Below are 72089 nucleotides of genomic sequence, written 5' to 3' on the forward strand. Positions count from 1 at the left end.
AGGCGAGTCCCCCGGCTCTGTCTGAAGTTCCGTACCAGCATGTCGTGACGTCATGATTACGACAGGGTCTACAAACGTCTCGTTAATTATTGGACGGTAAAAGCGCACTAATGAAACCAAAGGCTCAACAGGTAACAAGTTTCGAGAACTTGCGCCAGTGGCCAAAGTGATGTACTTTAATATCCCTGACGTCACAACGACGTACCGGCTTTCAGGTGTGAGCCTGAAACCGAAAACGATAATGCTTCGCTTTACATATTTTTCACTAGCAACCAACCTTTTCCCGCAAGAAGAATTTAAATAGGGTGTTCCGAAAAAATATTGCACATCCTTGGAGTGATTTAGTGTTCCTGTGTTACTTCAGAAGAGCATAACAATTTAGCTGTTGCTACGGGCTCATTCTATGCAGTTGTTGAACAACCCATCCGTGAAATGGTCATGATCATGCTCCTGCTGCTGGTACTCCTTAACTACGACACGTGATGCCTACGGGGGGGGGGGGGGCGAGATACAGTGACATCAACAATGCTGTTTTCTGAATGTTCTCACCGCGAAGGCCTGGTCGATTAATTTTTGTATTCTATTAACGATTAGCAATTCATCATTTTAGCCTTTAGTTGCTTTCGATGCAGGGTTTTTCATCGATTAATTGATTAATAAAGATTGCTGCAGCGTACTTCTAGAAAGGTTGAAACGTAGTCATCTACTTTTGTAAGAACCTATTTTACTGTTTGAGAGGCAGAACCAAGTTTCGAACAAACGTGTATAAACGTTTGACAATGCATAATCTTTAACGTTCTAAATACTAAATATAGTTCTCACTAGTGGCTTTTGAAAAGATGAACAATATGTGTTATCAAGTGGCACTTAGTGCAGGATTAAATAAGATACATGCCACTAGTGAATACCTGTACAGTACAGTTAAACAAGAAATAAGCAAAATGGCTAAAGTGAAAGGTGAAGTCCAACTGAAATATGCAATCAATTGCAATATGCACATGGGAAACATTATTACTGGTCTAGGACCTTAAACCATACGCTATCTTTTACGGCGCTAAGTAATGTCAATTGGCTGGGATGTTTGGGTGAAACCGACACCTTCTTTGAATGGCCACACAACCAGCGTGAAAAAAAAGACGCTCAGACGCTATAGATCTGCTGAAATCGACAAGAACTCCATCGCTATGTCAAATACATGCTGGAAACCGGGGCCCATGCCGTGCCACGTCTCTAGTGGACTGGAGGTGGCGCGACGATCAACGGCTGGGTTGCTATAGTCTGCCTTGAATTTTCAAGCCTCCGGCTTCGTGTGGCGTGGTGTCGTGTGCAGTGTGGGGAAGAGAGGGGAAGCGCTCGACTTGGCTCGGCTCGGAAAAACAGCCGACAGTCGCTTTACTACAGCCACAGTCACTTCTCATGCGCCGCCATCCCAGTACGATTTCAAAACTTTCACGCTACTCCTGTCAGAATCTCGAAAACGATTCGTCGAACAAATCTAATCGATTAAGTCGATTAAATGATTAGTGGACATCGATGAAGATTGTTTTGCGGGATACATTTAATCGATTAATCATTCATCGATATTACCAAGCCTATCACCGCAGGCTATGCTGCAAAGCAGCAGCCTCGCTTACTCACTATGGAACAAGTGAAACTTTTTTTTCATTCAAAAGACAGCAACAAACTAAACACTATCCGAGCATCGTTCCAACGCGATGTCATTAACGCTACAGTATGTAACGTGCATGGTGTCAACTTTGACCTTCGGCCAATGTATGAGTATTAATGCAATCACATTTGTGCAGTGATTGTGTTAGACGTACTTACTTCAGAATAAAGCTGGAGGAGCAATCACGAAATTGCATCGCCAAACAACCTGTTGTTTTTCTCTCGCTAAAGGTTGTGACACGTCGGCATAATCAAGGGCAGCGAGATGAGAACAGCTGTTTTCACTGTGTGGCTTTTTCGTTAGATATTCGTTAACGCGTTTGTATACTAGCTCTTTTTTCCATTGCTGCTCCGGCGCTCAATTTTTTTTTCTCTCGCGGCACCTGTCAGCCATGCCAAGTTCAATGTTTTGGCCTTTTCACGATTGTTTTCTAGGGGTCACTGTTATGAAGGCCGACTTCAATATACCACAGCACGTCCTCGTTAAACAGAACACGATTGGAAATGCATGTCATAAGGTTCCAAGGCTAATGCAGCTCATTTCTTCAGTCAACCATTTTTGGCACTTTTTTTACTCCTGTTCAAGATAAAACATCCATTTCACTGCAATTCATCGCTTGACATTCACTGCGTCGAGCGCATGTGAGTGCGCAAACTTAAGAAAAATCTCTTCTTTCTCACAAGATAATTGCTGCGTTCTTGGGGTGGCACTTCCGTATAAGAGAAAACAGTGAGCAAACAGAAACCTGTATTCAGGACCAATTTTCTAAAACGAGCACGCGCAAACCGTGCCTCAAGTAAACCAACTGCGGTAACAAAACAGGGCCACGACCTGTTCAATGCACGTGTGGTCCTCCAGGTATTTGAACTAGCTGTGACGAATGCCCCAACGACTCGCAACGTGAGCGTTTGCACCCGTAATGTGTATACGTTCACTAACAATAAGTGATGCATACACAATATGCACATAAAATGCAAGTCCAACGATGCCCTCACTGCAGGCGACCATGGGAGCAGAATGGGGACACGGTGCAGAACGCGACAGTTCAGATGAAAAACTGACTAGTTCTAAATTGCACGCGAGGCAGTTTTTTTTGTTCTGCTATCCCTCGAAAAACGCTCACTGTTTCACTGTACAGCTTCAGCGAATAATGTCCTGAAATGGAGCAGTTGATTAAAAGACGTCTTGGAACGCGCTGCTTTGATGGGCAAAACTATAACGCACAATGCAACGAAGAATGGTCCCAGTGCCAGACGCAAACGTCCCTGCCTTGCACGAGTCAATGACGTCTCATCAAAAGAGCACATCTAAGATCGGGCCCCAAACGTCCCCGATCACGGAACAGTCATTGGTGATTACGATGCCGCTGCGTCTCTTGTCCGATGACAGGCACTGGCCACAGACTCTAGTTCACGTGCAGATTTCACCCTTTGAGAATCTCCGGACACTTGCAGAGAATCTCTGGACACTTGCACAACTGCTGCCGCCCCGGTAGCAGTTGTGCGTATACTTGCATTCGAAAGTTTATGAAGAGTGTGGGAAGTTGAGGACAGATATGTAGAAGATTCCATGAAGTGGTGGTCAACCAAGGCACATCGAAAGGTGAGAAGGGCCGGAGAAGAATTGCGAAGTTATCGAAGAGCCTGAAGTCGAACACACGTGAATGGTGAGACCTGGAGTGCAGAGCGGGCAGCGAAGGTCCTGTAAAGCCTGACTGCACAGCGGCACACCACCCAGGCTGCACACCGCTGAAGTCAGAAGCCGGCCTCCTCTTCGTGCTCAAACAGCACCTGGTGCATGGCGTTTAGCGCCCTGAGGGCCGCACCCCTGGGGAGCCGACGAAGCCTGTCGGCGACCATCATGCCGAAGAAGTGGAACGCGTCCTGCTGCGACCCGGCTGTTGGAGACGCTGATGTGCTCGCCATCGAGGTATCCGCAGTGTTCTCCAACGTCGCCTCAGCACGATGCTGCTGCGCCTGGGCCTGGTTGCTGCTCAGCGACTCCCCGTCCACACGATCGTCGACGCTGTCGTTCGTGTCCCACGACACGTCTTCGTCGTAATGGGGCTCCTGCTTTATTTTCCTGCGATAAAGGCAGATCATTGACAAAGCTTACAGCCGGTGGCCACCCAGGAATACCGTGGATAACACACCGCTCTCCAACTCATACAAGATATGTATGGATGCAAGAGCCCAATTACGTTCGTTTATGCACGTGACCTCACGAGGGAAGCCTCTCGGAAACTATGTTTCGCGGAGGAATCGAAGGCCGATGCGATGGTATTTTGTGGGTGTACCTTACACTTAGTTTCTTTCGTCACTGACTATATTTTCTACGACCACTGATTGGGGCAGCAAGAAGGAAAGCTAAATAAATAAGCACTGCTCGATTGTTCACTGAAACATCCATACGCAATCATTTTGACAAAGTTAAATGAATTGCCTGTACATGAAATGAAGACAAACTTGTTATTTGTCTGCGGAGCAACACGGACCTCAGGTTTTTATGTTTCTTCAAAATGCGTTGTCAATAATAGAACTCTAGCAGCACAATATATAGGAGAAAGCACGTAGAGGCGTGCTTACAATTTCATCCACATAAAGCACTTTTTCTAATCTCTCATGAGTTGTAAGTGGGCGTAATTTGAAAGTGATACTAGGGAAAAGCGCATAGGCCCGTTTAACGCAGATACTGAAGGAGTGATTTCTGAAACAGGTTGCCAAATTTGTTCACGGGCAGTCCTCAGGTTGCAGTGTTCATATCTTAACATCCCTGAGTAACTTTTCACGGGTCTTTGTCCCATGACTCGTCCAAAGTAGATTATGCGCATCAGCCGCAGACGCAAGCACTTTATAGATTGGAGATATCGCCTTCAGGCGTTCGAAATCGGGTACAAGTGACAGCAGCTGTAAGCGTGCGTTCACACTGGTGGGAATTTTTTCCGGATGCGCGACGTAGGTTTTTGGGCGCGACCGAAAGAAGCCTTTCTCGTTTGGAGCGAAAATCGCTCCAAACGATTCGAGACAGATTTTCTCCGACCGAAAAGAAAATAAGCATCGCTTGTCGCAAGCCAATCAGGCCGCAGGATTCTTGTCTTGATGGCTCATGAGAGCTAGGCTTACCGATTCCCACAGGGCGTGTAAGCTGCACATTTTTCGGATCCCCACCGAGATCAGATACTCTTGCACTAACCATGATTTTGGAAGAAACCTGCCAGAAGTGACTTTGCGAACTTCCGTGCACACACAGCGCATCTCGCGAGAGTTAGGGGGCGGCAATGACCATATCGTCGCGCGATCAGAAAAAGCCCCACCAGTGTGAACGGGGTTAAAGAGCCGCTCTGAAGCTAAGACTTGAGCCGTGAAGTATACCTGGACCGTGCATGAGATTGGCGTGTTTTTCCTCCACTGGACACGCGGGTAACAGAAGTGGCAGAAGACGAACTTGTACGACGGTGAATCAGAAAGTATTTGCCCCTATTTTTTAGCTAAATTACGGCTGTAAATTCGAAGTCAATATATCCATTCCCAGCGGTGGAACTTTCTTGGACCGGCCCGGCCTTATCTGCCGGTAGCTCTGCGGCGGGGCGCTGCTGTCAGTTTTTGAAGACAGCGGTTGCGCTTTACACATCCACGGCGTACGAGCAACGAAGTGTGATTCGTTTTCCATGGAGCAAAGGACGAACGCCCATCGATATCCTCAGGGAATGCAGCCCACGTATGCGGAAAGCTGTGTCGCTTTGAGGAGTGTGAAGTAGTGGTGTTGCGAGTTCGCAAGAGGCCGACTGTGGTTCCACAGTCAGTGGGACGAATTCTACCACAGGGCATCTCAAATTTAATGCTGTGATGGAATAAATGGGGGGCCCAACCGCTGTGGGAACTATGCGGGAAAATATGTCTAAGGTACGTAGAATAGTACGCATATTTGTAATTACCTGTATGTACCTTATTTTGGCTAGTAAGATATAGGGGCAAAGACTTTACGATTCGCCCTCGTACTTACCTTTAGAACAAATGGAGATATTACTAACGCTTGAGGCGAACAAGACCGGGAAGTTCTCAAAAATGTACTTAAGATCGAGGCCTGTGGAAGAACTCGGGAGCACATATCTGACACTGGGACGGAGAAATTGTTTTACTTCGGAAGCTAGTACACGTATATTTGTGAGGTCGGCTGCATATAAAGGAAAGAAATGTTGAAATTGTAGTAGGCTTTCAATTTATGCCATAAATGTTTGTTTCCTCATTCGAAAATAAAAAAAATCAGGAAAGCTTATAGCCCAATAACATAGAAATAAAAACGAGATCATAGTTTTGTAAACTGTATCTAATAATAGATATACAACGGAAAAAAATGACCTATTATACACCGCTCAGAAGCATACCACTAAATTGTAAGTAGGACTTTTGTAAAAACCCTCGTAGACTTTGTAAAAATTTCACGTAAGTTGTAAATTTATATGCCAACTTTTGTTTTCTTAAGATGGCCTAACAGAATCAGTTTACGAAATTGCGATATCTGTTCTCGGCACAGGATTACGGATTTGAAATGTCGTGCTCCAAATATTATCATCATCAGCCTATGTTATATCCACTGCAGAACGAAGGCCTCTCCCTCCTATCTCCGCTTACCCCTGTCCTGAGCCAACCGATTCCAGCTAGCGCCTGCGAATTTCTTCATTTCATCACCCCACCTATATATTTATTTATTCTGACACCCAGATTTCCGGTCATTTCTGCAAAAAACATTCGAAGTATTACATCGAAATACTGCTTCCTATAGTTTCCAGTATATCTCTAATATGCAACAACTTTCACTTGAATCGGCGTGACAGTTGTCTCGTAAAAGCAGTTCTGCTTATTCTGCGTATGTATTTTAATAGGGAAATCGTAGTTGGCCCCGACCCTACAGTACTTCCCCTACAGAACATGCTGCTGAGATAGTTGGGTGCATGCGCCGCCCGTCCTGTATATGTGTGTGTATTCCTTTTGTGGCCGTCTGGTTCGCGTAAAAAATCTTATCTGACTCTCAGAAAGATGAGGACCCGAAGTGATCAACCGCGGCTGATCAAGGGAAGCCTCAGTCTTGAGCCAACAATACCAAAAGAGCACTTGCCTTTCTTGAGTCACCAAAAGCTTCCCCCACGAAAACAGTTTGTCAGAATGCTCGCTCAAGGCTGAGGCACTTCCTGTGTTCGGCATGAGTTGATCACTCCGACGCCTCAGACTGATTTATAAACCACGAACGTGCTGAAGGGAGCAGGTTCCACTCACTTCTTTTCGGGTCCGTCGCTTACAGATTGTTCGGAAGGCCATCTGCAGCAAGATCATCAAAACAATGAGTCACTGAGACTTCAGGATGTAGTCTACATCACAGAGCAATATCTTTAACGAGACGCTGCATTTGTACGACATGAGAGGAGTAAGAATCGAAGCACAAGAAAAAAATTATAAATTAGAACGGGTGTCGGTTTTTCCTGTACCCGTCAGCGCGCACAACACACCTCGTCACGATTCACGGCGGATACAGATATATAAAACACGTAGATCCCCGTAGAAAACTGCCAGCAATTTCAACCATTATTCGAAGAGCCTGCAAGGCACAGTCAAGTGCTCAGAATTTCGCGTCTGGCCAAGCAGCACGCACACATATATCGTACCCCTTGTAAGGGTCGATCACTGATCGACGGAATGCTAAAGCGCTGGCATGGACATCACTATGGACATCACTATATATATGTAAGAGTGCGTACGATCGATGGCACACAACTTCCTGGTGATCATTAGACTAAGAGTAGCCATATTCGCGTGCCAACCGATTGTCGACATGACGTCCAACAAAAAAAAATATTGGCAGTTTGTTTCGTAGACATTCAAAGCACTAGCAAGATTTAGCGTGGAACTCGGTCGCTTTACCCGGTGTTCCATCAATTCGTGGAGGCGGCATGACGCGACGCGGCAGGAAGAAACGGTCGCAGGGTTGCACCGTACACGTGCGATCAGCTGTGTAAGCACCACGATATCGGGTATGCACTAAATGCGTGAATGAAAACTACCTTGACCTCTTTCAATAGGGTAATTAATGAAGAACATCTCAGTGCACTTTCATGGAATTCAGGCTGTTTAATAAGAATACATGTCAGAACTTCTCTTGGCTATGCACAATTTATCATACAATCACCGAGGTTTATTTCATGTCTCTTCACCTTCACTCTGTCAGTTGCTCATTCCTCGCGCTAAATTGTTTCGCCACATCGAGTGAATTATTACCATCGCAACCTCCCCGACACCGCACTCATCTATCCTCTCTTCGCGCCAAGACGCACTCAGCTATAGTCTACTCCCCTGAAGCTTAGCTACAATGTCCGCAATCCTTACAGTTCCGCGAAATTCAGCCAATGAATTATGCCTTTTCTTCTCAACCCGCACAGCCTTCTCTCGATGTCAATTCATTCCGCTCGCCTCAAAGGCTGGGCGACAGTAGAGGTCAGTTAACTTTCCGATTAACCGATTAAGGCTTTAATCGTGATATATTTTTTTTAAATCGCCATTGCTCGGTCACATCACGAAGATCACCGGATATAACGCTGGTTTTAAGACGGCGATGTCCATCACCGAAACACCAACGTCACGCGAGTGCGTCTTCATTGCGGCTGGCATAACCGTGGAAGTCTATACTGCCAGATAACGTCAACAAGCGTCTTCGCCTCGGATGCTGAATCTGCGATAGCGTTGGACTGAGCTCGAAATGTTTCTATGTATATTGACGCCTAGTGTCAATCAAGTAATAATAAATACAACTGCCGATTCAAATAGTACAGCATTTTCTTTCCTTAAAGAGTACGTATCGTGACATATCACCCTGCAACTTTGATGTTTTTTTCCTACTTGTGCACGTAAATTGACGAATTCGATTAAACGATAAGTTAATCCATTAATCATTCTATTAAAGGGCACCGATTAATCTGGTTAAAATTGTTTAATCGACGCGGCCCAAGTACCCTTCATTGGAATTTCTCGAATGCGACTGCGACTCTGACCACTAAAGAACGCGAATACAGCATAAAAGATGTGTATAGATTCTGTGTATAGTGATGCCTATATTGTTTTAACATAGGGTGATTGGTATTGAGTGGACCCGCCGCGGTTGCTCAGTGGCTATGGTGTTGGCCGGCTGAGCACGAGGTCACGGGATCGAATCCCGGCCACGGCGGCCGCATTTCGATGGGGGCGAAATGGGAAGACACCCGTGTGCTTAGATTTAGGTGCACGTTAAAGAACCGCAGTCGGTCGAAATTTCCGGAGTCCTCCACTACGGCGTGCCTCACAATCGGAAAGTAGTTTTGGCACGTAAAACCCCATAATTTTAATTTACTATTGATTGAATAAAGACACATACAGGTCCTCCTCGCGGTATTCGGAGTGCCTACGGGCATCGCATCACATCGGGGTGTCGACGGCATGCTTGGTGTTGGCTGCCCGCTCGTCGTCGCTGGGCGATGTTGACGTCACATTTAAGGGCTCGTTCACACCGGCGACCTGGGGAAGTCGCGTGTCCATTTGCGACTGGCGACCAAAAAGCGACCGCAGGCGACTGATGTTCACACCGGCAAGCCCAGCTGAGCGCGACCCGCAAGTCGCAATCCCGGATTGGATTGGATTGGAGCCAACTTTATTTGTGCCTGTAGTTGGGCGCTCACGCGCCCCGCCGAGTGCCTACGTCATCGACGAAGTCGCCGTTACTCGGCGCGGGTCTCCGCTCGCCGTTGCCGGCTCGCTCGGTCCCCGCAATCCCGGAGATTATCGTTCTCAGCGAGAACTCTCCGAATCTACGCAGTTCGCACCTACTTCGCTCGCCTTCCGGCAATAGCCATGGATTTCGATTCTAGCGAAGAGGGAAGACGTCGTCAGTGTGCTGAAGTGCTCTGCCATATGGCGTCAGCCCATGGTGTCAGCTTCCATGGTGGCGTGTACTGTGTATTTGCCGCGACGCGAGATGAGGACGGATGTAGACACGTGAAAGATCACTTCCGGTGCGCCGCTGATTGGTTTATCAATTTTGCGACCACGGTCACGCGACTGAAAAATCCAGCAGCGAGCGACTCCATGGGCCCGAAACGGTCGCTTTTCGACCAACTTGGTCGAGCGACCACTGTCAACGCGCTTTAGCGTTTATGTAGTCCGGCGTTGCCAGCGCAGGGGCGAGCATCGCTCGACGCCGGGCGCGTCGGAGTGCTGGACTTCGCTATATCGATTTCTCGGTCTACGCGAACCTCTTCTACGCACGCAGAAACAAGAAACGGGAACCTAGCCATACGCAGCTTCGCTGTAAGATGAAACGTGACTGGAGGACGGTTAGAAAAACGAAATAATGACTCCACTCTTGCCTCAGCCGTTTTCGCTGGTTTGGGTGAGAGAGAACTGAAAGAAAAAAGAAAGTAATTATAGCGGGCCGCTTAAAAGGCCGGTATAAAAGCCACCCCTAAGTCACAGTGTACATTGCCAGTCTGTCGAAACTCCGTTCTCGTGCGTTTGCTTGAAAATATTATTACCGCAAAAATAAAATACGTGGTTCCAAAATTCTTTTTTTTTTTTGCTTTCGCGCCATAACCGTAGCGCAATACTTCCGTGCGATGTCACAATTTCCAAATGCCTCCTGAAACTTAGATCAGTCTGACACAGAGAGAACATTCTCAAGCCTCATCGTTTTGAGTCTCTGTTCGTGTTGTGTGTGCACGGTACACAACTTTTACCGGTAAACAATTATCCAGGCCCTAAGATGCTGTCAACATCTGTGACGTCACAGCACGCCGGTGCTGGAACATCACACTCTTAAACATGTTTGCACCCTTTTGAGCTTATCTCATCCCGCAAATATAATGGTGACTTATCTTGCGCGTGGCATTGTCGACAGGAAAATAACGAGCGCCTCGTTTTCAAGAAAGCAAACGCAAGCAAGGTAAACGACGTTTATTGTTGTGGGATAAGTACCAAAGGGTGCAAACTTTTCTAAGGGTGTAACGGCATCGACACCCGTATTTATTTATTGCGTCTGATGATGGGACAATAATAACGATTCTATTGATATCCTCTTTGAAGCGGTCAGGCCACCAATCATCACACTGCCTGCTTGACCTAATAAGACTTTACATCAATTGCACGTAGAATTTTGCCTCTCTCTTCTTGATCACTTCTATGTTTGTTAAAACCTGTACATATGTTTTGCAGTTATGCTTGTATCCAATTCCGGCTCTATCAATCTCGTCCCCACTGTTTATTTTTCCACGAATACTATAAACGTATCCTGCTTGTCTCCTCTGCTGACCTGTTAATGCTTGCATTCGTTTCAACTCCCAGCGCGTCTGGAAGGTGGATGTACAGCCGCGATCAAAAGTTTAAATTGGGAACCAAAGTTGCTGCGATTTGTTTTTTTTTCTCTGACTGGGCATTCCGACTGAAATCAAGAGCGCATATATATATATATATATATATATATATATATATATATATATATATATATATATATATATATATATATTTCCATGCTGGTGCCGTGGTCACCAAATGTTGCCTCGCGACTGTACATTCCCTACAGTTCTTGCTAGGTGAATATATGTTGGCGTGCCATTACATTAGGCTCAGTCACCTACGGACTTTTGCTGCAGCCACAGATGCCTTATCCCTGTTGCGAATGTTGACTCCGGAATCTTTTCGACCGCAGGCAGCCAGCAGCTCGGGCCTCAAACAGCCAGGCACTCTGCACTTTGTGTTATCTTAGAGATTTTCTCTCCTGACTTCTTTCGACATCGGACTATGTTCTTTCCATCGATGCCGCACAACTCGCCATCTGTGTCCCTATGGCTTTATTTTTGATGACTCCGGTTTAATACCCTGAACCTGACTGCCAACTTTCTGGACTTCTTCCTGCATTCCGCGTCCACGCTTTCGAGGTACAGGTAATAGTGCACTTTAGCTGCGCATTTTTTTTTATCCGTGTTCCTAAATATTTCTTCAAAACTAATTTTGCTCTATGATTCTCCGACAGCAAATGAGATGCAAGCCATGTGACCATGCCGCGACTCATTCGTGGTTTTACTCTGGGCCACCTATGCCAATAACTAGTATTCGGAGCTAACAAATAACTTTCTGGTCTAATTATACGCTTACATCCTTAACGGTAAGGCCGCCATTCCTGTGAATCATGTAGGCATTGATTACCATTTTACTGTACCAGAGGCTAACTACTTCAAACACTAGTTTATGTTCAGTTGTATGACCTAGAACATACGCTGCGCAAGTGCAAAAACATCCAAAGGAATAGTTAACTTCGGCATTACGGCAGCGTCATTGTGTAAGCACAGAAATCAAACATATAGCTACGCTATCATCTGCACCGTGAAGACCTTTTTAGGGTATTGAAGACTGAGTACCGCTGAAAACGCTGCTCAGAAATTTCGCAATGTATCCAGGGTGCAGGAGGCACTGTCAGATAAGTACACTGGTTGCCGCTGTCCTTTGCTATCGCGTAACTGTGAGATTTCAATAAGTACTCTGGGCAATCTTCAAAGACGGTCGGTACGGCATTGGGATGTAGACGAGGGGCCGGCAAGGTGACTTCGATTTTTCTCCCTGTGCGGAGATCGTCGTAGACGGACTTCCTCACAATGAAGCACTCCAGGAAGTGAAGCTCACACACCTGTGACAAGACAAGCGATATCACCGCATTTTGAACAAACTAAAGAAAGAAAGAAACCGTGTAACAACTTGCCAAAAAAAGTTATATAAAAAAGTTACGCACGAATAGGCTATTAAAAACTAACGCACAATGGAATATGGTAAAAATTTGGCGATGATCTTTTTTTTCATTATACGGCTGCCTGCTTAGTTTTGGCTTCCTTGCAAATAATGTCGTATCGCACGTCGACGTTCCAAGTGAGCAGAAATTTATGCCCAAGACCTTCGAAACATCATCGGTGAGATCCACGGAATAACGCAAGCGACAAACACGGCATGCTTTACCGAGCCGAGAATACGCGCAATGCCAAATTGTACTACTCACCCTCGAATAGCAGGTTAACGGATGGGTTCGACGCGGTAACGCCTTAACCCATCTGCTTCTTCGGCCCTCCTCTCTCGGGAAGGTAAACATGGACGCCTTGGGACCTCCGCTGCGATTGGCGCGACATCCCGGCACGCAGCACTTGAACGGCATGACGTCCGTCACGTGTCGCGGCGGTCGAGCGAAGTACGAGTTACTAGCGCAACGTGACCAGACAGGAAGAGACACAGCCGACGACGATTACCGCCAGGGGTTCAGAACGCGGACAAAGCGATGCGAAGAGATGGAGCCTCATCGCCGGATCTTGCGATGAAAATAGCCGCGACCACGCCGGCAAACACGAGTACACACACGTGTAGTACGTAGGGTGGGGGTCACACCTTTCCTGTTCACTCTTGAAGCGCGGTTGGTCTCCAAGAGCAAAAGCAAGAACATAGGCACGAACCACGTCGCCTCGAAATCTACGCCGCGCCGAACCTCGCTGTTCATCAAGTGCTGCCCTCTGGTGTCGGCTGGAGGGAGGGGTGCTGCCGGCCCGCTCAAGGTCGCGCGACTGACGTCTGCGCTCCGAGCGCGCAGGCAGGCTTGTTGTTGTTTCCAGGATGTGGCACCGATAAGAAGGCAGTCGTCGGGCGCGCGGAGACGGTGACGCGAAAGAGGAAATTGATGGGTGAGGGGACGAAGCGAAAGTCGGGTTTACCGTACGCTGCCGGTCAAGCAGCGGGGCGTCGAGGTCGCACAGCGACGTGTAGCAGGAAGGCCTACTGCGGCTCCCGTATTGAAAGACAGTGCCCGGAAGAAAATATGATCTCCTAGCTCCGCGTCGCCGCCCGCCATGTAGGAAAGGAAAGAAAGAAATCTGGGAGGCAGAATGACGTCTCCCAGATAGCCTCAGCAAGAAAAACTGGCCGTATTTCGCTGTTCGCACTGTACGGAAATCGGATCGGCACATCGTTAGTATATGTCGAACTGGTGAAGTTCTCGCGGTTTCCACAATTCCTCACAAAACAGGCAAAATGCACGTAAAAAAAAAAAACATTTATTCATGTACGGAAGCGTCTAATGCAGCATTTTCTATAATGCAGTTGTAGGGTTCTTCAATGCAATAGATAGGCAAACATGACAATGCGATAAAATGAAAAACCCTTTAGATGTGCAAAGCAACGAGACATAGCACACATTGTACGTAATTCTGCATGGTGTATATAGCAAATGACACATTATTGTTGATACCACGGCATATAGTGAACCAAATGCACGAACAGTAAACTCATTGCTACCTCGTTGCTTCCCTAACTCCTCTCGTGTTTTCATAGCGGCCCAGAAAAATATGGTGGACACGCAGGAAATATCGCCGGCACAGAACCAGAGCGCAGGCCTGGCACTGGAAATGACGCTTCGAGCACGTTGCTTGTTCTTGGGTGTGTGTAAGATGGCGTTCCCTCCACGCAGGGTGGAAAATGGCCCGTGCACGCCTGCACAGACGTGGAATGTGTGTTTAGTGCCACAGTAACCATAATCAGAAACGTCTGCTTTCCCGTTCACGCGTGACACGTACGTTAACAACAAAACAAACGGCGCGAGGACATTTTAAAAATTATTTTAACATTTGCTGTATGAGATTCAAGTTATGACGGGCAGTGAATAATTAACACAAGAATGAGTAAAAGAAAAAAAGAACCATACCTTAGTGTACGCAGTCCGCACAAAGTTCCGATTTCTCGAAATCTCTCGGATCCACTTCTGCCGCATGTTTCCATCCTTCGGTAAGGAGAACACTTGAACCTTGCTCTTTCTGTCGTAATTTGCTGAACATCCCGGCACACAGCACTTGTTCAGCATTTACCCCGCAGTCGTGCTTGGCTACACCTCAGCAAAACACGCCACACAAACCCCCCGAACATCAAAGCCCCTTTCTTAAAGAAAGATGGCTGAACGCGAGCCTTTGTGCCAGTGCAAACCGACGACCACGCAACGAACCCAAGAAATCCTGAGCGACCCGTCTATCCGGGTGGTACCGCGTCCAGTCGCTGGCGTTTAGCCGCGTTCTCCCGGTTGCGACCCTCGGGATCAGCGCGGCTACGACGTCTGGCTTCCGTCTCTTTGATGCGCACGCTCGGATCGGATTGTCTGCGGATACGCATGGCTTCCGCGTGCCGTTGCCCATACGCGGGATCGGCCTTACGGGCCCGCTAGCGCTTACGTTCGCGTACGGCAGCCTCTTTTGCCGTGCGCTGCATCCGTGGCCTACCCATGGTGACGGCCGGGAATGCATTGCGTGACCTCCGTAATGGAATGACGTAATGGAATGAGCATGGCGTTTTTCCATTAGTCGAGAGCGCGACATAGTTCCCCCATCGTTCTTATCGGTACAACTGCGAATGTAAACTGCAGTGTTCTACGCAGATGTACAAGTTGGCTTCCATTGTTCTTATCGGTGCAAGTGCGAATGTAAACTATAGTGTTCTACGCAAATATGTCTAAGTTGACTTTACCGCTGTGCGTTTTTGGCGCTCACGGACGAATCAGTGAGACATAGAAAGCTTCGCTTTAAAATACGTGCCCCTTCCGGAACGACACATACACAGCTACAGAGGCGTCCGGCAAGTCCACTGCGGCGAGGCAAGTGAACGGAAGGAACCTCGGGAGCCTGCGTGATGTGACGTCAGATTGTGGCGCGTAGGCTTGAAACTTGTCTAGCATGGCAAGCCAACATCTTCTGAAGCCGCCCCTCCCACTCTCCGCGGCCCATCTGCACAATGTGCTTTTGGAACTCACCGACAAAAGCCTCACAAGAGAACAAGCCGCGCGCGTCGCATTTCGCTTCAAGTGTGTAAGGTCCGTAGGTCTAGGGATTCTACGAAGTGTGCTGTCTTAAAGCATCGAAAGGCCTCGGGCGCCCCGGCTAGCCACCACTAGCCTGGCTCACGACCATATAATTTCCAAGGCGTCACTTGCGCCAACCGCCACGGTTAGTTTTAAGGTTGGTCGAGTAGCCAAGCAAGCCCGTGCAGAACTCCCGAATGTGGTTCCGTCATATCAGCCGCTGCGCAGATTGAACTGCCGAGATTAGTAAAGCGAAGCTTCTTTTTAGATACTTTATCGGTCTCGCTTGACGCATTTCTTTATCGCCTCTCGGGGGCCGCGTACGACATCGCATACAAAATAGAGAGAGAGAACAAGCATGAAGGCATCAATCACAGCAAACAATAACGCACCCGCTGACGTGAAAGTGTTAGGGGCCATCTTTTATAAATTCGAATGGAGTTGTGGTGAGACGGAACCACCAGAGATGCCAAGACCTCTAAAGTAACGTCAGCGCTATGCAGGAATCAATGTCAGGCCACAACATCCTTCCAAGGACCTCGAAATCTACGCGTTCTTGCGGGTCATTCCACCATCGTCGTACCTTGGAAGCGGCGAGATGAATCCACTGCAGCAGACACAGCCAAAGCAATGGGACTATAGAAACACTACCAATTACCTCTCACGTGAGGACGACCTCTAGTTTCAAGATTGTTACGTGACGTTTCCCCACTACAATCGCTGGCTTTTCTTGGCTACGGAGCGAAAGCTGCGGAACCAAAGCACACCTGTGACACCGCTGCTGGAAGTCGTCCAGCAATTTTGTTCGTGGTTTCTTACATGCCCCTTTAGCGGCCGTAGAGTAATTAATAATAACGCGTTGTCAGTATGAATTCATTATGATGTAAAAAGCTCATTTGCAGGTGATACTTAAGTGGAAGCTTTAGCCCGGGCGCAACTCCGACGCCGCCAATTCAAATACATGTAAAGCGCCAAAACGCTTTTCTGAGAGAACCCCTGGAGCGATTTTAATGAAATTTATTGCATTTGAGAGAGAAAGTTAAATTCTAGTGACTGTTGGCAGTGGAATCTCTATTTGGGGTCTGAACTTTGTTAAAAGAATTTTCAAAAATTCGAACGTTCGAAAAAGTTAGAACCAGCAAGTTTACAAATTAATCTCTCTGCATCAAGAACAGATATCGCGGTTCTGTAAAAGGCATCCATTAGATAATTCAAGGCAGACAAAATCAGTATGTCAATTTATATCTTATCTGCATTCGTTACATTGTGTACAATGGTTCTGCAAAAGCTGTATTTCCGTATCACTAATATTTTTAGGTTCACCTGTAACGTATCAATATTGTCCGCTTTAGATGTACTATTGCATTCAATTCATATAATTGTGATATCATTTTTTATTGCAAAATTACACAGTTGTAAATCTTGTAGTTTAATTTCTTGAAGATTTGCGATTTTTACCAATCTTTAACAAAAAATTGACGACCTAAATCAGAAATTCGAAACGAATACTCACTAGATTTTAAGTTTTTTTTTCTTTTAAATGCAACAAACCTTAGTCACATTTGGCGCAGTGGTTGCCGAGAAAAACGAATTCTCCTTTTACATGTATTCAGATAGGAGCATCCGAGCTAAAGCTTCCTTTTAAGAGGAAGCTTTAGCTCAGGCCCAACTCCGACGCAGCCTATCGAAATACAAGTAAAATGCAAAAAACGCTTGTGCGCTCCATTAAATCGTCAGACAAATGCTGAAACCAGCGCTGCACAACATCTTATAGAGATTACGCGAAACGCTTCTCTGAGAAGGGGTAAGCATCACGTATCAAATTAGAGCGCGGGGCTACCCTTGGTCTTCATGTCACAGAGCGATGTGAAGAGCTGCAGGGCGCCATGTTTCTCGTAGTGGCGGGTCGAATGTGAACGAGTCATGGCTATTGAATAGTCAGAATCGTAGCTGTCGATGTTCCGAGAGCTCTGAAGAGCTGGTAGAGCTGACATTGTCGCGCGATGAAATTGTGCCAATGGTCCGGTCCTGTACCTAATCAGCTGAGCGTCTGCTCTTCACTGCCTTCGTTCTCCGCGCTGGCGGGACCGGCATGCCTTGCGCGCCTTCCTCGGTGGCGTGCCGCTCTTGAAGCCACACGATTTTCGCTCGGCCACTCGGTGAGGTTTCAGTATTGTTTTCGAGCTTTCTTGCTTAAATAAACAAAAATTTTAATTCGCGGACCAATTCGACTATCCCATATGGGTTACATTGGATGGGGGGGGGGGGGTAAAAAATGTTAACTTGGCATGGCCGAAAAATTGCCGGAGTTGCGTCCTTCAAGCCGCTTGGGCTGGCTATTCTACATCTCAAATATTTAAGGTATGAAAAGCGCACTCTTCATGGAACACCGCTCTCGTTCGAAATTGCCGAGAATTACGAGAGCGACGTCAGTCCTGCCTGAAGAATTTCCTACGTAGGCTCGTATGTGCTGCAATAGTGCTTACTCGAAACGAATGTAGACTAACAGCGACTCTGCTTCAATTTTGTTTTCATATAACATCAGTTTTAATTGCGAACTTGCATTGTACTTACTGTGCTACATGCGGTTGTTGTGACAGACTGCCTCTGTCAAAAGTATACGGGCCACTCCACGACTTCGCCATTTGTGCCGTTTTGCTGTGTGGTGGGTTTCCGTGGCGTTACTGAGACTTCATATCCTCTGGACGCGGTGAGTATACGATAGTTAGTTTTGTCCTTCAGGACGCTCGAACACATGACCTGCCGTAGGAACTGTCGAAAACGGCCTGTACAGTCAGCGTGGGGTTCGCAGGCAACTGACCTAGCACACATCTGACAGAGAGTGCACAATGTGCTGGCTCGAACTTTCTATCAACAGCGCACGAATGTGATCCGACTTTCATTTATATCTTATTTCATTATTCTTTGTCTGGTAGTGTTTTCTTTGTTTGAGCCAGCCTAACCAAGCTTGAGTACGTATTGCGAAACATCTCACAATAACCGTAATGCGCCGTGCGAACAAATCAGATAACACAAGGTTCGGCGACAACAGACTGCGGATAGAAGCATCGATAACTTTCCAGAAACTTCGGATACGTGCAGGCGCGCACCGCACTGTGCGATAAGATTTGTTAAGCGGCGAAACGTGGTCGCCCAATAAATGTAAGTACACGTGCCAATATTCTATAATATGTATTGCTGTGTCATAACTTGGTTTCTTACCTTCGTATGCATTACATTCACTGCATTTGTATTTGATTTTAAAGTTCTTTTTTTTTGTTCTGCATAATACGTTACCTCTCTGACTCAATGCCCTGTCTAAGGTATCGTGAATAAACAAAATTATCAACTAAATATGTGCTCCCCCCCAAAAAAGCTAGCCGGCATCACAATTGATGCCAAACTTCCCCACGCCCACACATAACAAGAAAAGTTAGATCGAAGTATTGAGTTAACCTTCAGATGTTATGAACTGGATGCCTTCATGAAATAACGGCAACGTCTTTAGAGAGTGTAGACAGCCCAGCTTGGTGGGGTATACTCACAATTCTGGCACTATCGGAGCCTCGCTCTCTGCGGCTGCCACGACAGGGGACTGCTCGGCGACGGAGTAAATGTTCGAGATGACCCTGCACGAAGGAAGAGCCGCTTGGTGAACAACGGTGTCCTCCACTGATGGAGCGCGCTGTTATCATCCACACAGAGTACCCGCACGTGGCCAATGTCCATCGCAAACTGTCGCATTCACCTATCCTCTCAAGCACACCTGCATTTCGTGCATGAATTACCTACAGATAGTGCATGAATTACCTACAGATCAGCTCCTAATCGAACAACGATTGCCAATGTTGTAATAACAAACGGAAACGGAGCAACAGGCGGCTATATATGTATTCGCAATAGTGATATATTTTTTCTTAATGCACTTAATGCGCACTTAAGTGTTACAGAACGTCATGCACCGCTTGTGAAGTTTTCGTTTTTGCTGTGGTAATCTTTTTTTTTTCTTTCGAATAGTTCTGGGCACTTACGGCGCTTTCGCTCGTGATTTATAAATGAAATGGAACAGCAGCAAGTTCTTGCTTCCACGTGGTCTACTGACTAAATCAAAATAAATGGTGCCCAGAAAACGGTGGTCATGACGTATTTCGTGATTCGTGATCACTCCCGGCATGCCTTTGAGATTGGTACCTTTTACTAACAGCGAACCGTTGCTGGAGCGTCGATTTTAAACGCCACTTATTCTCATAGTTGCTCAATATAAACGATCATTTTTCCACACTCCAAATACTCGACATTTTATAATAAATTCTAAGTTCCCCAGGCTATAGTATAGGCTAGCACTTATCGACACAACACTTTCGGCAACATTGATGAGTGTTGAATAGAAAACCGATGTGTTGCGCAACAAATTTTGACGATGTAGTTCGCTATAAATTTGGGCTATGAGCAGAATTTCCTGCCACGTGGATGCGTCGTTTAAGTGGGGCTCTGATTCCACTCTGAATTGAAGTTATTGAAGCTCCGTTATTTAGCGAACATCACATGAAGCGATGTCACTCGGACCAGTTTCCGGCGCTTTGACTCGGCGTCGCTTAGACGATTGGAGCGGCTGATCTTACGTAAGTCCCTCAATGAAAATTACGGCAGAATCCGTCTTCGACGATTATCTAAGTCTACACACAGCACTTTTGAAAGTAAACGACGCAAATGCGCACGTGTTGTGTGTTCGACGAACGTACAAGTGCCCGCCCTTCGAGTGCCGGTCTTCCGATCCGTGCCGCTTGGTCTCGGCGGTCTGTTCGGCGGCCGCCCGCTTGGCGCGTCGTTGTTGTTCGGCCGCTCGTCGCTTCTCCTCTTTCTCGAGCAGCCTGGCGAGGCGCAGCTCCTCGGCCGCACGCTGAATCTCTCGCACCTCGCGCTCTCGGGCCGCGCGTATCCGCTTCCTCTCTTCCCTCGCAGCCCTCGCCGCTTCGGTACGCGTCGCATACCTCTGTCGCCTCTGCAGGGCCTTGGCACGCTTACGCTCCTCTTCCGTTTGATACTTTCGCGGGGGCATTGCGTCTGCGAGTAGCCTTCCTGCGCGCAAACCCGAGCGTACTACCAAGCGCTACCAAGCCACGTTGGGCGCGCAGCTGGACAGGCGAGTGCAGCAAGGAGGACAGAGAGCGAGCGACCGCACGGGGGCGCCCATGCATCGGCGACAAAGGCGACAAACTCTGCGACCTTGGCTTGAGTTTAACAGAGTGGCCCAAGCGGCGCGCGAATACACAGGGGAGCGTGGCGCTTTTCCGGTGAGCAACCGCCAGAGGCGCTGCTGTGAGAGACCCGACGGTTGCCTCCGCTCGGTGAAGCGGCGAGCGTCTGCTACGCGCTTGATGTTTTGACAATTATCCACTAATGTGATGATGCAGGTCCTTTTTAAAATTGACACCCCTGCACAATAGACAGCTTTAGTTTTGCGTTTGCAACCGAACGTAAAAGCATTACGTACGTAAAGAAATAGCGTCGTCCTCACTGCGCATGCTCGGAACGTTATTGGGTTTCTGCGGTTTACGCACGCTATGATAACGTGCGTTATTTGGCGAGTTTCACGTCCGTAATGTTTACGAACGCTAAGAAATGTCGCTGTCGAACATGGCGGCACCCATGGCTCCCGCTTCAGCGTGAATTCTCGTGATGGCTATGCTCTCCCTCGCGTTGATCGCCAGTAACGATTGTAATGAGACTGCTGTAATGAGACAGCACTTTCAAGTGGCTGTGGAGTTTTATAGAGATTTATACAGTACCAGTGGCACCGACGATGATAATGGAAGAGAGAATAGTCTAGAGGAATTTGAAATCCCAGTAGTAACGCCGGAAGAAGTAAAGAAAGCCTTGGGAGCTATGCAAAGGGGAAAGGCAGCAGGGGAGGATCAGGTAACAGCAGATTTGTTGAAGGATGGTGGGTAGATTGTTCTGGAAAAACAGGCCACCCTGTATACGCAATGCCTCATGACCTCGAGCGTACCGAAATCTTGGAAGAACACCAACATAATCTTAATCCATGAGAAAGGAGACGCCAAAGACTTGAAAAATTATTGACCGATCAGCTTACTGTCCGTTGTCTACAAAGTATTTACTGAGGTAATCGCAAATAGAATCAGAAACACCTTGGACTTCCGTCAACCAAAGGACGAAGCAGGATTCCGTAAAGGCTACTCAACAATAGACCGTATTCACACTATCAAGAAGGTGATAAAGAAATGTGCGGAATATAACCAACCGTTATATATAGCTTTCGTTAATTACGAGAGAGCTTTTGATTCAGTCGAAACCTCAGCAGTCATGGCGGCATTACGGAATCAGGGTGTAGACGAGCCGTATGTAAGAATACTGAAAGATAACTATAGCGGCTCCACAGCCACCGTAGTCGTCCATAAAGAAAGCAACAAAATATCCCAATAAAGAAAGGCGTCAGGCAGGCAGATACGATCTCTCCAATGCTATTCACAGCGTGTTTACAAGAGGTATTCAGAGACCTGGATTGGGAAGAATTGGGGATAGGAGTCAATGGAGAGTACCTTAGTAACATGCCATTCGCTTATGATATTGCCTTGCTTAGTAACACAGGGGACCAACTGCAATGCATGCTCACTGACCAGGAGAGGCAAAGCAGAAAGGTGGGTCTAAAAATTAATCTGCAGAAAACTAAAGTAATGTTTAACAGCCTCGTAAGAGAACAGCACTTTACGATAGGTAGCGAGGCACTGGAAGTGGTAAGGAAATACATCTACTTAGGACAGGTCGTGACTGCGGATCCGGATCATGAGACGGAAATAATCAGAACAATAAGAATGGGCTGGGGTGCGTTTGGCAGGCATTGTTAGATCATGAACAGCAGGTTGCCATTATCCCTCAAGAGAAAAGTGTATAACAGCTGTGTCTTACCAGTACTCACGTACGGAACAGAGACCTGGAGGCTTACGAAAAGGGTTCTACTTAAATTGAGGACGACGCAACGGGCTATAGAAAGAAGAATCATAGGTGTAAGGTTAAGGGATAAGAAAAGAGCAGATTGGGGGTGAGGGAACAAACGCGAGTTAATGAGATCTTATTTGAAATCAAGAAAAGGAAATGGGCAAGGGCAGCACATGTAACGAGGAAGGAAGATAACCGATGGTCATTAAGGGTTACGGACTGGATTCCAAGGGAATGGAAGCGTAGCAGGCAGCGGCAGAAAGTTAGGTGGGCGGATGAGATTAAGAAGTTTGCAGGGACAACATGGCCACGATTAGTACATGACCGAGGTAGCTGGAGCAGTATGGGAGAGGCCTTTGACCTGCAGTGGGCGTAACCAGGATGATGATGATGATGATGATTAACTATTGTAATGAGCTTTCGCTTTCTCTAAACACACCTGAAAGGTTGGTTATGAACGCCCAGCGCGTCCAGTTTCTGAGATCGTTCGGCGATTCTGACACCCGTACGCCTAACGAGGCGCGTCGACATAGCAACAGCGGGATGGTTGCTAATGGACCGTCTTGGCTTGGATACGTTTGGCACCAGGCGGCGCCCTTTTTTATAACGTTTTCTTTACGTTTGTGTTTCCGCAAGGTAAACTAAAGGACTTGAAAGGACACGCACCGTAACATCCCTCAAAGCTGCTTACGTTTAACGTACGTAAGGCGACAAACGTTATTCTAAAATTATCTAATAATAGTGCAGCGATTCGCTATCTCCGAAGTGCAGCAACGTCACAGCTTACTCCGGAGTGGCCAGTCGGCCTCCTGCGGTATCCGCTGAACTCGAAGGCTCTGAAGGCCTCCTACACTTATCACTTTTCTTGCGTTCGCCTATCCTGTGTCTCGGCAGCTGCAGTAACGGCTTCGTAAGATGGGGTATCTGTATGTAATAATGTACCTGTGTTGCTATCTGTGTGTGCGGCACGCTTTCGACAATTTGGTCGTGTTTCAAGTGTGTAAACAACTTCATATATCATTGTGTTGATTGCTACGCTTCGTTGCCCATGCAGTCGATGTTGCTATTTGCTAACATTTCTGCGGTTCGTGCCGCTTTCCTTTTCATTTTTCTGCTTTTGCATTTATTGCTGCTCTCTGTTGCTAGGAGTGTGATTTTCTTGTATCCTAATGTTTCTACGCGTTGCTTGGATATATTTTTTTGTACTTTTGCCTCTCCTGCTTGGGCCCTCTTTCGGGCCTGAAGCGTTCTGTAAATAAATAAAAAATAAATAAATTGCTAATCAGAAAATTGTACAGCAACATGAAAAATTTCCGATACAGTTTTCTGTTGTTCAACGCGCGCTACACAAAAGTGTTTTTCCGAGGCCGAAGGAAGCCCGCGAGGACCCGTAAAATTGCCGCGCGCCGCAATCTTGCGTGTATTCACGGCCTCCTTTGTTGCGAGGCAACCACCTTCCACCACACAAATTAAAGTAGTTTTGAAAGAATACATCACCACATAACCGGAGTAAAGAGAGAGTATAAGTAGAGAGATATAAGGGTAAATGAAAGGCAGTGAGGTTAACCATAACTGAGCCTGGTAGGCTACCATGCATCGGGGAAGGGAGGGAAAATATTCGGAGAGAAAGTCAGAAATTGATGTACACTCCAGTCGCCAACGTACGATGGGTGCCGAGCCACAGGCGGTCGTTCAAATTCGGCTGTTTTTCTTTGAGAATTGCAGTGGCGAATCTAAATAGGTTTACGAGGAAGCCAACACAGATAGCTGTTATTGTAGTCGATATTGAAGGAGTATTGACATGATATTTTTTACTGTTTATCACGTTTCTTTTTGCGTTAAGTGAAGTTTCAAGGCTCTAAATTCTAGCAAAATATATGCGCGCGCCTCAGAGTGACCTATATAATTTATTATAACAGAGATTTTTACTTTGCCCACCAACATCTTACGTTTGCGGATTGCCAGGTTTCCGGAGACGTAAACGTGAGCGGCCGGGTTGGCTGCGTCATCCGGCAGCCCAGGGCTCAACCAGACAAACACACACACTTATTACTGCATAAATCGATTGCGTGCGAATTCGCTGCTGGAGTACATTTCGGGTAGCATTACGTGACCATTAACACGTTGCCTTGCTAAATTTCTTTTTGGACAAGGACACTGGCGTAACACGAAAACACGTCTAAGCCAACGTGGTCGAAGCATCACAAGATGTCGCTGCCCACGCTTTTGTCGCCGTAAACCCTATAGGGTAACCCGGTAAACCCGGTATGTGGACCGGGTTTACCGGGTTTGTGGACAAGCTAAAACTGTCTAATAGCTTTTCTACACCCACCACTGGAAAAATATTTGGAGGCCCAATCCACTCTGTCAAGATGGATTGCCAGCGAAGCTACTACCATCCGCTTAACCTGTTCTAGTCTAATGAATGAAATGAGTACGCCGTACAATGCAGTGTATAACCGTTTGTCGGCGTGGTACTTGCGGCGTTTCACCTCGTTCTCCGTTTGTCGTCTCTCGTCGCAGCTCAACCGAGCGCGTCGCTTGCGGTCCGTTTCTCTGAATCTCGCCCGACGCTCGGCCTCTTGGTTCGAAGGGTTTTGCCTGCAACGTTGCTTCGAGAGCCTGTATTGCTCCTTTCGACGGGCATCGTATTCCCGTTGCTGCACGGGAGTTCTTACTTTGCGTGGCCTACCCATAGCTCGTGTTCTAACTAAACCGCGCACATACGTTACGTACCATGCATGGTTTTATACGTGAACCGAGACATACGTATTCAGACGCACCTCGTACTAACGCCACTCGTTTCTACGCAGGAACCTCATAGCAGCGCGAACCCATTGCTCGGCGACCTCTCGCCGCGACAAATCACGCACGGTAACACCATGCCGCCTGTGTGCGCGTGCGCTACATGTGTTTTTTTTTTTCGCTAAATCGTCGATTTCTAGAAAGCCGAGTTTTCTGCGGACCGCCACGAAAGAATCGCCGGCTGGTAGAGGTAAACAAAGATATTTCAGAGCGATGACTACAATTGTTAACCCGCAGAGTGTACACATTGGCATAAAATCAAGTCGCCCGTGTGTCACACGGTAAACTTTCTATCCGATCGGGCCTGATGTGGATTATGCACGACTGGGATCGGGTGCTGTTACACAGTAACTCTTGATCACAATTTTGCTCAATCCGAATCCAGACAATCGCGATCCGTGCATCGCGATCGAGCCTCTAGATCGCGATAGTAGGCTGAAAGCCATTTACTTCAGAGAGTTTCACATGATCAGCAGACGATAACTGCCTTACTCACAATGACAAAATATTTTCTGGAAAAAAGGTTCTATATTACAATTTTTACGGCACAATGGACAATGTTAATCAGTGTTTCGAACCCCCTAACGACACCCGGTGCGCTTGACCTCACCGAAACTCGATCCCGATCGTTGGACCATGAAGCAGCGATCATTGTCAATCGCGATCACGAAATTCGGTCCCGATCGCGCTCCATCGCGATCGAAATTGGGCTTGTGACACCGACATAAAACTGCCTGATTACCTCCATCGCGGGTTTCCCTAACCGCTATCAGATGTTCTAAGCCATGGTGTATGAGACTATATGAGACGGGAAGCTCACATGACTGGACCGGAGGAGTGCCTGGGGGTCTCATCGCGCCCTCTCATGAAGTCATCCATGAGTTCATAGTAGCGCCACCTGGGTCGAGTGACGGACCTCCCGTGAGCACGGGCTACCTCGTGCATCCGCTTCAGGTCCTTGTATTTGGTCTTCATGGTGCGGAACTTTTGGGCTGCGTGCTCACCTGCGAGCGATGATTTCTTTGAGCGAGCACCGATGACATTATTGTTAGGGAAAGCGCACACGATAGAAAAATAGACATGTACTGCACGAGGATGCCTGTGTGATCGCTTTCACTCCAATGGGCGACCGTCCTATAGGTACTGGACGGTGCTTTGACTGTGCCTTGAACACAAATACCCAAAACACTCTTTTTTGTGATCATGTTCCCGACTTGTGTGTAATGTGACGGCTCACCATCCTATATGTAGTGGACGGTGCTTTGACTGTGCCTTGAACGCAAATAAACAAAGACATTCTTTTAGTGCTCATGTTCATGGTTTGTCTCTAATGTGTGGGTGAACATCCTATAGATGCTGGACGATGCTTTGACTGTGCTTTGAACACAAATACACAAAGAAACTCTTAAGAGGAAGCTTTAGTTCGGGTACCCCTATCTAAATGCATGTAAAAGGAGAACTCGTATTTCTCGGCAACCACTGCACCAAATTCCATGAGGTTTGTTGCATTTAAAAGTAAAACTTAACATCTAGTGACGGATGGTTTCGAATTTTTTATTTAGGCCATAGAGTTTTTCCTAAAAATTGGCAAAATTTGAAATTTTTGAAATAACGAAACTATCAAGTTTACAACTTTGTAACTCAACCAAAAATGATAATCCAATTCTGTGAATTGGATCTAATAGAACATCTAAAGCGGACAAAATTGATATGTTACACATAAATTAAAAAAAAATTTTAATATGGAAATACAGCTTGTGCAGAACCTTTGTAAACAACCTAACAATTTCACGTAAGATGCAAAATCACATATCGAATTTGTCCGCTTTCAATGACCTAATTGATGCGGTTCACAGAACCACGGTATCTGTTCTTGATGCAGATATATGAGTCTGTAAACTTCGAGCTTCTATTTTTTTCAAACTTTCACATCTTTGAAAATTTTTGCGACAAAATTCATACCCTAAATTGAAGTTGCGCTTCCAACAGACACTTTTTCTCTCAAATGCAACAAATTTCAATTAAGATCGGTAAAGGGGTTATCTCAAATAAACGTTTGTTTTTTTTGCGTTTTACATGTATTTGAATAGGCCGTGTCGGAGTTGGGCCCGAGCTAAAGCTTTCTAGGCTCATGGTGCAGTTTTTGTCAGCAGACCTGACCGCCGGAGTGTCCGCCGAAGCGTCATCACGCCATATGAAGACAGGTTAAGGACAGATTAAAGAATGCAAAATGATTGATAGTGACAGTTAGTGAATGATAAAAGCATATTTATCGCCAGCAAACAAGGACGGAAGGCGCTAAATATGCTTTCAATTTACCAACACGCCCAACAAATGGCAATGCGACAATGAATGATGACGTCATAATAGAGATCGGTAGAGGTTAATAATGGCTAGTAATGACTATAGTAATGACTACTAATGACTCCGAAATGACCAATATGTCTAGCGACGGCTTGTAATGACCACTATTGATTAGAAATGACTAAAAATGCTTACTAGTGAGCAGTAGTGACTAATAATGACTGAAATGACTTGTTCTGACCAGTAATGACTACGAAATGACCAACATGTCTAACGACAGCTCGTAATGAGCACAATTGATTACAAATGACTAAAAATGCTTAGTAGTGAGCAGTAATGACTAATAATGACTGAAATGACTTCTAATGACTACTAATGACCAATATGTCTTACGACGCATTGTAGCGACTACGATCGATTAGAAATGACTAAAAATGCTTACTAATATGAGGCGAATGATGAGAGGAGGAAGAGGAGGCTTTCGCCGTTCACCTCTTAAGAAAGATCTTAAAATACCCTGTAATTTTTGCGCTCGTGTTCATGATTTGCCCCCAATGTGATGTGTGACCGTCCTGTAGGTACTGGCCTGTGCTTTGATTGTGCCTTGAACAGAAATACACAAAGACACACTTTCTTGTGCTGATGTTCATGATCTGTCCGCACAACAACTATACTAAGACGAAAAAGAAGAGACGGTGACAGGCACTGTCTATGAACAAAAATTTTAATCCAAGCACGTTTTGCAACAAACCTGGAAAAACAAAAACTAAAACCAACAACTTGTACGTACAACAGCGTAAGCTACACCCATATCACCCATGATCAAACTTAATTTCAAAAGTTAAATTCATCCTGCGTTAGTGTGATGGAGGGCTGACTTGCGCATCCGTGTGCATGCTTATGCACATGCTCGTGCAAGAGCCTCAGCTATCTGCTGCTCTCTGTGCCTCATAACGATATCGGTAATATCGGAAAGCGGTAAGCAATCATGGGCCCTAAACATAGAGTTATTCCAATACGCTTTTTGTTCCGAACTCCTGGCGTCAAATTTACGTAAACGTTGACGCAACACATCGGGTGGTGACACCCAGCGTTGTTTGAGCCAACTAATCAAACGCTCTCCTAGTTTATAGGAGGGCTCCTTTGTTTGCTTTCAAAACGAATAGCACTGCCTATCTTGACTCGTTTTTTCTGATGTAATTGCCTGACAAAAGGCGAGGAGCACGCAGCAGTGGCGAGGGTTACGTCAGGGCCGAGCTAGAGCAGTGAATGTAGATAACCGGATGAAAAGAGCTGTGCCGGTGTCTGCGATTGGTCCGCTTCCCCTGGCTTAATTAGCTTGCGGCGGCTGGTCGAAAATTACCGCGTCGTGCAATGAATGTGTCAAAAAATGCGGCTAAAACAGATCCTCAGTGAAGGAGAGGTGGTGGAGGAATGTTGTAAACGTGCCGAAAGGGCTAGACAACGCTATACTGTCATGCGAAAAGGTTCATTATACGGAAGTAAATTCATGGTCCCCGGCAGCTACGACTAGTGATCAGTGTCCGAATGATCGGTATAGGCATATATCATCTATTCCTTTCACAACTGAGCAGTCTCCGGCTATTGCGAAAAGAACACTTTTGTTCAGCATGTTAACGCACCCTTACTGCGTACACGTCACTTTGACGTGGTGAGATTCTCAGATTTCAGAGTTTTGTGACGTCGCGTGCCAAGCACGCGAACTGGCTGCAGCCTGAAACCTCTTCACCAACAGAGGTAGGTTAATGGCAAACTTGAAAGGTGCAGAATTGTAAATAAATATTTTTGCTTTGTTTGATCTAATCATGCGTAATCACCGCGTAACACGTCGTATCAGATGGGGAGTTTTCGCAGTTTTGCTGACATCGAGCGGCAGACAGGCGAAGTGGGGGAGGACTGAAAAATGTCTGACCATTGCAGAAAGGGAATAGAAACAGTTTCAGATAGCTTAACGTTATATAGGGCCCCGCGAGTGCGACGTCGGCTAGATAGATGAGAGCTGCGTATACACCCTTTAACGAAGCGCGGTGTGCATTGAGGAACATGCCGATGCACCGCTCGGTCTGGACAAACGTATACTTTACCACAAGTAAAACTTTGCACACAATGCCAGTGCCACTGGGCGGGATCGTGCTTCATTAGGGTGCCTCGATACCACGCTGGTGGGAAGCGGCGCTGACATCGAGACACCGTACTGCTTGGTGGAACAGCCAGCGTTAAGAGACGCCGTCCCTGCCTCCACCCTACTCTGAACAGACACTCAAATGTTGCCTAGTTTCTTTATCGTAGAAAATAAACAACATCAACGTCTTACTTAATGCCAATATTCTTGATACGGTGCGAAACCGAATGCAGGTGGGGATAACTACTTATTTGAGCATTTTCAGTGTTTGGGAAAGCTCTTCAGGGCACTTTCTTCCAGCGACTTTCCTCTTTTCAAGAAAACTGTGAGGCAGACACAGACACAAAGAGTACCTAAAGACATTGCACCGAGTCCCTCTAAATGCATGCACATTAAAACTAGCTCCTTCTTTTTCTGTCCTTTTTATTGAAATTTGAGATTTTGGGAGAGCAGGATGGCTCACGTAAGGATAGCAGCCTAACGTAGCACATACCTGCCTAATCGCTTCTACATCTAAAACTAACAAAGAAAGACAACAGAAGATCGCAGGACGGGTGCTTTCCTGTGCTCCAGAGGCGCTCTTGTATTCTTTGTCCCTTTGGGCTTTTCCCCAAGAATGAATCCGCACAAAGTAATTCGTAGATATTGGTTATTTGTCGCCATTTCGTTCACATGACATTTTCGACTTATTAAGGCGAAAGCAATAAGTGGCTCATAGGTAGAAAAATCCGTTGTCCGGCGTTATCGAAGGATTGACCGTCCGGCGTTATGGCACAGAAATTCAATGGCACCAAAATTGATGGTGTTACCACTGATGGTCGAAACCCCGACCTTTGGTGTTAATTAAAGCAAAGTTAATCAGGGAACGGTTGATAAAAATATAGTTATTTAAAGCACTTGAACGCACCAACATTGGTGAGAAAAAGCAATAATACGAAGTAACGGCGCATTTGAATGAGAATGTCAAGTAATTTAATGAAACTCTCGCGAGCGTGCCGGCTTTCGCCTTCACCCTCTTTAGCGTATGCTAAAGTGACTGTCAAGTTTTATTTCATTGTTTGTCTACATTACGTGGACATCTAAACCAACCTAACCTCGGAAAAAAATATTAACGGGCACTAGAGCGGCTCCCCAACTAAATTAGCTTACACCACAAAACTTCCGTCTGTGAACGCCTGCGGCAGAATTCACAAAGCTCTTCTTTCCTAAATGCTATCTGCCATTGGCCAGCCACCTTCGCTAATAATATGTCCGGCTTCAGGATTGGATGGAAATCGCTCTTACGAACAATTGTAGCGTAAGGGATTTTTGTGAATACGGACGCTGCTTCGGGTTTAAGGTATACGTGGATGCATCATGACGTCACTCGTGCGCAAGCGCTAGAGCCCGGCAGTGTTAGGCAACGCTTTCTATTTCCGTTTCCACACGGTGAAAGGAAATAAACTGCCCTCATAAAAATGTTTGTTGTAATTAGTACCGAGATGTTACAGTATTCATTACCACGACATAATTGCAACTGTTAACGGCAGAGACAGTAACAATACGGTCTAAAGCAGTACGTCACTTTTACTACAATGGGTGTCAGCTACCACTTTTAATGCAATTAGCAATACTCGATACAATTTTTTTATACTTTAGCGCAGTTATAGCACCCACTCTGACATATTCCAGGGTAAGCCCGATAAATGCATTATATGTAGGCTAGAAACTTTATCCTAATTGCGTTTGGATTAGTCCCTGAGAACCATTGTTAACAACGACTGCCTTCCTTAGACAGTATTGTTACTAAATCTACCGTTAACGATCACACAATTATACGAAGGTAATAAATACTGCGTTAACTATGCAGTAACTAAAACGACCACCTTTCGAAGAGTGTGAGGTGAGCATTGCGTCACGCCGCTAGCCTGGGCAAGTCAACTCTCCATGAAGCCATTTCCTTCGCTTTTTCCCTAAAAGAAAGTAGGCCCAACACATGAGTTAGGCCTAAGCGTATTGACCGAGAATGTTTGGTTCCTCGATGCGCATTCTTGCGATACGCACTTTTTAACTCGATGGCGTTAAGGTGCCTGTGCCGCAGAAAATGTGGCGTCGACGTCCCGCGCCGGCGTTGGGCGTCGCTTCGGCAAAAAGAAATTCGAACCAAATTGCGAACCACGCATACCCAACCACTTCTCTACGACCAAAGTTGCTCACGTCCTGTCTTTCATTCTTTACAAAGTATATTCCTCGGAATTTTGAGAACGACAGCCCACAAACACACGCGATGGAAAAACACACCGACAGCGCATGGCCTTTATGTTAGCTCTTCTCAGACTGAAATATTAAAAGTTCGCAACAATAACAGGAAATCGACGCACACAAGAGGCCGCGTTTCTACCAGAAAGCTCGCATTCTTGCATAGCGTTCGCGGCGAGCGTTTCCCGGTAAACGTTGCAGTTACATAAGCTGCAGTTGCCGGGAAGCATGAAAAGCAGTAAGGGGTCTTTGAACGCAGTCGCGTTCCACTTTTGAAGGTGCAGCTTAAGCGTCCTCACAATTTTTTCGGCTGCTCTACCTGCACAGCGCGGACGGACCGCGAGCACTAACGTGACGCTCTGACGTGACGCTCACGTGATGGAGCGGCACTTTCGGCTTCAATCGTGTTGCACAGTGCTCCGTGCTAATTTCCTTCCTCCGTGGGTTTTCCCGAGCAGATGCCGATTCGGCGTGGCCTGCAAGCTTGCGGCGATGTCGCATCTGCCAAAAACGCGGAAGAGCAAAGCGGAAAAAAATTCCACTTTATCACTAAGTGGCGCATCTTGTGTCTTATGTTAACACCCGCGCTGTGTAGTAAGTGACACGCTTATGTTCTCCCCTGTCCGGCTTGAACAAGTGCGAATAAGACCTCGGGAACATGTGTTGCAGCGCTGTCACGCTCGTGTGCTCCATTTCCGTATATAATTCCCTGCACTGCCACATAATGTTGCCCGCGAGTGCTGCAATCTCGGTGTGAAACCCCATGCGCCTGCAGGCACATCGTCGTCACTTCTTTTGTTTTCGCGCTGCTTCCTCTCCCCGTCCGAACGCAGAGCAGCGCGCGGCAGCTGCTACAACACTGGCTCGGCGACACCTAGCGAGAGTCACCGGCACGACGGGCGTCGATGCTCGCAGCTGCGTCGAACGCAAGCTATTTCCGCCGCTGCCGGCGCCGCCGCCTCTGCGCAACGGAGCGCAGCCAGAGCAGCAGCCAAACGCCCGCCGCCGCGCGAAGTCGCCATATTGCGGCCCTCTCGACATGCGAACTCGCGAGGAGGACTCGAAACATGAGACATGGCGCAAAGAAAGAAAAGCTGCTGAGAACGAAGAGACATCAGAATAAAATGAGCGGCCAGGGCCGCAATATACTTGGAGATCGTCCTGCCCTCCACGAAAGTCCTATATCTTGAATGCTTGTCGCGTCGCACGAAGCTTGCCCGAGGCGCCACTACAATCGTTAATAGTAAGACGGTTAAGAAAATGGCAGTGTCGCCCGAAGGTCGGAGCGCTGACAGCGATAGCGAGTTCTAGCGTTGCGTTGGAACTCCTCGGGAGGTGCTCTAAGCACACGGGCGCAACGTGTTGGCACGACGCAACACGCAAAGGCTAGACTGTAAAATAATTTACAGCCTTAACAATGAAAGAGGGTGTAAATGTGTCGACAACTCACACCATTAGGGTGTGATTTATGTAACTGATACCCCAAAGGGTGTGAGTTATAAACACATTTACACCCTTTTTCGCTTTTAAGGGAGTAAATTATCTTACAGTGTAATGCTGCTGGGCAGAAGGAACAGCACCCCGGGAGCTACCAGGCGTCTCACAACGCTCGCGCGTTGAGAGCCGCTAGTGACGTTGCGGGCGTTACACATTGAAGGTGCACGAGATGAGAACGATGGAGAACCGTTGGCGTTGGTCAGCGCCCCCAAGAAAGATATTGTTACGGGGTCCTAGGAAAAGACGTCTAATATATGCATATATATTACAGGTTATATTATACAGCCTGACATCAATAATAAATACGGTGAATGAATTGCTGCCGTGAGGTGTGGTTGGTACTGCTGGCTGTCAGCCAGGGCAGTGAAGCCCGAAGACAGACAGTCATCATTCGTGAAACTGTTTGTCCGGATATACACTTGCTCAGTGTAGACAAGCGCTTAGGTGTAGCGCAGAGACACTGTTACGGGTTGAATGGAGCAGTGTACCAAAGTGAAATATTCTTCAAAGTTGGAAGAATGCCAAGGAAATTTCACGACATGCTGCGCCAGCTCTATTGAAACAATACTTCATTGAAAACATGTGTACAGTAGTGGTGCAAGCGCTTCTGTGACTGAAATACTTATATGAACAAAGGTTCTCGGAAATTGCCGGCACCCAACATAATGTGAGCGCTGAACTCAACCCCATCACACAGGCTGCCTCCGCCCAAAGTATATGAGAGACCTGTACATTCGTTCTCAAAAGCGCATAACAATGGCAGGCGATTATGTTGAAGGAGAATTAGCTGCACTCTTGCATACATGCACCGCTTTTCCCGCACACAAATCACGAAATCAATCTTTCGCCGAGTCTATTCATCAGAGGTTGTATATGACGGCTAGACTTTATTGCTCAGAACACAGTAGCTCAGGAGCAGCACTCATGCCAGCAGCGAAAGCTGGAACAGTCGTCGAAGAGCTCGCATTTAGTTTACGAAGCGCGTTCCAATGCGCTTTGCTTGCCGGAACAGCCCAATGAAACAAGGGGGGAAGGGGGTCTAAAGGAGCCTCGTGTACGAGTCGTACGAAGCGCATTCCCTTTGTGCTTTGCACGGTATTGCCGGCATTCGCAGCTACTGGAGCCAGGAATATCACGACTTTCGTTATCTCTAAATAAAATCATGGCTAACTTTTCTAGGATCGAAGCGCAATTTCCGCAAGTTTTCCAGAAGCATCAAGTTCGCTGAGAAATCCTCGCTTTTCTCGGTTGGTATACACCGTGTACTTTTCTTTTTCTCTTGCACGTAATCTTATCGTGCAGTCAGTATCCCTCCAAAGCAAGAAGCGACGAACATCGCCCGTTTGACAACAATGATTGCATTGGGGTGGAAGCTATGAGGCGAGCTTTGGGTGCTCGAGACTGTGCTCGAGGCTGCTTCGGCGACGACGCCATCACGCCGGCGAAGGACACGTGGCACTGAAGAGAACACTTGCGCGTTCGCCACGATCGTGAGCTCCATGCACACTGGCGGATGTCAGCTACAGAAGCTTTCACTCCTGCGCCGAACGTAAACAATACCTCTCGCGCGCATACTTCAAGACCTTGCCTGTGATGCCAAACTGTGTGCCAATGAGCTGCCATCGGTGGTTCTTGAGCGCCACGTCCTTGAACTCCGGCTCGTTACGGTCGTAGAGATACGGGAAAGGCCGCACGAGCTCGATCAGCCGCTCGAAGTCTATCGCCGGCATCGGCGCCGCCGGCTGCATGTTTGAGCCTGCTGATACGGGCGGCGCAGGCGACTACGGCGAGCGGGAAACAAACAGCGCCGGGCTGCTGCTGCTGCGCCGAAGTGCTCCAGCGGAACGTAGCGCCGCGCGCTGCTCCATGCTGTGGCGCTCCGATCGCCGCCGCTGTGACGGCGAAGCACTGCTTCGAAGCGCTGCTGCCCCCGCTGCCCCGCTAGCCTTCCGCAGAGGGCGGCCGCTCTCGCTTCTTTCCTTCTCGTCCTTTGTGGCGCTGGCGGCAGCTGTTGCTGTAGCGATGGAGGGCATGCTGCCTGCCGCCGCCGCTCCTGCTGCTGGTGCTTGGGCTCGTTGCGCGTCGGTCTGCTGAGCAGCAGCTTCTCCGGCCGCGGCTGCCGCGAGCTTCGGGGAGCGTAGCGCGAAATATTCGTCGGTGTTATCGGGACGGCGTTTCCGTCGCTGCTCCGCCAGCCCGTGTAGGCACAAGGAAAAGCGCCGGAGACCGCGACCGCCGGAGTGAGTCGCCGTCGCACTGCCGCTATCTGTGAAGCGCTCCAGCACGGTTCATCGAAGCGGTTTGAGAGCGGTGGATGGCGAGATAGCGAGCTGCGCACTTTTTATCGGCATTGTGGAATAAAGGCTAGCGCAGAGAGAATACGCGCCAACGACGTTCGGAAGGAGACTATAATTCACAGCACCGAGCTCTGACCACAAAATCGGTTCATTCGTTTTTTTTTTCCTTTTTTTTTCGACGGAACCATAGCACATAAAGGCGTCTGCATTGTGCAGCAAAGTTGTTAAGGGGAGTTTCACAGCGGTTCTCCTGTGGCGGATAAAGCCGGCGTGGGAATTTTCCTTAAAGCGTGACAAGTAATTAAAACATAAAGGTTACCTTGCGTATATGTTATTCTGACAGAAGCTATACGGCGATTTTTTAAGTAATAATCTGTTATTTTGTACCTTGGTGTCGCTTTGTACTGGCTACAGGTTGGAGGCAGGATGCTGTGCTGGGAAAGCTAACGATTCGTGCTACCACATAATCTCAGCTTTCATTGTCATCTCAGTTTGAATAAGGGCTGAACTAATACAATAAAATGCAATTATAACTTTGTTATCGTGCGGGTGGAATTGCGTCGTGATTGTAACTTAGTGTTCGCATGCTCTCTTTACGTTTTCTAAACAAATATATTATAAAAAGGAAAGTTACGTCGCGTTTACTTCGCTGTAACGTAAGACTATCTTGCGGGCTTTTTCTTAAGCCAGTGATTTGTCATTTGAATCGCGTCACAAGATCAAGACGGCTTTCGCCAATATGACGCCGGCGGAGACCGTGTCCCCACACTGAAAGCCGGTTTTTGTGTCGAGGAAATCTACGCGTCACTTCAATGGTGCTTACATGAATGCAACAAGTGGCGCATCGCATCGCATTCATGTAAAGGAATATAGCCACGTTTACATGGTTGCGGTAGAAGCGTATCGTATTAGTTTACCATACCGCATATATCCATATGCCACCGCTTAAATATAAGTGCGTTCTCCTGATGATGATGATGGTGCTGATTCATTGGCTCCTGTACAGCAAGCTAACGCCACCTAGTGTCATATCTGAAAGTTAGCGCTCTCACTTCCGATCAACCGGCTTTTGCCGTCGCGTTGTGAAGCGCGCCGAAAGTGTCTGCAGGGTGTCGGCTACATTCCGTGATGTTCTTCATTTCTCCGCGTGGACAAATTTGACAAATTTACGCGTCGTTTATTCTGCGGAAACGCCGTACCGTGTTGGATCGGGGTACAAAATTTGCCAGCGTGTCCACAACTGTTGCCATGTCCAGTGGCAGCCCAACGCGACCGCCTCGGCTTCTATCTCCGCAGGGGGATGACCTGGCTGTGTTAACACTGCGAATCAAGTAACATTCTCATTGGTTAGCGATACATAGCCTACTATTTAAACGCGCCTACTGAACTCACGAGTCGAAACAAATCGCCATTTTTGTTTCGACGTCCCGCAGTGCGGCAGCAGCAGCCGCCAGTTGGTTGGCTGGTTGTCATCCCGCAGCGAATGCGTTCCCATAATTGCTGATACGACGTGCTTCTGTTTACAAGCAGCGCTAAAATGCGATTCCATCTCAAGCTATCCTTGTTTGATGCATTTGATGCGATACGCCTTCATGACGCGCGATACGCTTGGAGGTTGATACGACATGCTTCAGCTGGTAATTCGCCAGGGAGGCGAATAGCATTTATGCAACAGGCGAGGGTAGTTCGTGTAGGGTAGTACGTCTCACACGTGAACGCTGGCGCATCTATTGAGGGAGAGAGACAGTGGGCGTCATGTGTTCGCTGCACTCCCCGGCAGAACTCGAATCGACGGGAACAAGTTCCAGCTTGTTTCGGACGAAAGAGGAAGTGACACGTGTAGACATTTTCGCATAGTAATTACCATGATGCGCTGAAGAGTGTGACATGCTGGTGTCGCGCCCATGTAAACGTGGCTTGTGAGGTACACGGCGGAACCCACCACTTGCCGTCGATTGCGTCCGCAGTATCGTGGACACGCAACGAAACCACGTTACTATTTTGCCGTGGCAATATTTTCTGTTGGCTTCACATTGTGTTGACTAACAAATAAATTGACCCATCAGTTTCTTTCATTCTTTCAACTCCGCGTGAATTACGTTTGCTCTTTTTAATCCCCGTGCACGCACAGTGCCATCCAACTTAGTTCAGTTGTGGACAAATCACTGTGACGCCGTTTTGTATTTTCCGCTGGAGATTTGCGTGTCACGGGTTTTGGGAACGTAGAGCCTAGCGCAATGGACCCTTTTGTAATGACCGTGGGTTATGTTGTAATCCTTGCAAATGTGCAGTCTTTGTCTCCGCAGTAGAGGATAGAAATTAACACGACATTGCACAATCACTGACATCATCAGTGGGGCCATTACGGATGCGAAATCTACCAGAAAAAGAGATGATGCTTGGTCTTCACCATCTCCATTAAGGCAGAAGCTTTCTTTTTTATTAATGTCGGCGATAATTTTGAGCGAGTAATCTGCCACCCCTAACCGCTCTGGCGTTTCGGTTTAGGGACAGTTTAAATTTATTCAAGGGGTAATGATGCGGTGACTTTGTGTCTATGTGTAGCGAGACGCGTAGCGATAAATCACAGGCCCGCGCAAAGTGGAGAGCCGGGGAGTCATACATCACCAGCGCACACTTGGTTGTCGCACATACCCTGCGGAGGTCTTCTTGAATGGATAAATTGATGGATGAACGTGTTAATCGGTTTGTTCGATTCTCCATCATTTGCGCCGGCTCTTCATGCGGCAGAAGTTGAAGACTTGTTTTGCATTCATGAGCTTCAGCTAATACTCGTATAGCGAACAGCTTCAGGAAACAAACATGCGAAGAACAATTCCTCTCAGTCATGGCGAACACATCTGTGTACGCGACCTGTTTTTGCCAGTTCTAGTAAGTGGAAGCAATGAAAAAAAACGCACATCGAACTGCGCGTTAGTTCAACCGTCTTCATTCACTGTAAATTAAGATAATCACACATGGGAGTTTTAAAAAGTGGTGTACCCTAAAAACTCCCCATCCTTGAATACTTACTCCGATATATGGGAGCGATACAGCGGCACTCCCTCAGCTTACTCCGATCGCTAGCTGCGGGAGGATAAAGGGGACACGTGATTTTATTCCACCTTCCAAATATTCTTCTCTTGTGTAAACTCTGCAGAGGGAGTTTTTAAAAAACTCCCGCCACCGACACTGTTTGGTCACGTGAAGCTTCCCGTGAGGCTGTGCGCGACGCCAGCAACCGGCCGCGTTCGGCGGAGTCGGTGGTTGGCGGTTTGTTTACATCTGTGAACTGATGCTCAGTGCCGGCATCCCGTCGATTTTTTTTCTATGCCGCCTTCCAGAAAGTCTTACAGGCGTACCTTAGGTACACTGTATCTCTACTTCATGTACCTTAGCTGTCATTATTTTTCTGACAACGTTGAGAGCAAGAGCAACGTTTTCAAGCGCCCAAGAAAGGCTTAGGCACGACCTGGAGGCTGCCAGTTGACGCATGATGCTGGCTCAGGTTTCTGGTTGTGCTTTTGTGTTGCGTTACCATGACTTCTGTTACTCAATGCATGAAATGCGAATGTTATGTCCTTGTGAGCGTATGCTAACAACGTCCGCTGTAATGTATGAAAATGCTGCATAGCAATTACAACAGCAGCCACTGTTCGAGCGACGACGTCCGTGATATAACACTTTCTGAAAGGAAATAAGGGAAACAAGTTCACGAAAAGGTGTCACGTAAACCCACTTCACAAATGTAAACAAACCGTGAAGCATGAGCTCTGCCGACTCCGCGGGCCGAACGCGGCCGGTGCCTGGTGCGGCGCACAACTTCATGGGAAGCGCCACGTGACCAACCTGGTTCGACGGGGGGAGTTCTTTTAAAACTCCCTGTATGGAATTTTTGCAGGAGAACAAGGGCGCTATAACGTAAAACTATTCCAAACTTTTCTATTCCAATTCTGCAATCAGCCCACCGCTATTGGTCAAAATCATTTTGGACCACCCCCATTTCACTTGTCTGTCACGCGACGTCACGAAAACCGCGATAGCTCCCCATCTGATATGACGTGTCCACACTGATCATGCATAATTTGACCGAATAAAACAAAAATAGTTATTTCTGATTCGACGCCTTTTTGCCATTAGCTCTCGGCTATTGGTCAAAAGTTTTCGGGCTGCACCCACTTCACCTGCCTCTAACGCGACGTCACAAAACCGCAAAAACTTACCGCGTCAAAGTGATGCGTACGCATTAAAGATGCATTAATATGCCGAACAAAACAGAATTTTCTTCTGAATAGCCGCAGGCTGCCCCGTTCTGATAGGAATAAAAGATGGCTGCCGCCGATCGCTCCGGCACTGGCTACTCGCTCCTGCTGGAGAGCATGGTTTTGTTTGCGTGCAATAAAGCTTTTTGCGGGGCCGTGTAATGTTTTCGAGAACGTTCGACACGTTTACGACCTCGTTCTGCCAACGCTTCTTTGCTGAGGATCCGTTTTAGCGTCACTCTTAAGCTTCCGTTGCATGCCGCCGCGATTGTCGAAAAGCCACCGCAAGCTAAGTAAGAGAAAGCAGACCAATCGCAGACGCCGGTACCACCATTTTCATCCGGTTATCGATATTCAGTGCAGTGGCTCGGCCCCATCGAATCACTCTCCACTTAAGCATGCTCCTCGCCTCTTGTGAGCCAATTAGATAAGGCAAGCCGCTCAGTGCAGGCAATGTTATTCGTTTTTCAAGCAAACAAAAGTCGCCTCCTATGAACGAGGGAAGCGTTCGATAGGTTTGTTCAGAAAACCCTACGGGTGACCGCCCGATGCTTGCGTCTGCGGTTACGCAAATTTGACGCCAGGAGATAAGAATAAAAACAATGCAATAGTTTTACGTTATACGGCCCCAAGATTTTGAAGCGGTGTAAAACCACGTCATGTCGCCTTAATCCTCACGCAGCTAGCCAACGGAGTGAAACGAGGGAATACCGCTGTATTGCTCTTATACATCAGAGTAAATATTCAAGGATGGGGAGGTTTTAGGGCACATCACCTGTTAAACACTCCCGGTGTTTTCGTTTACAGTGTAGTCGCACATGAACCCCATACTCCGACTTCGTCGCGGTGCTTTGTTGCCAGTGAGGAAGATTGGAGCGTAAGCAACTGTTTTTCATGTAATTTTGTGCGGATATCCTCGCCCAAGAAACACGGTGAGACGTTAAGTGCGTACTGTAAATAAAACTTCTTACTGGGCTATGGGAATCGAATTGTTATCGCGCAGTTAGGTTTTGACTATGTCGTTGCTACGGATATTCTGTTAACGTCATGCTGTATCCTAGACATTGATTTAGGAGCATAGCTGCCGAGTCCGAGTGTGAGGGTTTGTTGGACATATCAGCAATATAGCTACGTTTCACAATCGAGACACATTGCTTGGACGCTGAGCGATGTCTCTCGAGCTTTCCTGTGTTACGTGGGTTGATTTGGGCCAGGCTCACACGTAACGAACTCTTGTTACTCTACCACTATTTCCTACGAAGTTCACCATGAAGCAGGTGTATTTACATTCTCTCTGCTTACTTTAACTTACGCACACCTCTTTGGCCGCGAACGCCGGCAGTGTGCGAAGTCGCTTCAGCACTCGTAGAATGGCATGCTAACTTTAATAAAACTTACGCGATTTACTTTGTTTTTCACTTATTCTAAATTAACAGTTTTATGTTGATTTAGGCCTTTCTTAGTATCCGCAAGCCATATCTGGCTTATGCGAGCATGTGAGTCGCAATTCTGAAAACATAACAGCTGCTCCTTTCGCCTTAAGGGTATATGCTGGCAAAGTTGCTTCTTCTTGTGTGTCGCGTGCATGTTGGATGTCTTTCAAAGCTCTGCATTGGGCGTTTCTCGAATGATAATGTATGTCGTGGCTTACCAGCTGTTATTGACTTGTTTCGAAGAATTTGACGCCGTCTCGTGTGTACATTCCGAAATTTGACGCGTGGTCTCTACGTTATTAAAAATCTTCGCGCAAACTGACGCGATACTGCCGATGTAGGTCGAAAAAGCTCCAGCGCGAAGTAAAAAAATAGACAGGCACTCCCAAGGCTTCACACAAAAATTCCGCCCGAACGGAGCAAAAGTTATACTGCGATCATACGGACTATAATGAACTACCAGCTGGTTTGTTGGGAGCTTCAATCCCTCGTGTTGGGAGTTTTCAATCAATGGCATTGAGTATTGCTATTCACAACCACTTTGGAAAAGCTTTTATCATGTTTCACGGGATATTCGACGGGATATTCGAGCTGCTGCTGCGCGGTGTCGCGGAGCTCCGTTAGCGAGGGCGAAAGGATCGTTTTTCGTTCCTCGTAACGTTTGCAGCCAATGGCTAATTTGTTCGTGTGTTTACGAGCCGGTTAGAGCTCTTTTATCCAAACCATTGTGCCCGATTAACGCACGTTTGAATTTATGTGAATCGAAACTTTCGAGTAGCAGGTAACTAAATGCTACGAAACTTCTGCCCTGCGTTTGCAACAAGGCGATCACGGGCCTGCCGGGCAAGACGAGCCGATATATGATGCACGCGACAGCGAATTACGCTGTCTCCGGGACCTGCCCAGTTTGCCAATTGCATGCACCATCACCAGGATAGAAAGCTTCGTTATAATAAAGGAAATATGTCCATGAAGACATATATTGTGAAGTGAGGATATTCAGGTACCAATATATGTTTCATTGCGTGATTCCTTTGAGGATAGAGCCGGTCACTGACACATCCGTAGTGGTAGCACACATGGCTAGCAATATGTATTTGGCAAGGCAGCTGCAGCACCCATAGCACAAGCAGTTAGCAAAATCCGGGAGGGTTGGCAAAGAAATCGTCGCTTTAAAATGCACCATAATATATTGTGTTCTGAGTTGATATTTACTCAGTAATTATGAATATACCCACTAGAAAAGGCCAATTGTAATCCTACTGCCCTGAATTTATTTCAGTGAAGTCTGCAGCACATTGGAATGAAATACGTATTTGACGTGTATCGGTAGCTTATCATAATTCGCCACTGAAGGGGATAACAAGACGCTATCACTGTCACGTGCGGCCTGACGTAGCACCAAAGTGGATCGGATTATGAGTGCGCGATTCAACCTATCACTATTCCTCTCAAAAGGCGGTTAGTTGGAGCATGTTTGCAGATCAATGCAATACGGCCTCTTCACACACGGCCACCAAATCTCGGAGGCCATGTTTCTCGTGTCCTTCATTGGGCAGGGCTAAGCCTGGCTTTGCCAACGTTGGAACACTATGCATGACAGGGGAAAGGCAGCTGCGTGAGACGTGCCACTTCACACTCTTCGTGGAAGAGGTTGAAAAGGACTGTCAGTAAATGAGCTTTCTGTACACAGGACTAACAACTTGTCAACGTGCGGAGTTGGACGTTTTGTGAAATGCTCGTGTAAAGGCACTTATCAGAAGAAGCACGAGAAATTCCCTCGGTTATCGCCATTATATTTTACTTAGCTTTCAAACACGAAGTCCCATAGGTTTCTTTCACGTTGATCAATATTCAGATTGATTTACATGTCACTGAAGCATATTGCAGGTGCACGGAAGCATTCCTAGATTTGTGACTGTGCCCTAGAAGCTTTAGGTTGTATATTAATGCAGAAATAAATTTGACTTTGAATCCCTGCTTCTCTGATGGCGTCATTGCTGGTCGTTGAAAGGACACCGATGAACAGCGGCAAAACAGTTTTGACTGAAAGAGTGTCCCCGAAAATTTTGAACACACTAATGAAGTATGGCTGCCGTGACGCAAAGCTCAATAGACATGTTGACCACGCCGATGCCTAAGGCACTATACGTCCATGCACTATACGTCCTTTTATGCCGAAGTTTGTGAACCCTCTGCTGAGTCGAGCAACAAGTCATCACAACCTCTGTCGAAAACCGTCTGGAGGTGTAGATGGCAGGGCCTAAATGCGTAGTAAACTAGACAAGGGCCCGCCTATTGTGTAGGCAGTAAAAGGTCTAGTGTTGAGGCTAGTTGGTTCTACACGGTGAAGTGAAACGCGCTACTAAGCTATAAGAGCAAACGACTGAAAAGACACACACGATACCTCAAGGTACCGCGTGCGTTCTTTCGGTTGTTCCTTTTTGTTGACCAGTATAGCACGTTTCCATTCCTACGTGTAGACAATGCTTGGACCGTGTTCGAAGAGTCAGCTGCAGCAAAAGGGGTGTAACACATCTTTAGACCGGCCCGGTAGGTATAAGGTGAATCGGATGGCTTGCACGCACATGCGTTTCCTTCGCGACCAGCGCTGACGGCGGCTACGTGAGCGCGTGTCTTTGGATGCGTGCTGGATTGCTGCATGGAGCAGAGAGAGAGAGAGAAGTGCCGAGCTGCGGCCTTCCGCGACGAGGACGCGGAAGGAGCCCGGCTATCCAGCTTCTCTGGACGGCGCGGCGGCGGCAGGACCGGACCCGATTGAGGCCACAGCGCCGCCAGAATCCAGGGCCCTCTCCCAGAACCTCCTCGGCGCCCCCAACCAACTTTGCTTTGCCTCTGCCGGACATCGACCAACGCCCACCGTCGTGCAATTGCTGCAGCAGCGTAGACTCGATCGTCTGTGCTGCAGCTTCCTGTTGAGGCCGGTGCTGAACCACTAATAGCGGCGTATATAGTTAAGAGTGTGCAGCAGCACAATAACCACGCTGCTCGCCTTGGAAAACTTGCTGCAACGGAAAGCCAGCGAAACTCTACCTGCGGCCGGTCTTGTCAGTGGAGAAAAAGAAAGGGCCTTTTGTTTCGCGCAAGATATCGGCCGCTTGTTACGTCAGCTTTTCAAACACCGGGGTTTTGTATAGTGGGTCTATTCTCAGCATATAGAGGGGACGCGCTACAGTCGTAGGAATCGTAGTCGAAATATCGGCCAAATACAGTTTACGTGAAATTGTTCGCGCGTGTGACTGTGACCAAGATTGGATGTCAGCTCATAAATATGAGGGATCCGCCTCCCGTAGGCAAATCTTGCTGGCACGGTCTACAATAAAGCCCGCGTGCCGACCGCAAATGGATGTATATTAGTGATAGATTCATAAATTTACTGTAATGCAGCCCTATTCCGGAGCGTTTGCTCTCGAGGATCACGGCCAGAGGACTGCAGGTCTCTAGCTAAACTGGGGCAACGCGCCAATCGTGGCGACAGAGAAGAACCCAAGAACGAGGCTCAGTGCGGAATCTTCAATCGTACAAACCACCGGAAACATAATGAACTGGTTCATCTGGCACTATCAGCCACGCGTATTTCCGAAGTGATGCGCTCGGGGCGTTAACAACGTCCTGCCTAACCAGCTTTCCATTATGAACAAAGGATGCACACGGTTCCCGAAACGTAATCTTCAAGCGAAACTTTCTTTGCCTACCCTCCGGGGTTTGCCATGGCTGTCTGCTGGGAATCGCTCATTGTCTTGACCAATATATGACAGATTTTTTTTAAAATTGCCGACAGAAGAAGGCAGTCGCTTCGGTATCTGCACGACGAGAAGGACAACTCGTTCACACAAGCGCGACCAAATAGACCCCAAGAACGCACGGTTGCATCTTTATTGAGGATCATCGTGAACACTAATCAAAGGAACAAGAAAGAGTAAAATAATTCGAGCACTCTATAGCACCAACAAAGACACTCTTACCGTGAGAAGAGGCTCGGTAAGGTGGAAAAAACAAAAGGTAGAAAGTACAAAATACGGATGACGACGCCATCTTGGAGTTCCTGTAGCAGCTCGCCCTGTCGTAATGGATGCTCAGGTTTAATAACTGTTTTTATCAATGAATATGGACTGCATACGTCGAATTCTAATAGAGCCGAAAGTTAAACGTAGCAAATATAACGAACTTCTGCAGAGCAACAATTGCTCAAATACATTAAGATACCTTGAAAGCCATGACGTCATACTCACGTACCGGCGTTAGGGTTGCGGTGCAAAATTTTAAGAATCGAATTTTGATTTTCCTTCTCTGCTCCGATAGTCAACCTACCCTATCGTAAACGTCTGCATACCGCATATTCAATAATACGATATGAACATAGTGGGATCCCACCTAAAGACCCACGCGTTTGCGTTTATCGTATGGGGCAGGTCCCATACGATATACGAACGTTTTGGAGGCCCCATATGAAAACTGCTATGCTCGCATATATCATATGGGGATCCCGTGTACAAACGTGCATTCCGCCATATGGCATAATGAATATAGAGTCTTTACATAGGACTCCCGCATGTTAATATATGGGACTCTTGTGTACGGGGCTTATGGGTATCTCAGTAGGGTATTACCGTGAAGTTAACGAAAAGAGCATTTTGGGGGATACGTTATCAGTCTATACTGGTTTAGTACTTGTATTTAGTGTCCTTTTAATTAAGGAGGCACATGTACACATTCGCGCACTATTAAGGGAGATGTGGCTCAGTGCTTCGGCAGGTCCTGGTGTCACGTGGAATGTCTGTGCCGACATGTTCTTGTCGGGACTCGGCACTGTTGGTTAAGATCCGGAAGTGTGGCGTATGCTCCCCAACGATTTTCTTTAAATGGTCGATGGGCTCAAAGAGCTGATTCTGAGCACTCTGGACTTCTAATATGAACTCCGAGATCATAAGCATGAGGGGGCACTGAAAATCTCGGAGGCTTTGCTCCTGACAGCGTTCGATGACTAGTGTGCAAGATGTTTTGCTAGCCGGGATCGGCTACACACTTGTCGCTGTCACTGTGTGCGGGCTGCGTCTACCCGAAAGTAATAGACAGTGCTCTGGAAATCAGTCTTGATTTTATGGAAAAGAAAGATAAAGTTTGACGGACGTCACCATAAACAAATGATAATTATGAGCAGTGTTTTAAGCCTTTGTGTAAAAACTTCTGAGGTTTTGTCCTTTACCATGAAAATTATGTTTGTACATATTATTGCATATCCTACAACCTATGTATTTGCAACGGTCCATATAATTTGAGCCTTGTACGCTTCGCGTTTTCCCTGTTCGCATGTACGCACGTACACATGCAGATACACCTTGATAAGTTCAAGGCCTGAAGGCCTACGTTTACATGTTCATTTCCGTTGTAGCACGTAGTTTCGCGTTACTGTGTGAATTTTCTGTTTTCCTTTTTTCCCTCTTCTTCTTCTTTCTCCTTTTATTCCCTTTACCCCTTTCCCCAGCACAGGGTAGCCAGCCGGTACTCACACTGGCTAACCTCCCTGTCTTTCCTCTCCTTTGTCTCCTCCTCCTCCTCCAAGTTGTCACTCGCCTAATGACCCGGCTCCCGGTATTCACGCTCCTGGTGCTGCAATGCCTATGTTGCTAATGCGCCTCATGTCCACATCCTTCATGCGCCAAGTTTCTATGCTCATGAACGCCTAATCTCCGCGTAATCGAAAAAAAAAATCCTAAATCTTGCAGATTTAACAGCAGACCTTCATGAAAAGTAGGAAATTGATTAAATATATGTGGAAGAAACTAAATTCGATGACACCACAAGATAAGGTTAGAGGTTGCGATTTCATCAAAATCAGTGCTTCGGGGCCTTAGATGGTTATTTCACTCGGCTTGCATTCAATCTTCTAATGCAGAGTACAAAGCCATCTAAATTGCTATCGCCGGAACACCGCCCTGAAATTGCGAACAAGAGAAAGACGAAGTAAACGAGAAAAACATGGAGGCTAACCAAACAGAAAATAAGGTATGCTACCCTAAACTGTCGGCTGTGGGAGATGAGATAGAAAGATAAATAGAAAGAGATGATCACAACATGAGCTCGTGTAGCACAGTGAGCACCAATGAAGTCTACAGTGACTTTTGTAGGTTTGTTGTCCTTAAGAATTGCAGACGCGCGCAGCATCGTCCCCATCAGCTGCGATTATCCAATGAGGCCGGCATTCGAAAACGGTTTGTTCCGGCAATGGTTTGTGATCAACTCCAGCTAGCGCAGCCTCGAGCGATCGTCTATGTACAGGCGCCAAAAAAAGTGGTATACTCCAAGCAGTGGGAGCCGGAGCAACGGCAAACTGCAACGCAACGCCATCTGCAGGCAACATCTGGGATCATGTCTGCCGATAATAAAGGGCGCCCATTGGCTGTCTCGATCCCAGATGCCGCCTGTAGATGGCGACGCGATGCAGTGTGCCACTGCTACGGTTCCCGCTGCGTGGAGCATACCACTTTTGTCGGCGCCTGTACACTGTAGAAATCTCACTCACTCGCAACCTGTTCAAGGGTCTCGAGAAGAGCGAAAACGAGCTTGCGGGCGTAGGAAAACACGCATCGCCCGAACACTATCAGTATTCATCGTATCAGTCTCCATCGCCTTCTCCCCACCTGAAGCGCGAACAACGAATCATTCGAATTGAACGGTCGGTTCAGTACGTTAGTCGCACGTCCCTTAATAGACAAGACAAGGTTCATAACACACGCAGCGACGAAAGCGGTGCTAACGCAAGACAAATGTCCTCTCTCTCCGCTCTGTCGGAATTATACTTCACTTGTAGAATAACACATGACAGTTCGTAGTACAGCACGTGATAAGATGGACTACGTTGGCCCAGTATTGGCCCACTTGCAGTATACAACTTACGCGTATGGTCGGTAATGGTGTCATATTGAAAAGTTATCGAATAAACATGCAGAGGGTCACTCAAAGTAAAAGGTAAAGTCTCACCGACAGCAGCTATCTAAGCGCTCCATTTGAGTTACCATTTACAGGGATAGCATCGATGATAACGACTCACTTCAACGAAGGCTCACGTGTACTCCTTTTCGCGGAGTGGTTTCCTCTAGAGGAACGAGATGACGCTTTTGGTGACGCGCCGCATGTTGCCTCAGGGAAAGCGCTAGAATACGAAATTATTACCGTTTCTGCTCTGCTTCTGTGCAAACAGCTATCGGAAATGCAACTGGGTATTCACTAACGAACTCACTCTGTTCCATTCACGCTCCAAAGTGTGGAGCAATGGTGTGATGACATGTACAGTATAGGTGGCTGCAAAAATAGTGACTTGCATATTGAGTAATGGAATTGATCCGTGTGACCAAACCCGCCGTAGCGGCTTAGCGGTTGTAGTGTCGTGCTACAAAGCACGAGGTCGCAGGATTGAATCCCGGCCGCGTTGGCCGCATTTTCATGGAGGCGAAATGCAAGAACGCCCGTGGCCCCGTGCATTTGGGGCTCTCTAGAGATCCTCAGGTGGTCAATATTGATCCGGTGTGTACCACTACGGTGTGCGTCATAATCAAATCATGGTTTTGGCCCGTAAAACTCCAGACTTCAATTCACTTCTCTATGATCAAGTTCACGAACAGCTGCTACAGAAGGACTGCTTGTATTGGGGACCCTTCGTGATTCACGGCTTTCCTCCATGGTAAAAGAAAAACATTCATCCACCATTGTTTCTTCGCTCGCCTTCAAAGCAAGGACTTCAACCCTCGAACGTCGTTAAGAGCGAGTACCGCTCGTTACACATTAACAAAAGAAGTAACGCCACTTCCTTGCATAGTAAGTTTCTCGCACATTTTCTACATATATCCACCCCAACTCACGCGCTGACTTACGCTCACTCTGTCACCAACGTACGAATTATAAGCGAATGGGCGCACACTTGAATCAATGCGTCAAAGCAAGGGTGACGTCGACTGCACCAACAGCACACGAATGTTCGAAGCTGAACGTTTCGTGACGGTCAACACAGCAAGCGAGTCACCAGCGGTAATACGTCTTCTCTACAAGCTATCGTACAGAAGATCTTCGTTCCAAGCCTTGTACGTAGCAAGAACAAATCGCAACTGAGCACACCCCGAGCAATTAGGAAGAAAATAAACGGTCACATAGTGATCGCATCAAGGAACATTACTCAGACATAAACCTGACGAGCCACTGCTTCAAAGCATTTGGCACATAAAGAACGAAGAGTGAAACACGCTGATCCTGATTCAATTCTTCGACAGCTTGGAATACATATTTAGTTCCACTTTCAGTACAAGCACCATATATACACTGCTCGCGCCGTTTGGACAAAGCGTAATGAGCTCTGAAAGCGCTTACATTTCCTCTGAAGTTGTGACCAAAGCTTCGTGTCATCCACCATCGAAGATATCTGTCGAAACAAAACTTTGCTGACGCGCACCAGCGTCATGCAGATCCAATAAACAGGGATGCAGCGGAAGAAGCTGAGGAAGGCAATGAACGCGTCGCCACGTGACCGAACATGGCAGCGCCCACGGGATCGCCGTGAAAAGCGTCTATAACCACGCGCCCGGGTACACATTCTGGGTGCAGTGCAGGCAAGCGTACTTTAGCTTAAGGCGACTCCTGCTATCATGATAAAACGAAAGCGCTATGATGAAGATGAAATTATTATTCCTGCGAGGGTTGCCACACAATCAAACCAAATTACCGTCAACAACGCTAACGAAGTAAAACGAATATAAAGATGTGTTGTGACGCTGTAGTAACGGTGAAGAAATAAACATTGCCAGAGCCATGGGATCAGAATCAAAATGTTTATTGAAAAAAAATGTGACCAGAAAGGCGAGCAACATTTCATCGCAATGGTAGCGGTGAGCGCCGTCATCAGTCGTTTAACCTAATCTCACGGGTAGAGTCCATCAGCTATTACACACGTAATCCGGGCCACGACGACCGCATTTCGATGGGGGCGAAATGCAAAAAAAAAAAAAAAAATTCCCACGCATCACTCATTGGGTGCAGGTCAAAGAAACCCCGGTGGTCAAAATTAGTCCGAAGTCCCTCCACAACGACGTGACTCCTAGTCAGATCGTTGCTTTGGCATGTAAGATATACAAATTCAAATGTTTTAAATTTATTCATGCGCGTATCACCATACATTCGAGAGTAAGTTCTGGTTGCCACGTACATTCAAGAATGTACAGCACTATTCACGTCGCGCACGTAATCCGATTAGACCAGACTCTTTCGCTTTATAATCGGCAACAGTATTAAAGAAATGTCGGATACCGTAGGTGCTTCCTGTGCCGAGTGACGATTGGATGTCAACGACAATGCCATCAAAAACGGAGACTGCGACAAAAAGTGCAAATAAAGTTCGCGTGAAAGCTGCCTGACGACTCGCAGCGAGACCAAAAAGTACCCGCACACTGCAGAATTAAAGCACGCGTATCCAGTAACGAGGCAGTCACCTCGACTCGAAGGCGTTCGAACGCGCAGCTTCGACCGTTGCGACCAGGCTAGTTATCGCGGAGGGCTCGGAACACCAAGTGGCGTGACCCCAGCGTTCTCAAAGTGGGCTTCATCAAAAAAGTATTCCCACTTCGCTAGCCATTCTATAGCACTGTTGTCGGGGAGCGCAGTGAAACCGCTAACACGCTTTCATAACGAAACACTGTCATGATCCGGAGGACCTCTCGAGACGGCGAAAGCGAAACTAAATCCAGCCGGTGAGCGGAGAATGAGGTCCCGTATTCTCCAACCTTCCCTTCCATCTCCTCGCTCCCGACGAACGCCGCGGGGAGGGGGTGGAGAAATTCTGAGGAGGAGGAAACACGCTGAAGCTATGCGCGGTCGGTTCTCGCATGTTCCGTGCACTATTGCGATAGTGGAGGATTCTGTCGGTCGATTCAGCCTAGTGGGGTTACCGAGTGGTAACGTTAGAGGGTTTTAGAGCATCGTTGCCTCTTTATACCGATAAAGCTGCCACTTTGGTGACCTGTCAGCATGGCACGTGAATGCTGAGCCAAGCTTCGCATCCACTGAGAGCGGCCTTGCTTGCACGCGAGCAGCTGGCAGACGGTGCAGACAATAGCTGCGCGCCAAAACTCTCTAATAAATACAATCTTGTGAGTTTCCGAAAGGGCAAGTGTGGATTGATGTTTATTCAGCAGCGTTGACTTTCGCCAGCGTTTCTGCAACCACCTACGCTGACGCGTGGAAGGTTATACAGCCACTGGAAACAGATCTAACCAAACCGAAGAACAGGAACCAAAGTATAGAAAGCTGGAAGTTCACGAGTATAACGACAGAAAAGTGCCGCTTAAGAAAGATAAGTAAATGTGATCACCGGTGTAGAAAGCGACATACGGAAGTCTTGGTGTTTTAGGAACCAAAGGTGTTCTTTAGGACGGATCTAAAGACTGCTCTAAAGTCGCTTCTGAAGACCTGTTCTAAGATCCCTTTCGCAAACGAAAATACAACGAACATTTATTTGCTTTATGTTATCAATTTTATCCCTAATCGTGCATATAGGTTTTTTGAGGGTAACGCGATACATATTTTTGACAAATTTTGTTCCTTGCCTCCTACAGGTTATCGTGGAAATTCGTATTATGGGAGGCATTGTCGGTCCGTTCCTTATTAGTTGTTCCCCAATACGCACACACATCTTATGTATCCGCAATTCAGCCCGCTGAAATATTGACTCCCCCAACACGTCATCAGCGAGCTTGTTTCCGTATCGCTGACACTTTACAAACGGGACCTGAAGGCGCGATCAAAGCATCGGTACTCTGGGGAATTCTGCCACATTTATTGTGTATTTTTTACTAACTACGAAATTCACCTGTTTAGTCCCTTAGTTACGAGCACGGTGTAAGAATATTATGAATATTCTTAGCCCGTGATTACGAAGAAGAGGATTAAGTTTCTTGGCCTATACCTGTAGGTGCGCACGAAACAGCGGGCGTGTACTGTTTAGTGCCAATGTCTATGAAGGGATTCTTGATATGTGATCGAAACCGTGGATAGGAAGTCCTAATGATTGCAGCTGTACTGTTTTACGTCTTTGCTTGTTAGGGCGTATGAAGCTCGAGGCGAAACACATGTACAGTTCACATGAGGGGCTGCGCGTGTTGCAACCACCCATGAACCATGGCTTCGCCGCCCTTTTTGTTTCACACACACTGCACCGAATTGATTGACGGCATCATGCGCGCGGCCGGGGGAAGAAATCGAGCCTCGCGGCTGCCACTGGAAAAGAAGCGGGACGGACGGCTTTCGCGCGAACTTTTCTGAGAGGAGGAAGCCCCGACGGAAAAAAAAGAAAGAGGCGAGGAGGGAAAATGGCGGCGGTTCACTAGGCAGGCGGAGAAGAAAGGGAGTTACGAGAGACCAACGAGGAAAAGAGAAGAGCGAATGAAGGGAGAAGAAGGAGTCGAAGAGGGGAGACGATGGGAATATCGCCACCGCCGCCGAACGAAAATGGAAACGAGCCCGGTGGGTGGCGAAGGGCAAGAAGAATATCTCACGATGGCAAGAGAGGAGGAAGAGGAGGCAGGAAAGTTAATAGAGAGAAGCGAAGGAATAAGGGACGGGCGAGTTGAGAGAACAGCAAAAACGGGACAGGCGTAGCGAAAGGGAGCGAAAAAAAAGATCAAATAATGAACGTAAGGAAGACAAGGCATGATGTGAAAGGAAGAAAAGAAAGTGAAGCAGCACATGGAAGGAAGGGGAGCGTACGTTATATAGTGTGGGTGGCTGGGGATGTGCGAGGAGAGGATGTGGCGGTAAGGAAAGGAGGAGGGCAGAGTTGTCGGTGTGTGCATGTGCGGGACGGAGGATGCACACACATACAGCAGTCTGTACGACGGTCTGTCTACTTCTGCTTTTAAAGCTTGGCCGCTCAACGACGGGGTGACGGGCACGGGCAACGCCGTCGGCGGGATCGATCGCTGCCGCCTCGCTAACGCGCGGCGCCCCCTCTCATGGAGAGTGGGCGCAAAACTGGTGGGAAGAGCTCAGACAGAACGCGGCGAACTCCCGAAGAACGGCTGACTCTCGCAGCGAGCCCATGGGGGAAAGGAAAGAGAGAGTAGCACCAACACCCACTAGAATTTTGAGAGGGTGTTGGTACCACAGGCTGGGCCTTCCACTGCGCATGCGCCATATTTCGCGGCATGTTTCCACGGCAACGATGGGGCCGTTGCGCGCGCACGGCGACCGCGCGCCTTGGCAGAGTAGGCACGACGCCAGTAGAGGGCGCTTATAGGGAGAGAGCTTTTTCTCTCGCTTCGCCTCCTGCCTGCACTCTTCTTTCGGATCTAGTTTTCCTCGTTCTTCAACCCCCTGTCCCTTGCTCTCATCATCTCTCTAGGTCTCCCTCGCTCATTGTCTCCTCTTATTGGTTTGTTCCTTAGTCTCTCTCCCTCGTGAAGCCAACGACATCCCCCTCTCTACTGGGAGCGTTCCCTTCGCTTCTAATGGCGGGGCTGGCTCGTTTCACCGGCCGGCGACCAGCGGGATCCTACACCTACCGCGCGCCGCGGACGGTTCAGGCTTCTGTACTCCCCTGAATGAGTGGAACGAAGGAAGTTTCAAATAAACAAAGAAAAAGAAAAGTAGCAAAAGACAGAATATGCCCTTTCCTTACGGTAAAGACGATAAATAAGCAACAAAACGTGACTGATAGTCTCCGAATCTGGAAGCGCAACAGAGTAGTGTGCGCGCCGAGAGCATGAGCTTTCCGCAGACGCCAGCTTCTACGTACCACTTGTGTGTGCCGGGCGAGAAGATGCCTTTGTAGCCCGTCAACGGTCGTTAGTCACCGTCAGTAGCGTCGTCGCAGACAGACGATGAAGCTGACGTCACGAGGTTAAATTGGAACGAAAGTCGTTCGGATGACGATTGGGGTGCCAACTTCCCTTCACCCGCTCAGCTGCAAGTCGCCCGACATTCGCTATCTTGCACAGTGTCTGTCCAAATCATCACTCCTTAGTTCTTGGAATGATTCCGTTGCATGCTGTTCGTTCATAATGCGATATTGCAGAGCGTGCGTGCGCTTGATACGTTAATATCTGTAAGCAGGATTCAAAAATACAAAGTGCGGGTTTTCACATTATCATTTTTTGCTGATATAAAAATTTAGCTGTGCGGAAAAAGCCTGTCACGCGCTGTACGTACTGCCAACATTTTCAACTCGCAATAAATAATTAAATTAAGCAGCATTATCCGCCTTGTCAAACAGCGCCGCATGTTTAGCACCGTTGCCAGCGGCGTTTGAAACTCTAGTAAAGCACGTACCAGCAGTTTTTTTGCAGCAAAACTAACACAAACCAGCATTTACTGTGAACGAATGTTTCACGTCATCATATCAGAAACCATGGTGGCATGTTCCGGTACGACCAATGGGATCCATATAGAATTGCTAATCAGTGATATGAAATGCAGAGCCATTCACGAGACGTAAAGTAATACAACTATATCCTAGATTGTTAGGAAACAAGCAGGTCTGAAATCAACTTTAGTACTCAAGAAGGAGATGCTTGTTCTGTTCTTGCATTGCTTGTGATGCTGCGATTCGTAGGCTTCCAAATTCTAGCTAGCCTACTGAGTGTCCCACATGCCAGGCTTGAATATCTTCACTCGCCGATTGCACAAACCGTCGTGCAATCCTGTTCCAAAAACGAGCGTTCACCACTACCCATGTTATTTCTTGTTTTCGTTTTCGTATTGTTTCTGAGCTTTCCAGTCACATCAGTGCCTACCAGTTCAAACGGCGCGCCTCGCTCAGCCGACGACCGTCAGCCCTCCAGCCTGCCCCGAGCTGTCGAGGAAAGGAGGAGAGAATGCGTGCCTTACGCAAGCACGCTTCTTTCGCAACGTATTTTGCGCGCCCCTCCGTTCGCCGCTTCTGACTTTGCGCAGCCGCAGACTAACACCACCCGCTTCACCGAGAACGCTGCGCCTGAGACAGCGTCTCCAGCGTCTCCAGACAGCGTCTCAAGCTGGAGACGCTCGCGGACTTGGTACTAGCGTGGGGGAGTGACTCGACGCGACCTGCTCGAACCGACGTGTGTGTAATGAAGATAAGGAATACGCCCTCCCACTCAGTGTGTTCCACTAAAGAGCAATGGAAGTCATGAAAAGTGGCGTAATCAAAATCTCCCGCGGTCTATGCTTAGAACCCCGCTGCTTTTCATTGAAACCGCGGCACAAGGAATTTGCGATTTCAAGAAATTCGCGTCGTAAGACAAGGAGCAGAACTGTTAGTTTTTGTATCGCCTTCATGGCACATCCCCAAAGTGGTATGTCTCCGTAACGTTCATCTTTAAAGCCCACGCTCAAATAGGAAGCACCACCTGTCACCAACCTCCTACAATCACACAGAGATCCGTTCAAGGTGCATTCAATGTCCGCGTGTGCGCGCGCGCGTGTTCGTGTGGTATACAGCAGATATGGCCTTGCAAATCTGCCGCTGATTTTCCTTACTGTATTCCTGTGCACAAACCGCAAGCTTTCCACATAACCAACTGGAATGCCTGGCTGTTTCGTCGTAAAGGAGCAAAAGCTTCGCCACTATTTGCACATTCACGTGCCCATAAAACTCCGAAGGTATATTTAAGCCTACATCGTTGGTGAGACCCCCGGAAGCACTCTACTGTAAAAATCTCTCCAAGAGAGTTGAACATACTACTTTCACCACAAGCGTACGGACATTTCAGGGGTCACAAACACGAAGTGTCTGTGCATGTACTTTGTTTTGTGTGTGTGTGTCACAGGGTGTGTCTCCTACTACAGTAACCGGTCACTTTACAGGTTTAAACTGGGGGCGTCAAAAGAGTGTCATGAACGTTTTTACGCCCTTTCCTTGATTCGCTCGCTTTCTGGTTCGGCGTTCGGCCGGTGCGTGAGCTGCACCGACGCTTGTTTTCACTTCGCAGAAGTCGATGAGCGAGGAAACTGGCCTGTTGCTCGCGCGCGCGCGTGCACGGACGGCGTCACTCTAGCGGAAACGTCCTTTGCGAACTCTCTCACTCTCTCACCCGTACGCCGCCCCGCAGACAGCCGCCCGCAGCTCCCTACGCTCGCGCTGACTGCCTCCGAGGACGCCGCTAGAACGCCACCGGTTCTCTTTTTTTTCTCCCTTTTCTTTAGGTGTTTCTTACTTCGCCTCCCCCTCTCTCTGGAGTCACTTGGTTTTCGCTCGCGTTTCCGCTTATTCTGCGGCGTTTCAAGGGAGACTTAAAGAGGAGTATGAAGAGAAGGCTTTACCTCGGGAACTCCTATCTAAATGCATGGGAACGGACAAATAATTTCATTCGTCGTTTATTACGGCGATTTCGATGAAGTATGCTGTATCTAACGGGGGCAGGGGCGGGGGGGGGGGTTAAAACCTAGCGATAACAAAGAGTGTTTTTTTTTGCAGCCAAGCTGTTAGCCTCTAGTTAGCCGGGATTTCTCGTGTCCGCGTGCGATGTTTTGCTCACAAAGAAGAACAGCAGCTAGAAGGCTTTGTGTTAGAGTTTCGGCGTAAGAGAAATATGTTTGAAGTAGAATTACGTATGTTAGAATTACAATCCGATGCTGTCATGTCTGCACGTTGTGTGTAAGTCGTACTTTACAGATTTTGCGACGAATTGTACTTTGGGGACCGAATTAGTTAAATAACGCCTACTAGAATTAGCATGTATGCTGCAGTTCCGCGCACCTGCCTGCGCGCGTGACGAGCGTGTGCACAAGGTCTATCGGTGCTTGATGCGTCGGTGCTCTGCCCTTTGCACCTGTTTCACAGCGTGTGCTGCGACCTGAAGCAACATTACGACAAGCACTGTATTACAGTGACGTTTCGCGACGGCGCGACTCCTGGGGGTGGGGGTTTCTGTAAGAGTCTACCTAGTGGACTGTCCATTTCGGCCGCTGCTGATTGGCTAGGGCCGCTCGTTTCCTCCTCGCTCGTACAGTTGCATCCAATCAGCAGCGGCCGAAATCGACAGTCCACTAGGTGGACTCTCACAGAATACGCCCCCCCCCTCTTAGTGGGTCACCGGGACAGCGCATATTGCTACACATGCAAAGAAGAGACGCCGTGAATATACTCAGCGGCCACCGCAGCGCCACAACGCAAACGGAGATGGCACCAGCGTGGTCGCCGACACTGCATTTCGTCAACAGCTTCGCTGTACATCATCCACCGTGGTTGCTCAGTGGCTATGGTGTTGGACTGTTGAGCACGAGGTCGCGGGATCCAATCCCGGCCATGGCGGCCGCATTTCGATGGAGGCGAAAACACCCGTGTACTTAGATTTAGGTGCACGTTAAAGATCCCCAGGTGGTCGAAATTTCCGGAGTCCTCCTCTACGGCGTGCCTCATAATCAGAAAGTGGTTTTGGCACGTGAAACACCAAATTTAATTTTTTTTCGCTGTACATCCTGCACAGGGTGGAATGCAGGGGGATTTTTTTATCTACGCAATCATTTTATCTCCCGAATTATGTAGAAAATCGCAAAACGCTAAACAGTGAACCGTCGTGTTTACACCTCTGTAGATAAATGCTAAAACGAACGACATCACAATTCTGTAAAGTGCACCTATTCAGACGTCTGAAAGAGGACGTAATTTATGCATCGATGACCACCTTCAAATTTGCCACCAATTTGTGAGCAAGACTTCCGCGAGAGCTTCGTGATCACTGTACCGATTTCACGCAGGATGTAAACACATGTAGCACATCTGTCCAATTTAGATGCTCTAACCGACGTAGTTTCCAGGTCTCCGATAATTTCAGATGAGAGCTTAATGATTTTTGACAGCGCTTGTAAAAAAATTAAACGTCATGCACTTTAAATAACGCTTCCTATGCCTGGGCGGAATGACGCTTTTTCTCTCTTGAATGTAAAAAAAATTCATCTATAATTGACAAGCGCTTTTCCGACGAGAGCATTTCTGCACTTTACATTATTTCAATAGCGGAATAACAGTGCGTCCTTAAGCGGAATCAAGCTCTGGCGCTACTCTTATGCTACCTATTAAAGCACATGTAAAAGGCAGAAAAACTTTCCTGGTATGACCCTTGGACCAATTTATGAAGCTTGTTGATATTGAGAGAAAAAGTGAAATTCTAGTGAATATAGCAAGCGAGATTTTGACCTAGAGCCTGATTATTTTTGTATAAATATTGCGGAAAATTCATAAGTTTAAAAAAATTAGCTGTGCTTTGGCTCTGGTTAAACCTAGCCGAGTAGCGATAGCTACAGACCCCCGGCTGCGCTTAAGCTTCGCTTGTAGTTAGACAAGTTGTGCACACACTACCAAACGGATTGTTGGTGAAACGGCGCTGAAACTCACGGGTAGCAGACTCGGACTCGCTCAGTCTGTTCGTAAAGGCAGTCTTGCGTTGGTCGACCCCATCAACGGTTTGTGAACGCGCTCTTCTGACAATATCTCTCTTCCGTCGTTTGTCGAGTCGTTCGGTACGCTCCTCTTCGGTCTCTTCGGCACGACGTTTCTTCAAAGTTTCAGCACGTCTTGCAAGGCGGGCTGCCTTCAGAGACGCAGAGCTCGAGCAGCATTCATCATCAGAGTTCGGCGCTGTAGATTCATCGTTAGAAGAGGCTAAGCGAGCCCGTCTAGCGGCATCGCTTTCACGGCGTTTGGTCAACCGTTCGGCACGCTCCTCTTGAGTCTCTTCAGCGCGCCGTCTCCTCTTCACTTCATTTCTACGGCGATCCCTGGCCTCCTTCAGGCTGGCCGACTTCTCACTATCCATACTGCGGCCTCAACTATGGCTGTGGGGAAACGCGAGCTCTCCCCTTCTTTACTCCCGGTTATCACAGCTGCGGAGCGCGGGGTGTGACATCAAACAGAGGGCGCAGCGAGCGCCCAACGGCCAAGAGCGGTGGCCGCGCGGCGACCGCGATGAGGCGTATTGCCGGAGAATCGAGGCCCATGGTGTGACGTCACACAGAGGGCGCGGCGAGCGCGCCAGCTGTAAAGTGACTTTAGCCAGCTGTGGCGGTTGCCAGGCAACGGCGGAGGCGGGCCTGTTGGATCGGTGGCCGCACGGCGTCCGCTACGAGCCGAGTCGCCGGAGAATCAAGGCCCGTGGTGGAACGTCACACAGCGGGCGCGGCGAGCGCCCAACGGCAGGAGCGGTGGCCGCGCGGCGACCGCGACGAGCCTAGTTGCTGGAGGATTGAGGGCGGTGGTGTGACGTCACAGTGCGGCCACGGCTCAAAGTGCGGCGACGGCGAAGAGGCAAAAATCCGGCGTAATGTAGCTATCGCTACAAAAAATAGAAACGCGAACGTTCCCAATCCATAACACTGCACCAAGAACAGATATCGCAGTACTGTAAGCTGCAGCCGTAAGAGCATCTAAAGCAGAAAAACTTCTCACATTAATTTACACCTTAAATGAATTTGTTACAATGCTCGCAAGAGTGTGAAAAAGTCATATTCAGAAATTTGTTATATGTATGACACGGTTGTGTACCAGATGAACTTATATTCAATCTAGATGCGTATTTAAATGCAGTTTTCAGAATTGCCATCTATTCATTCATTGCTGAGCTACAGAGCTGTAAAGGTGATACTTGTGCTTCTTTTTCTAAATTCCCAATTTTAACATTTTTGCAACATTTTTATAAAAAGGTGGACAGCCTAGATGACAATCCACTTTCAAAAGCCGCAATATTCTAGCTCTTTCAATGAAAGGTAACAAACATCATCAAGTTCAGTGAAGTGGTAGCCGAGAAAAATGATTTCTCCTTTCGCATGTATTTTGATAGTAAAGCTTTCTTTGAAAGGGGACCAGCGACAATGTTGCACGCGCCAAGTTCTACATCAGAACGCGTTCCTCGTTTTATACGGAGGTGGTCGTAACAAGAATTATGAAAACTGACGCAACCAAATAAAAGTTATTTCATTTACGAATTGAAAATAAAAGTATATATATATATATATATATATATATATATATATATATATATATATATATATATATATATATATATATATATATATATGGAAAGTGGCATACTGTTTCACCTTTTGTTCACTCAGTGAGGTCTTATGCTCCTATCAAACAAGAGAGAGAGAGAGAGAGAGAAATTTAATGATACGAAATGCTGAGAGGTCGGCCTGAGGTATATTCCTCTAGCCAGCTACTCGGCATTGGGGGAAGGGGAAGAGGGAAAGAAAGAGGGAAGAAAGAGGTGCAAAACGCTGCTTACCCATCCAGGGGTACTGGAAGTTTTCTACCCATTGTGGCCTTCCCTTCGTACCATCGCTTAATATGGTAGCGCCATCTACAAATTCACTTTCACAGGCCTGCGAACGCACCTTCCCCGGCACAGCAAATTTTATAATAGCAATTGGACGTTTGTCAAAAAGACACGGCTACACTTTACGCACTGTCAATACGTACTTGCTATGTGCAAATGCTTATTTTTGCACTATATTTCAATCGTAGACCATCAGAAAGTGTACCTGTGTTAGTTACAAGCTAAATTAATTTTTATTACACAATTATGAGTGCTCTTCGTAGATTTAAACACCATAAACTCGTCTCTTGATGGTCATTTTATGCATAGCATAAACACACAATATATTCTTCATACCCAACCAATCAAAACGGACAGCCTAATGCGGGAGACACATTGTGCGATTTTCCGTACGATCGGTCGTACGGCGCGTCGTGTGCGTTTTGCCGCATGCGGCGATTCGAGACACATGGTACGAATAGCTTTGCCGTGCGTTAGTCGCTGAACTCCGCCCACATTTTCACTCTTTCATTGTTGCTTGACAAATTTCAGTGTTCGCCGTGTTGACGTCAGAAACAAGACTAATAAGCTCGTGTATTTTTATGTTGAACACAAGAATTATGGTTTCTTCTTGTGAATTATAGTCTAATATGTCATGGTTCGCCAGAATAAATAATAGTTTGTGAATGCGACATAACTATGCCCTAAAGTTGGACGGATTGACATAGAAGTGCTGGCAACTGCGGTCTAGTCGCAGCCCGCGCGGGCCCGATGCTTGGCGAGTAGCGTTGGTGTGTTGGTTTCTTGAACGTGCTATTCTCGCAATGATACACCTCGACCGCCGCAGAAGACTGCTTCTTCGTAAAAAGAAGGTTCTTCTGATTCAGAAGAAGAGGAAAGAAAAACGAAAGTGGTGGGTGCGGCCGTCATGGAGAGACCGGCACACGGAAAGCGAATATTTTACGACGGTGAGCTAGTAGCGTTCTGAAGGAAAACTATTTTTCACTTTTAATGAATAAATTGTACAACGCGATGGTGACTGAATAGCTAGATGCCATCACTGCTGCATGCCAGGGAAATCTTACTTTATTGTTGAGGATGTGACCTTGACATTAAGCAAGCTTCAGCACTGGACCAATTAGGATTTCCCTAGCAAGATACTTGTAAAATGCAGAAATGCTCCCGGGAAACAACCGCTAGACCGATTCGACTAAAGTTGCGTTTGAAAGGCAACGTGAAATTCTAGACGACAGAGAAAGCACAATTTCGACGTAGGACATCATACTTGAAAAAATTGGCAAGTATAACAAACTTAGACACGATGTTTACAAATCGCAACGCTACAGCGAAAACAGATGTCAGAACGCTCTAACCTGTAACAGTACAGCTTACGAAAAATTCTTACGATGCTTACGGGTGTTTCGCAAAAGTCCTACAAATTAGTAGTATTGTTTGATGGTGGTACGTATATAATACGTTCCTTTTGTACATTTGAGATGTTCACGTGCATTTAATACATTGTCATAGCTTTGTATTCTGCTAAATTACAGATTAAAACTTAGGACTAGTCTTTCTGTCCAATTTGGGAATTTTCAAGACTATTTAGAGATTGATGACCGAAGTAAGAAAACTTAGTAAATTACTGAATTTCTCATTTTACAACAGACCTCATAAAGTTCTGTGCACTCTATGTCTAGAAAAACGTTTTCTCCATTTTCATGTAACTACAATAGCTCCTGAGCTAAAGATATATCTTGAAGCACTGTTTCGTTAACACAACTTGCTGTAATCACTAAAGAGACACCGAATGCGCATCTCTTCCTTAGATGCAAAGGATGCGTAATGGCGACATTGAATACTTCAAGAAGTATTACCGTATGGCGTCGCATCAGTTCGATTTTCTGCTTAGCCTCTTGAAGGAAGACCTCCAGAGAAAGCACGTCGTCAGAGAGCCAATACTCCCTGCTGAACGATTGGCCATGACACTAAGGTAATGTATACCGCATTTGTGTGAGGTGTTGCATTTGTAATAAAAGCTTTATGTCACTTTGCCACTGCGATTTTCATTCAGTTAAATTATTGGAACGTCTATTTGCAAGTACTAAAAGGAAGAAAAAAATGGCTGTGGCTTAGCTAAAGTTAAGCCCAGGATGCGACGCATACTAGCCTTTATTTTAGTTGTTGAACCACTGTTTAGCCTAGTGAACTGCTGTTGCTTGGCTATATTACACACGTAGCCGAAAGGATTGTTAGTGAAACGCTTGTTAAACTCACGAGTTGCGCTCTCAAACTCCCGAACTCTTCTTGCATGCTCTTCACAACGTTCCGCCTCACGTTGTTCTATATCGGCATCGGTGAGGCATTCTTGCGTCTGTAGTAAAACCATCTCTTCTGCGAGCTGCTCCTTTCGTTTCTCGCTTTGCCTCTTCCTGTAAGCACGTTCCTTTTCGTGACGCTGTTGCCTCTGTTCCGGAGTTTCTTCGGCACGTATTCTCCGCTTGGTTGCATTTCGCCGCTCCGAGCGAGTAGAAGTACTCCCAGATACACTCGCAACTTCATCCTTTACCTCGGACTCTGTGGAGGAACGCTGCTGTTTAGCCGCGTACTGTGCACGCCGCTTGGCAAGCCGAACTTCTCGTTCTTCGGCCGTTTCCGTGGCTCTTTGTAATTTGCGCTTTGCGGTCTGACGAGCGGCCCTTTCCTTTCCCGCCATCGCGCTATACAACTGGCCTCGACGAGAGCGGACTGTTATGTTGGCTGTTATGACGCCAGTGCCCTAGCGGGAGGAACGGGAGTTAGGCCGCAGCACCGGCTGTGCGACCGCAGGCGAGCGCAAGAGTTGAGCCCGGCTTGCAGCTGTTGTGACGTCAGTGCCCTAGCGGGAGGAGCGGGAGTTAGGCCGCAGTACCATCTGTGCGACCGCAGGCGAGCGCACGAGCTGAGACCCGGCTATGTAGCTACGCGGCCGCAAGCGAGCGCACGAGTTGAGCCTCCGCTTTTGCAGCTGTTATGACGTCATATGGTAGCTACGCGGCCGCGTGCGGCGCAGCAAGGAAGAGCGTGGTTGTGCGGCTAGTATGCTTCGCATAAAAAGTAATGCATTGACAGGTTAGATGGTGGTTATGAGTATTAAATTTTAGTGCAAGCAGGACAACAATAGAGGATACAGGACAAGGCACTACCGTCAACTAACTTATGTCAGACCCTTGCTCATAAAAGAAACTTAAGGAGCAGGCACAGAGGAACCATCATGATGGGCAGATTGAGATATGAAATAATACAAATTATTCAAAAGAATCGTGTTGTGCGGAGCGTGACAGATGCAACAAAAACGGGAACACATCCATGTCATCCCATTGGTTGTGTGACACAATTGTATGAAGCAACAGAGCTATGAATTGGGCTGGTTGGTGCACATTCATTGTTATTGCGCTATGAGCAGCACACACTAACGGGGCAAATGGCGACTGACTCTGACCGAAGACGCAAACTGACACAATTAGAGCTATCATTTGCACAATGTGTGCATGGTATCATTAGAGCTGATTGTAAACTTTACGTATCAAGGTTGTGCAGCCATGTATCACAAAGAATTAAGAAACCTGTTTGCGGAAAGAAACATTCCAAGTTTGTAAAATGTACTGTTGGTATACTTTATAAAATTCACTTTACATGTGACAAAGCGTCCATGGGCCAGACTGGCCACTGTATGTATGACTGAGAGCACGAGCGGCCTCTACCAACAAAAGCTGCAATTAGCACAAGACGGCAATATGTGCATGTGTCAAGCTGTTTTCAAAGAGACCGTGATATTTAAAAGGAGCCAAGACACCACTGCCTGAGAATTGTCAGAAACGAATTTAAGAGGCTTCTTTTAAATTTTGTTCTTAAGCAATAACAATTTTGAAATTGTCTGCTACAAGCTTTTAAAGTTGCCATTCTCACCCCTGTTGCAGGTACCTATCGTCTGGTGATGTCATGCAAGATATCGCCCTTTCGTTAAGAGTAGGGATATCAACGGCACGCATGGCTGTCCGGGTCACATGCCGGGCACTATGGAGCAGACTGCAGCCGCTCTACATGCCGGTTGGTATTCTCTGTTAAATCTGTTGCAGGCAATCACTTTCAATGTTCAAGCCCTAGTTGTACTTACAAAAAAGGTAATTCGACCTTGTGGTCGTAACAAACCTAGACAAGCTGAGGAAGGCAGTAAAGAAATGCGATGGAGACAAACTTTAGGTATTTATTTCTGGAAACACAAACCGGACTGTACGCTTGGAACATTAGTACTCATTGAAAAGGTTGAAGAGGGGACGTGGCAAAGAACTGTTGAAAGACACCTACAGTGCAATGTGAACACTTTTTCCGGGTGACCCTTTCAACATCAGCAGTTTCATGACTCTGGTAGACGAACTCTGACAAGAATTGTCAGAAGCCATGGTAGCCTTTTCCATTGACATAAAGGACGGTTCTACTCAATTCTCAATATGAACATGTCGCAGTTAGAGACTTGTTGCGAAATCTGGTGAACTGCCCTTCCAGGCGACCTGTAGTGTAAGTGTAGAAGCCTTTTAAAGTCGCTAGGCAAGTACTTGTCTTCAACACTCATTGGTAAGTTTTATGTACACAAAAAGGGAGTTTGCATCGGGTCATGTATAGCACCACTGCTTCGCAATATCTTTCTAGCAAACTTTGACAGCAAGCTTAAACAAAAATTAGACGAGCACATGCTTAGGATATTTAGGTACGCTGATGTTTTTCTGATTACGTCCCCCATGTTTCCCAAATGTGTTGCTGCCTTTTCAGTCTAACCATTCAAAGCTATTCAAGAGAGGAATTGTTAAATTGTTTTCAAAGCTCATTAGGTAAGAGTTGCTCACACACACTATTATGACAGGCTTTCGATCACTGCAACGTCTGCCGGGAGCTGGTTATCCCCAGGCACTGCAAAAAGCAGTGTTCGAGGCACAACCGAATTATTTTATTTATCTACACTCCCTAACCTGCCAAAAAGATTGTCAAATGTGAGGAATAGTAAAAGTGAGGTCGTCATTTCAGATCGTGCATCATGTCACTAGTAGAATTTCAGTGGAAATGCTTAACAATGCGTAGGAAACTGCCGATAAGATCGATCAATTTCTGTAAGCGTGATAAAGAAAGGGTTAACTCATTATAGACTTGGGGCACAACTTTCTTGGGAAGTTTCACGCTCTAATACATTAAGGGAGTTCGTGGGTGCCCCTGTGACACAAGTATTACGGCACTGAAAACATAGCTTTATTCATTGCAATTACTGTTTTAGGTGAAGCAATCGTGATGCTGATTCTTAAGAGCGCTGTAAATTGGGCCACATAATACACTCACCAGCAGCTGTGGCTTTAAGGTATTCATTGTTACCTTGTGCAACATGCCCATAAGAGCATTCCGTATTGTGTTATCAGTCACCTGACACACCTGGTGAATCTGAAAATGGCATTTCTCAGCTTGCAGTACACTGACAAAGTACTACCATTCGCTGTAAAAACTGCTTCATGTTCCTTTTTTTTTGTCGCATACAGAAACCCGAGACTGCCACATGGCTGAAGATTGCGGAGGGCTTTGGGCATACCTGGCAGTTTCCAAACTGCCTTGGAGCTGTTGACGGCAAGCATGTGCACATCAAGTGCCCTGCCAAATCAGGAAGCATGTACTTCAACTACAAGGTGAGTATAGTTTTGCAATATACAACAGGTAACCTGAAGCAATGGGTCAGGCCAGTTGGTTTGCAACGAAAAAAAGAAGCTTGTGGGATTAACTAGTCTGCAACTGCTTATCTTCTGCCTTGAATAACAACACCAGGAACACAACAGGGAAGGAACCAGCTTGCAATGTGCAAGGAATGCTTTAAATGAAGCTTAGATAAGGTGTAAATGTAGAAATTGGAAAGAAGTGTCAGAAAAAAATCCAACCTTTCTTCCTCAAAGGCCATGAGTTCTAGTACTTCCATTAATCTCCGTGCTCATTTTTTTCTTGTGGAAGTTTCTACATCCTTTAGCACATTCCACACGCACAATGGGGAACCAGCGCTGGAGCTTTCACGGCGCCTGCAGCGCCGCCCTGGCGGTCAGAACGTTCACAATGCAGCCTCCCCCGCGGACGAAAATTGCGTTGCGTGCCCTTAAAGTCGAAGGAAAACAAAAGGGCGCCGACGATACTGCTGCGTATACAAGTGCCACAACTAAGTTGGGATGAGGGAGGGTGTATCCTTCTGCGTCTTTCCATCTAAACCCTAAGAACAAGAACGCAGGCGGCGTTGGATCCAAGCAGTCAGGCGAGCGGAGTAAGCTCCCGTCTTGTCGCCCTGTCGAGCTGTGTCGGGCTGGTTTCTAAATCAAATTTCGCGTGTATCCTTGGTTTATTCGATAGTGAAGACGGTCAGCCATGGCAGACAGTACCAAACAGCAGAATCTGCAGTCGGTATTTCGTCGGAAACAAAATGAGATATAGCATGCACCATCCGGCATATGTACCCTTTTTCCTTCGCAATGCCACCGCCAAGCCCCTTCCAACGCCACCGCACCAAGTGAACGATACGAAAGGTAAAAATTATCCATTCATTGCCAAGAATTATGTGGGAGGGAAGCTGCCTTGTAATACGAGTTGTATGCGCATAGTGCCGGCGCACGCGCGACTAAGCCACCTATGTGTTTATAAAAATGCGCATGCGGACGAGGACTCGGCGCTGAGATGCATCCGGCAAATTTATGTAATTAGTGCTAAATGTAGCCAGGATTGTTACGGATCAAGCAGCGTAGCACTCAAACCTTTGCTTGCGCGAGTCAGCTGATGCGATAAAGCTTTCTTCTCCATTGACTGCTGTGGCGAAGTAACATCAGAATTTTTTATGTCTAGCCAGAGAAATATGGAATATCTTCAGGCCAACTAATACTTACGAAACCATAGCGCAGCACGACCGGAGCCATAACTGCTAGATTTGCGAGGCAGACAGCCATGCAAGCATGGCATCGATACGCGACGCAACCGTTAAAGAAACACACGTGCTCGCCGCGACGCACTGTGAAAAATATATAAAGCTTAAAAAGCTTCTTTCGTCATTTCTTCACTTGGCGCTAGCTTCTTTACAAGAACTGTCCACTTGAAGCCGCGCGAAAACGGAAACATACGAACTATAATACGGCTGCGTATGTGTGTGTGTCGTCTGGTTGTGTGGCTGGAATATGCCGCGCTTCCTCGCCAGGGCGGCGTGCAACGCACTCTTTTCGACGCGCCGCCTATCCAGCGCTGGTTCCCCACACCAGAAACCCGTAGCTCCTCACTACCTAAACGAACAGTTACAGATAACACACAGCTATTTGACTTGGCATGCTTCATTCCTCTTTTCTTTTTCTTGTACTGTCTGGGCTTCTGCCAACAGTGGCTCTTATTTGTAATGTGTAGGTGCTTACAATGCCTCCTTTACTATATATGCCTGCCGCGTGAGCCGAGAAGCTGGTTCCTGCTAATCTCCTCTTTACTCTTCCCCACCAGGGTCGGCTGCGAGCGCTAGCTGTGGTGGCCGCTGCAAACCTAAATCACACAGCCCTGCCTCTGAGATTTTAACGGCGTCTTTTGCGATCCCGGAGGCTGTACTCATGGTCCCTCGTCAAGCCATTGGTCGAGCGCATGCCAGCCTAGTAATCGTCACTTCCTCCGCAACAGAAAGTGGGCAGGCTGCGAGCGCCGTCTCTCTGCGACTACCCTGAAGTACGGGAACCTCTGCTCCAATGGGAAGACTAGCGACGCGACAGGCATCTAGTAAAGGAGGCATTGGTGCTTAGCTCAGTGCTTGGATGGTGACAATACAGGGAGCAGTTTCTGACTGCATGAGCTGGTTGTACACTTGTTGGTGTGTTATGCTGCTACTTGCTTTGTAAATATATTCGTGTGCATGCTCTCCACAGCATTCTGGTACACTCTTGTGATTACTTGTTTATTGCAGGGCACTTATTCCATTGTGCTTCTTGCTGTGGTTGACAGCAACTACAAGTTCGTTGTTGTTGACGTGAGTGCATACGGCAAGCAGAGCGACGGGGGAGTGCTCGAGCAGTCCATATTCGGGCAGTTACTGGACAAAGGCAAGCTGCAGCTTCCCGGGGACCTTCCACTACCGAACACAGCCCTGCCAGCTCCTTGTGTCTTTATCGGGGGTGAGGCCTTCCAGCTGAGAACCGATTTTTTGAGGCCATACCCAGGTCGAGGATTGGAGGCCAGCAAAAGGGTATTCAATTACCGCCTCAGCAGAGCAAGGCAAGTTGAAATGCTTACCACACTGCTTTGTAAGAACTGAAGGCTCATTATTTACCGCGAACCTTCTTTTTGTGCATCATGCAGGTATGTCGAGAATGCTTTTGGAATCCTGGTGACCCGGTGGAGGATCCTCGGAAGACCAATGGGGGAAAGCCCAGAAAATGCTGAGCAGGTGGTGAAGGCACTGTGCGTGCTTCACAACTTCCTGATGGACGCGCACAGGGAGTGATGACGTTTATTGTTGGCCCGGTTATGCGGATTCAGTAAGCTCATTGGGTCAACGACAGAGCGGCCAGTGGCGGCAATTACTTGTACAACCACCCATGCAGGTGGCCCGTACCAGGGCACACAACTTCAGTCACATGGCACGATATGTCAGGGACATATACTTGCAGTACTTCAACAGCACTGCAGGGCGTGTTTCCTGGCAAGACGCCGTGATCTGAAGTTGCAGTCTTGGTGTCGTCGTACCTTTCTAAAAGTGAGTGGTCTTTGTTGAGCTTGTGCATCAAAATGCCAAGGCATTTAGTAGCCACAAATAAATTGTCTGCCAAGTCCTCCGTTTTCTTCCAAGGAAGTAGAACGTGATAGCAACCGTCCTTGTTAGTTATTGCTTTCTCGAACTGTTGTAGTGTCAGTTCACTGTCTATCATGCGATGCTGCACAGATCGCGATGTCTATTTTTCTGGACAACTTTTGGCGTTTTCAGAAGCGCATATGCTGGCACTGTTTCTCGGCACTGAAGTTAATCTAAGTACTCCAGAAGACTTTGTAACTTTCTCTGCTTTGGTCATCCGAAGCACTGAGTCAGTCTCTGCTTGAACCGTTGATACCACTGTGGATGCTGTCGTTGGCTCGCCAAGCTCGTGAAATTTAAGCGCCAAATCTGACAGCAAGACTCACAAGAGAGTCCCGTAACATGGAACAATAAGTGGGTGTAGGCTTATGCCAAGAGCTTTGACTGAGACTTGGTCATAGAGATCTCGAAGTTGCCTGACATTCAAGGATGACGAGACTGGCCTCGGATCTCAAAGGCTTCTAATGTGCTCTTGAACAATTATACTTTCATCTCCAAAACATTTCATGAGAATATCTATGGGGTCCTGATAGCACTCTTCGCTTGCTTGGAGTACAGATATGGCCGAAGTGACTGCTCCACTGAGTAGTACAACCACCTATGCCAGGTAAACCACCCATGCCACTCAGGTAAATAAAATCGTCAATAGTGCAGAGCTCTTCCTTAATTTGCAGGGGCGTCTGTTGTGGTACAGCATGCAGATATTCTAGTCCTGCAGGCAAAGTGCCCATTGGGCAAAATGGCCCGAGGTATTTTTCAAGAACAACAGCCAGCGTAGTGCAAGGTGGTCTGTAACTACATCAAATGGACGGCCATACAAATAAGGCCGGAACTTAGAGCTTAGATGATGGCCAGGCATTTTCTCTCACAGGGTAATTTGTCTCAGCTTTCGTAAGCGTATGACTTACATAAGCCACAACATATTCAGGAAACCCTTGTTTGCGCTGGGCAAGAACATTGCCAAGGCCAGCACCACTGGCGTCTGTGTCGACCTCTACAGGGGCTGATAAGTCGTGACGGCGAAAAAAGATGTTCGCAAAAGACAAAGCCTTGTGAAGGTCTCGTCTCTCTCGGACGATCACGAAGTAAGGAGCCCGTTGCTGCTAAGTCGTTGGTTCACCACTGCAAAGGTGGAGCCTCTCTAAGTTTCCAAGTAGGCTTGTGATGTCTTCGGTGGTTGATACCTATTGGCTGACTCCCAGCAGTTCCAAGGAGCCTGGCTTCCCATCAGGACAACCTTCACTTTTGCGTCGCTCAATTTCAGCAAGTTTCCATGTCACTATGTGGCTTGTGTCAGCGGTGCACTGCGATTCTTGAAGTTGGCGCAATTCAGAGAACACAACATTACGAAGCTCGTCAACGTGTAGTTTGTGAAAGCGCCAAGTTGGGGATAGAAGCAGAACACGGGCTAGGCGCTCAAACAGTTAATCAAAAGTTCACACTTCTGCCAAGGGTACCAAGGCAGAATCATGCCACAGCATTTCCGAAGTACTTGTGCCACCCTTGATCTCATCCGCAACATCGCTTTGCAAAACCGAGTCAGTGGGTTCCTTGCTTTGCTTACGGTGCTTCTTGAAAGGTGCGGTGTTGTCATGCTTCTCAGCTGGCCTCTTTCACCGTTTTTTTTTCTCTTTCGACTGATAGCTTGGGCAGTCTGGAAATATAGTGGGCACTGTATATCTGGAGAGGGGCGCTTTCCGGCTAAGACATTAGCACTATAGACAGCTTCCCAGGTTTTGTTCACCAAATGTGCCTCGAAGTATCGTTTGCAGAGATGGTCAGTAGATTGCAGTGTATGGTATGGTATTCCTCCATACCCAAAGCCGCTCTTCTTTCTGCACAGAGTACGAAAGTTTTTCGGCACACAACTTGTACCCTGCCGTGCATCGTGGGGCGAAACACTTTTTCTCCATCGCTTCTATGGTTGCTCGCACCTCATAGATTCACACGGTCAAGGAAAATTGTCAAGGATTGCGAATAGTTTCCCAAAACAGGAACAAAGACATTTCGATGTCAAACATGGCCTCATGGTAGAGCAGACTGAAGTGGCACCCCACAGATTTACGCCTACTGGTATAGGGAAGGCGAACTTGGAACAACTTTTCCACGTGGCTGCTCCGCTGCACCTTTGGGCCGACCTGTCATCTTCCTACATCGTGGTCAGGGGCTATGTTATGCTGGCAAAATTGCGTATGAAGCGTCTGAAGAACACGATATCATCATAAAGCTAGCAGAAGCACGTGTACCACTTCAAGCCGTGCAGAACTGTGTCCATTGTGCACTGAAAAGTGGCGGGCGCATTACATACTCCAAAAGGCATTGCATTAAATTCATATAAGCCGTCGGGTGTGACAAAAGCTGTCTTCAGCCGATCGGCGCCTGCCATTGGTACTTGCCAATACCTTGAGTGCAAAGCGAGAGATGAAAAGAATTCTGCACCTTGTA

The 72089-nt window shown here is 47.3% G+C and overlaps 1 protein-coding gene across 7 annotated transcripts; it reads right to left on the reverse strand.

Annotated features, from left to right (window-relative positions):
* Positions 1 to 2399: 2399 nt before the first annotated feature.
* On the reverse strand, positions 2400 to 59410 carry LOC142588008 (uncharacterized). 7 transcript variants are annotated; one of them, XM_075699426.1, is made up of 6 exons: positions 58867 to 59410; positions 26139 to 26322; positions 19099 to 19182; positions 14008 to 14202; positions 6943 to 6984; positions 2400 to 3751 (listed from the first exon to the last, which is right to left on the reverse strand). In XM_075699426.1, exons 1-6 carry the CDS (start codon positions 59285 to 59287, stop codon positions 3424 to 3426), a joined length of 1254 nt encoding a protein of 417 aa, XP_075555541.1. In that variant the 5' UTR covers positions 59288 to 59410; the 3' UTR covers positions 2400 to 3423. The 7 variants fall into 7 exon arrangements, with proteins under 7 accessions (XP_075555541.1, XP_075555540.1, XP_075555543.1 ...); XM_075699425.1 differs by having other exon boundaries at positions 58831 to 59410; XM_075699428.1 differs by lacking the exon at positions 58867 to 59410 and adding an exon at positions 35089 to 35441.
* Positions 59411 to 72089: the final 12679 nt, after the last annotated feature.

This window comes from Dermacentor variabilis, chromosome 7, assembly GCF_050947875.1.
Source record: "Dermacentor variabilis isolate Ectoservices chromosome 7, ASM5094787v1, whole genome shotgun sequence".
NCBI lineage: Eukaryota > Metazoa > Arthropoda > Arachnida > Ixodida > Ixodidae > Dermacentor > Dermacentor variabilis.

Excerpts from the sequence above, each read along its gene's own strand:
- LOC142588008 (XM_075699425.1), bottom strand. The coding sequence starts at position 59,287 with ATGGATAGTGAGAAGTCGGCCAGCCTGAAGGAGGCCAGGGATCGCCGT. Across the intron at positions 26,323-58,830 it reads TTTCACCAACAATCCGTTTG|GTGAGCACGCAGCCCAAAAG; the intron begins GTAGTGTGTGCA and ends CATCGCTCGCAG. Across the intron at positions 19,183-26,138 it reads CACTCCTCCGGTCCAGTCAT|GGTCATCTCGAACATTTACT; the intron begins GTGAGCTTCCCG and ends TCCTTCGTGCAG.